This window comes from Zingiber officinale, chromosome 11A, assembly GCF_018446385.1.
Source record: "Zingiber officinale cultivar Zhangliang chromosome 11A, Zo_v1.1, whole genome shotgun sequence".
Lineage (NCBI taxonomy): Eukaryota > Viridiplantae > Streptophyta > Magnoliopsida > Zingiberales > Zingiberaceae > Zingiber > Zingiber officinale.
The window spans coordinates 22422175-22494263 of record NC_056006.1 but is presented as its reverse complement, the minus strand read 5'-3'; the positions used below and the strand labels follow the sequence as shown (position 1 = coordinate 22494263).

Genomic DNA, 72089 nt, shown 5'->3' with positions numbered 1-72089 from the left:
TCTGCCGGGTCCTACGTCACATCTGAAGACCGTGCTTGTTTTCTTTTGTATATTTTTATTATTTTTGGCATTGTATTTATGTGTAGCCATGTGGCTATCTTATGGTTTTGGTGTTGTATTTGTGTTTAAGTCGTGCCGGCATGCATTGTATTTATTTGGTTTGTGTGGGCTTTCCTTCGTTTTTCCGCTGTGTTTCTAGTGCAGCCGTGTGGGCTGCTTTATATATAACTGCGTGGTTGTGATTGTTTTATTCCAGCCGAGTGGGCTGTGATTATAACTGCGTGGTTGTATACATATATATTCCAGCCGCATGTGGCTGATGTATTTTGTTTGTAGTGATGCTTCAGATTATCACCAGTACAGAGGAGATGCTGCCGGATTTTTGTCTGGCAGAGACTCCTTTGGGGGCGTGACAGATAGAGTTTCTGCAGTCCGGAGAGACGCCTCCCGACTAGGAAGAGGCCTATCGGCTGAGAAGAAGGGTGAGTCGGTTCATGCTGATCGGAGATCAGCTATACAAGAAAACTTTCTCTCGACCGCTGCTCAAGTGCGTCGGACCGGAGGACAACGACTACATACTGTAAGTAGTGCACCAAGGGTCATGTGGAGGGCACCCGTGCGGTCGCTCACTGGTACGAAAGATTCTGTTGGCGAGATACTTTTGGCCGACTCTCCAGGAAGATGCCGCTTGGACAGTGGCAACCTGTTTATCCTGCCAAAGGTACCATAACTCTTCTCACTGGCCTACGGAAGAGATGAAGTCGTCTGTGGTGTCTTGCTCGTTCGATCAGTGGGGAATGGATATCGTAGGACCGTTCCCAATGGCGACCGGACAGCTGAAATTCCTGCTTGTGGCAGTCGATTACTTCTCCAAGTGGGCCGAGGCCGAGCCGCTGTCAAGGATAACCGAGCAGATGGTCAGAAAGTTCATTTGGTTGCACATCATCTGTTAGTTCAGCATTCCGCGTCGGCTCGTCTCGGACAACGGAAGACATTTCGTTGGCCAGCAACTCAGAGAATGGTGCAGAGGGTACGACATCCATCAGGCATTCACCTCCGTAGCATATCCCCAGAGCAACGGACAAGCAGAAGTCGCCAATCGGGAGATCTTACGGATCCTTTGAGTTCGGCTTGACCATATAGGAGGCAGCTGGGTAGACGAGCTCCCGGGAGTCATATGGGAGATTCACACGGCTCCAAAGGAGGGAACAGGAGTAACCCCGTTTCACTTGGTGTATGTAGGAGAAGCAGGCGTCCCGGTCGAGGTGGGGGTGAGTCTGATCGGGTGTAGCGATACGATGCGAACAACGCCGAACGAAGACAGCTGGAGTTGGACTTGGTCGACAAAGCACGCGCCAGGGCTGCCGTTCGGTTGACTTCCTACTGACAAAGGATGCATCAGAACTACAATCGACGAGTGATACCTAGATCCTTTCTGGTGGGCGATCTCGTATGGAAGAAGGTGAAGTCGGTCGACGACGTCACCAAGCTGGAGACTCCCTGGGCTGGACCTTTCAAAGTCATGGAGAAGCTTCACTCGAGCGCTTATTACCTGGAGGATGAGGACGGGTGGCGGCTCGAACGCCCTTAGAGCGCGAACCATCTCCAGCCGTACCGAGCTGGCTAAAAGGTGCAGTGATGTAATCAATGCCATGCCCCCTATGTTCTTGTCGCTTTCAAAATTGCAGGATTGAATAAAAGGCAAAGGTTGTCAAAATTACTGTCGAACGGCAAGCTTAAAATCGAAGACCGTCGAGCAGCGACGTTAAACCCCAAGGTCGGAGCGACGACTTTAAATACCCTGCACTGAAGATCGTCGAGTGACGACGTTAAACCCCAGGGTCAGAGCGGCGACCTTAAATACCCAGCACTGAAGATCGTCAAGCGGCGATGTTAAACCCTAGAGTCGACACGACGACTATAAATATCCCGCTCGGAAGACCGTCGAGCGGCGACGTTAAACCCCAGAGTCGACACGACGACTATAAATATCTCGCTCGGAAGACCATCGAGCGGGGACATTAAACCCCAGGGTCGGAGCGGCGACCATAAATACCCCTCACTGAAGACCGTCGAGCGGTGACGTTAAACCCCAGGGTCGGAGCGGCAACCTTAAATACCCCGCACTGAAGACCGTCGAGCGGCGACGTTAAACCCCAGGGTCGGAGCGGCGACCATAAATACCCGCACTGAAGACCGTTGAGCGGAGACGTTAAACCCCAGAGTCGAAGCGGCGACTATAAATATCCCGCTCGGAAGACCATCGAGCGGTGACGTTAAACCCTAGAGTCGAAGCGGCGACTATAAAAGCCCCGCCTTGAAGACCGTCGAGCGGCGACGTTAAACCCCAGAGTCGACGTGACGACTTTAAATATCCCGCTCGGAAGACCGTCGAGCGGCGACGTTAAACCCTAGGGTCGGAGCAGCGACCATAAATACCCCGCACTGAAGACCGTCGAGCGGTGACGTTAAACCGTAGAGTCGAAGCGACGACTATAAATATCCCGCTCGGAAGACTGTCGAGCGACGACGTTAAACCCTAGAATCGAAGCGGCGACTAAAAAAACCCCGCCTTGAAGACCATCGAACGGCGACGTTAAACCTTAGAGTCGACGCGGCGACTATAAATATCCCGCTCGGAAGACCGTCGAGTGGTGACGTTAAACTCCAGGGTTGGAGCGACGACCGTAAATACCCCGTGCTAAAGACCGTTGAGTGGTGACGTTAGACCCCAACCTTAGAAAATCATCTAACGTGTATGCTAAAATTGAAGTCGAGCGGCGACTATAAACCCCGGAGGTATGATCCTAAGTGAATACTTCAATAACAGCATGGGTGCCACAGCCGAGCGGGACTATGCATCCAAATACTTGGTAAGAAAATAGCATATATGAAGAGGGTGCAAAAGGGTTCCATTAATAAGCGCTACCGAGCGGCAGGATTACAGTTAAGACTTGCACAGGACTCTACTGACCCCTAGCTCACTCGATGTATTCAAAGACCTCGTCGGGGATGGATTCGAGGAGTTGGACGTGATTCACGCCTTTATCAGATAGGGCCTCAGAGACATGCCCATTCAACTTCAGTTGGCTGAACATCACCTCGATCGCTAGCTCAAACGATCGGATGATCCGATCGGTCGCCTTCCCCTTGAACTGGTCCGAGCGGACATACTGTTGTTTCAGGACCGTGAAGCGACTTGGCTCGGCCTCCTGATAGGTCTTCAAAGCAATGTATGAAGCCTCTAATTCTTCCTCGAGGCATTTCATTTGGCCTTGAAGTTCAGCCTCCTTGGACGACCGGCTCTCCCGCTCGGCAGACAAAGAGTCCTTGGCCTTCTTCAGATATTCGACCAACTGTCAGGCTACTTTATTCTTTTCTTCCAGATCGACGACGGCACGCTGTTTCCTTGTGGTGGCCAGATCGAGTCTTCAATCGTACGTCTTCAACTGAGCCTCGATCTGACTCAGCCTACTGGCCTGCTCGGTCAATTTCTGTTGCTCCTCCGTCAAAAGTTGCTGGGCCCTCTCTAGCTCGGCCTTCAGCTGAGCGGGCGGCGGCCCCATGGAGGAAAAGCCTTCTCCAAAAATTTTGATCTTCTTCAGCTCATCCTCCACCTATGCTAACCGCTGGCACATGGCGATGCTCTCCACCGAGTACTGCAAACAAACATTAGCACCGATCGGAGATAATTTATGAAGTGATTGTTGGAGTGTATACTGAAAGCCTAAGCTTTGTAAACATTCATTATGAATAAAGAATCACATTTGGTTAAATTGTCTACATTTAGTTGTAGTTGTTCAATTAATTTATATTGTAGATAACATAGTATGTGGTGTCACATGCAGAAGATAATGTTATCAGTACCTTATAAATTATAAACAGTAGCTCGCGATCAAAATGGAAAGGAACAAACCATTAGAAGGTCGTAGTGTAATTAGGTATCAGTTTATCTTGACTGTATAATTACACTAGTACACTCAGAGTGTATTGAGTAGGACCATTTGAGGTCGTTTCTTTTATACTGACTTTATAAAGAAACAAAGACCTCGGTTATTATGGAAGTGTGTGCTCTTAATCCTAATATAATAACAAGCACATATATTTGATATTTATTTCTTTAATTTATCAATGGGTGAGATTTAGTTCGATGAATCAATAAACCCGATAAATTGGGAAATGATATCACTTATAGTGTGTGTTGTTGATTATAGAAGGAAACTGTGTCCTAGAGATACTAGGTTGATAATGTCCTCAAGAGGAGCTCATAAGGATTGTCATGTTAAACCCTGCAGGTGGACTTAGTCCGACATGACGATAAGGTTGAGTGGTACTACTCTTGGACTAAGATATTAATTAAATGAGTTGTCAGTAACTCACTTAATTAGTGGACATTCGATATCTTAAACACAGGGAGACTAACACACTCATAATAAGAATGAGCCCAAAAATGTAATTTGGGATTGGTGCGGTAGTTCAATAATAGTTCTCTAGTGGAATGAATTATTATTGATAAAATTAAGTTGTGTGTTCGGGGCGAACACGGGATGCTTAATTTTATTGGGAGACCAAAACCAATTCCTCCTCTCGGTCCCTATCGTAGCCTCTTATTTATAGAGTTCTATACCCACCTATACCCACCTTCTATACCCACCCAATAGGGGTCGGCCAAGCTAGCTTGGGAACAAGCTAGGGCTGGCCTAGGTATAAGATTGGGTGGCCGGCCCTAGCTTGAACCCAAGCTAGTGGGGGCCGGCCAAATTAAATTAAAAAATAAATTTAATTTTAATTTTTATTATGTGGAAGATATAATTTATTAAAGAGAATTAAAATTAAAATATCTCTCTTGTAAAATATCTACAAAAGATTAAAGAAAGAGATTAGATCTCTTTCCTTATTTGTAGATTGGTAAGATATTTTATTTTCTCTTTAAAAAAATTATTCACATGTTGTAAAATTAAAATTATAGAAATTTCCTTTTTATCAACCATGAAGAGATTTGAAGAGAAATTTTATTTTTTAAAATTTCCGGAAACAAATTAGGAAGTTTTAATTGTTGATTGAAACTTGTCCAATTTTGTTTTCATTGATGTGGCCGGCCACTTGATTTTAATTGGGGAAATTTTATTTTATTTTTCTCAATTAAATCATGTCAAGGAAATTGAGGAAATTTTATTGTAATTAAATTTTCTAATTTGCCTAGGCCAAGGAATATAAAAGAAGGGGTGAGGGTGCCTTCATGAGACACAACATCTATTATTTCTCTCCCTCTTTTGTTCCTTGGTGTGGTCGGCCATCCTCTCCCTCTCTTCCTCTTGTGGTGGCCGAACCTCTCTCCCTTCCTTGGAGCTCTTGTGGTGGCCGGATACTACTTGAAGAAGAAGAAGAAGGAGGAGAGAAAGCTAGCATCTCTTGGAGCTTGGTTAGTATTTTGGTTTTTCTCCTTGGTGAAGTTTTTCCTTTGTGGCCGAACCTTGCTTGGAGGAGAAGAAGGTGGTTGGTGGTTTCTCATCTCGGTAGATCGTTGCCCACACAACGTCCGAGGTTAGAAGAGGAATACGGTAGAAGATCAAGAGGTTTTTCTACAAGGTATAACTAGTAATTTTTATTTCCGCATCATGCTAGTTATTTATGGAAATAATACCAAATACAAGAGGCTTACATTCTAGAATTTCGAATATATTTTTTCGATGCTGTGTTCTTTTGGTTTTTCTTTTCCTTGTGATTTGATTGTTCTCTTTGGTTAACCTAAAGTTATTTTAGGAAATTAAATATTATCTTTCTATAAAAGGTTTCGTCTAGTCGGTGGTGGTTGCTCCCATATCCAAGAAGGCCATGTGCCTCGCCACGTCAGTACTGGGAACCAATTATGGAAATTAATATTTAATGGAATTAATAACTTAAGGAGACTTGGGTCGAACGTGTAAAGTTCCGCAGGAGATCCAAGTCAAAACCTAAAAGAACAAATAGATTAAGTTTTGGATCAAACGTGTTAAGTTCCGCAGGCGATCCAAAATTTAATTTAAAAGAACACATGGTAGCTAGGAAAAGGTTCAGACCTTTGTACAAAATTTTTGTACAGTGGAACCTATAGGTTTTCCGAGTAGCAACCAACAGTGATAGCTAAGAAAACTTACCCCAGTGGACATCTCCAGATGATTGTCGGCCAGCGTGCCTGGGGACTTCATGGCCGCTCATGCCCTCTCCTCCTCCCAGATTCGGCCGAGCCGACCCCGGATGTAGACGTGATGTTGGGGAGATTCGGCTTAGTCGCCATGAGTGCGAAGATCCTCGATCGGAAAACGAAGGGTGGCGGTGACAAATCGTCTTTCGCCCGGCGCCGATTGGGCAGAGGCAGACGGACCGGAGGATTGGGCCAGACGAACGGGATGAATGGCTGAGCGGGTTATCTTCCGCCCGGCCGGAGGAAGGGAGGAGAGTGGCTGAACAATGAGCGGCTCCGACAGCTCAACCACGGAGGGAGTCCGATCGGAGGAAGTAGCCTCCACTGTTACGAGGGCTGGGGACGGGATGCCTCCCTCCGCAGAGGCTTGAATGGCTGAAGTAGCAGATCGGGATGGCACCTCTGTTCGGCGCCTCTTGCGGGAGAGCGAAACTTCGTTGCCCGAGGATCCCGATCCCTCAGCAAGAATGATGGGCAGCACGCCATGAACCGAGCCGGGTTCGGTTACTGCTCCCACGTTGGGAGTCTGTTCAGTGGTCCCATCGCCCGCAGTTGTATTTTCTCCAGCAGTTACAGTTTTCCTCTAGTCGTGCCCTCTTGCGAGCCAACCGAGGTCAAGCCTAGCCGCTCCATCTCCTTGGCAGCAGCCGCCTCGATCTCGGCCTGCTTGGTCTTCATTATCCCGATAACTCGGGCGCGCATCATAGTGTCAGCTGCGAAAAAAAAAACAGAATCAGTTAGACTCAAAGGAAGAAGGTCTAAGAAATTTTATACCTAGGCTGCTCAGGAGGTGCACTCGGCTTGGACTTAGCCCGAAGATATACATTACGCCCTCTGGAAGCAATTTGTGAATATCGAACTTCAGCCCGACCAGCATGTTGGTTGTATAGAGGTAATCTAGCTGAGTCTTGTATCTCTTCAGCTTGGGCGGAGGTGGCAGAGTGGTCTGCCATTGAGTATGGAAACTTGGCCGATCGAGGAGTCTAATGTAGAAGAAATACTCCTTCCAGTACTTGTTGGAGGAGGGCATTCTATCGAAGAAGACCAAGCCAATGCGAGATTGGAATAGGTAGGTGCCCAGTGTTGATACAGTCTGACCTGGCTGTTGTTTTGATGTTGACATTGATTTAAGTTTGTATCAGATATTAATTAAACTCAGATTGATTACTGATCAAGGTTGATCAGGTGGAAGGGAAAAGTCCAAGTATAAAAACTTGGCACGCGGAGTCAGAGAGGGCTTGGTAGCTCATTCTCTGGACTAGGTCAGAGAGGGCTCGATAGCTCATTCTCTGGACCGGACGGAGTCGGAGAGGGCTCGCCAGCTCATTCTCCGGACTAGGTCAGAGAGGGCTCGGTATCTCGTTCTCTGGACCGGACGGAGTCGGAGAGGGCTCGGCAGCTCGTTCTCCGGACTAGGTCAAAGAGGGCTCGGTAGCTTGTTCTCTGGACCGGACGGAGTCGAAGAGGGATTGGGAGCTCGTTCTCTGGACTAGGTCAGAGAGGGCTCGGTAGCTCGTTCTCTGGACCGGACGGAGTTGGAAAGGGCTCGGCAGCTCGTTCTCCGGACTAGGTCAGAGAGGGCTCGGTAGCTCGTTCTCTGGACCGGACGTGGAAGTCGGAGAGGGCTCGGTAGCTCATTCTCCGGACTAGGTCAGAGAGGGCTCAGTAGCTCGTTCTCTAGACCAGGAAGGCTTTAGGGTTTAGGGCTGGGAAGCTCTAAACCTACATAGGCATTGGATCGGTCTGTTGACCGATCCAGTGATACTATGGTTATCGGATCGATCACCAGACCGATCAGTAACACTCTGTGAGAATTACTGATCGGTCTGTAGACCGATCAGGAGGCAACGGAGTTCGGGAGAAAGGATAGGGGGATCGGTCTGTGGACCGATCCACCTATAGCCTGATCGGTCCACAGATCGATCAGGGCTCTCCTAGACCGATCAGGCTATGGCCTGATCGGTCCAAAAAGGCTGTGGATCGGTCTGCTGACCGATCCACAATAATATTTCTCTGCAACTTCTGACTCGTCTGATTTAACCATCTGCTGTGAGCTTTTTAATTTGTAGGTTGCAGGTATCATGCCAATGCTTAAATTTAAATTAAACTCCATCAGGAGAATAAGACAAAGTGTTCTTTCTACTGTGTTTCACTGCAAATGGTGCAATTGGAGCATCAACGTTTACTGGCTGCGATCTGGCTGCGATCAGTTGGCAGTCAGCTTGACTACTGCTTGTTGGTTCGAGCTCAGAGACACCTGCGAAGAACATGAGTTCTATTGGTGTGAGTTCAGAGAACCAGATGAGAAGGAAGAGTGATTGGTGACGCCTTAGCTTGCAGCAGCGATTCGGTGCAGGTTGACAGCGATTCGGTACAGGCTGAACATAATGGAAAAGCAGAGGCGTAAGAAGAAGGATGAAGAGATAAAACGGTCGGTCGATCAAGCAAGTGCTAAGGTTTTTTTTGAGCTCTTGCTGAGAAGCTGTTTTCCTTCTTGCGCTCTGCTTTTACTGTCGTCTTCGTGTGGCTGTGAGCGTATTCTTCATTCTTTCTAGCCACTGATCATTATAAGTCTTGTGCTTCATTTACATATCTCCGGAGACTTTGTGGAGAGGTTACTCCACCGAGAAGGAGGAAATCTTTAGCCGGAATCTATCCGGGGTGTGATCTACCGAAAGATCAAGGAGTCGTCCACCTTACGGACACGCCGAGGAGTAGGGGCAAGTTATCCCCGAACCTCGTACATACTGGTGTTAGTGGTGCTTGTCTTTTTTTTTCTTGTTTTATGTTTTCGTTTGCATATTTCCGCTGCGCTAACGATTTGTAGGAAGAAATTCCTTAAGCTTTTAGAGGAGGCTATTCACTCCCCCCCTCTCTAGTCATCCGAAGATCCTAACAAGTGGTATCAGAGCGAGGTTCTCTTCATCCGGATTAACACCCTAAAGAGCAAGAAGATGGCTATGAAGGAAGGGTTTAGCACCAATCGTCCACCCTACTTCGACGGAGCGGACTTTCAATATTGGAAGAGCCGCATGGAATATTATCTCAAGACCGACATCTCAATGTGGTTCTCCGTCAAGGAAGGGTTTACACCTCCGAAGGACGAAGAAGGTAAGGAACTAGACTCATCAAGATGGTCCGCCGAGCAAACTCGTAAAGGACAAGCCGATGCCAAGGCAGTGGTCACTCTACAATGTGGGATAGCCAAGGACCAACTCGTCAAGGTAGGTCCATTCATGAGCGCAAAAGACTTGTGGAACAAGCTCATCGAGCTCCAAGAAGGAACTCGAGACTCTCGGATCGCCAAGAGAGATTTATTCTTAAATCAATTACAAAACCTCACCATGAAGGAGAACGAGACGGTAAGTGAACTACACGGAAGGTTCAAAGAAATTATCAATGGTCTTCATTCCGTAGATGAACGCGTAGAGAATCGCGATCTTGTAAGGTATGTTCTCAAAGCCTTTCCGAGGAATGCCTTGTGGTCATCTATGGTAGATGCCTACAAGGTCTCCAAGGACCTTTCAATTGTTAAATTAGATGAATTTTTTTGTGAAATGGAACTCCATGAATTTGCTAACAAGGGTCAAAAAGAGAAAGGTATTGCCTTAGTTGCAGGAGAAAAGAGCAAAGATGGAAGATGGAAGAAGGAAGAAAGAAAAGAAGAAGGAAAAAGAGATTCCTTCATCCTCATCCTCCTCCGAGTCCGATGATAAAGGTGGATCATCATCAAGCGAGATGGCCAACTTTGTAAGGAGAATCATGAGAAGGAGCCGGAGATACAAAGGGAAAGGTAAATCTATCGATCAAAATGTTGATAAAACTAATGTCACTTGTTTTGAGTGTAGCAAGAAAGGACACTATCTGAGCGAGTGTCCAAAACTCAAGAAGAAAGAGGAAAGGGCCCAAAAGAAGAAAGCTCTCAAAGCTACTTGGGATGAATCCTCCTCAAGCTCATCGGAGGAAGAGAAGAAGGAGAAAAGCACACGTCAATTAGCGTTCATGGCAAGGGAGGAATCGGATTCCGGGAGTGATGGTGACACGAGTGATACCTCAGCCGCGGGTTCATCATCTTCGGATGATGAAGAGGTAACTTCTCCTCATTTAGAAAAATGTTATAAAACCATTGCACATTTATCTACTTAAGAAATCAAAAACTCAAATTAAATCATTAAAAGATGAAGTAGAGCACTTGAGGGCCCTTAGGGAAGATGAGGTTGATGACCTACATCAAGAGGCCCTTGAGGATGAAAACAAAGCCTTAAAGGGTGAAGTTGAGAAACTCAAGAAAATGCTTGAAAAATTCTCAACTAGCTCTAAGACCTTAGATATGATTCTAAATGCCCAAAGGGCGGTCTACAACAAGGCAGGGTTGGGATATCAACCTAAGGAGTCTAGTTTCATTTCGCTAGTGTCTAGAACCCAATTTCATAGATCACATGCTTCTAGAGTTCATGAGACTAGGAAGGTTGTGACCAAGGCATGGGTTCCTAGGTCGTTTATTGTAGATGCATTAGGTCCCAAGATTTGGGTACCTAAAACGTCTATCTTTCGTGTCTTGTAGGCATTGGTCAAGGGGGAGCATCTATCAACTTGGCTTGTTGATAGCGGATGCTCCAAGCACATGACCGGGGACAAGTCACTCTTTACTACCCTTCAAAACAAAAATAGAGGTAATGTGTCGTTTGGTAATAATGGTAGCCTTAAGGTTATAGGAGTTGGAGACATTCATATATCCGAATGTCTCCAAATTAAGAATGCCCCTCTAGTCAAGGGAATGACCTTTAATCTCCTAAGTGTCAGCCAATTGTGTGATACGGGTTACACGATTGAGTTTCATTCAAGTCAATGTCTGGTCAAACACATTGACACACTTGACACGGTACTAGTAGGCACAAGAGTAGATAACATTTATCAAGTATCTTTTAAAAGTGCTACTAATGCCTCTGCTAAGTGTTTCATGTCAAAAGAAGAAGAATCATGGCTTTGGCATAGGAGGTTGGCCCATGTGAACATGAAGAATATTCTAAATCTAGCCAACAAAGGATTAGCGCGAGGCCTACCAAGCATCAAGTACCAAAAGACAAAATTATGTGATGCATGTCAAAAGAGTAAGCAAACAAAAGCGTCTCATAAAGGTAAAAGCGCTGTGAGTACATCTACTGCTTTAGATTTATTGCATATGGATTTATTTGATTGCAGTAATGTCATTTCATTGAATGGAAGTAGATACTGCTTAGTGATCATTGATGATTTTACTAGATATACATGGACTTTCTTTTTGAAAAATAAGGATCAAACCATAGATATTTTTGTTTCTTTTTGTAGAAGAACTGAAAATGAAAAATCAACAACAATTAAAACAATTAGAAGTGATCATGGTGGAGAATTTCAAAACCATAGATTCTTAGAATTTTGTCAAGAAAAAGGATATAGGCATGAGTTCTCTACTCCAAGAACCACACAGCAAAATGGGGTTGTGGAGAGAAAGAACCGAGTCTTGCAAGAGGCTGCACGAAGCATGCTCAATGAGTACTCACTACCGAGCTACTTATGGGCTGAAGCTGTAAATACAGCTTGCTATGTGCAAAACCGAGTCTTGATACATAGGTTTTTAGGAAAGACTCCCCATGAACTTTGGTTTGGGAAATCCCCTACAATTAAACATTTTAGGGTGTTTGGTTGTAAGGTGTTTATCTTGAACACCAAGGATCATCTTGGAAAGTTCACGGCTAAGGCTGATAAAGGGTTACTTGTCGGGTACTCCCTCATCAGCAAAGTCTATTGAGTCTACAACAATAGGACTAAATTGATTGAAGAGTCCTCAGATGTAGCATTTGAAGAAATCCCTAAATCAAATGATCAATCGAGGGATGTAGGAGAAATTCAATTTGAACTTAGAAGTCTAAGTTTGAATGATCAAAACATAGAAAGAGTCGAAGTTGACTCCGATGATGATGAGCAAAGGCAACAAAGGGCTCAAGCTGATCCTTTGCCTGATACTGAGTTCTTGCCTGTGCCTAGTGAGACCACTCATGAGACACCGCCAACACCAAGGCAATCTAGGATAGCCTCTAGTCATCCTCAAGACCAGATTGTTGGAGACATCCAACAAGGGGTTAGGATTAGATCATTCTTTAGAAATGAGTCTAATGAGGTCGCCTTGATCTCAGAAATCGAACCAAAATTAGTTGGTGAGGCATTGCACGATCCTGACTGGATCATAGCTATGCAAGATGAGTTAGGTCAATTTGAAAGGAGCCAAGTGTGGGACTTAGTTCCTAGACCTAAGAAGACCACCATTATTGGAACCAAATGGGTCTTCAAAAATAAGTTAAACCAAAAGGGAGAAGTCATAAGAAACAAGGCAAGACTTGTAGCCAAGGGCTATAGTCAAGTCGAAGGCCTCGATTATGATGAGACTTATGCTCCCGTGGCCCGATTAGAGTCCATTCGTTTAATGCTAGCTTTTGCTGCACATAGAGGCTTCAAGCTCTATCAAATGGACGTTAAATCGGCCTTCTTAAACGGTTTCATTAAAGAAGAGGCCTTTGTTGAACAACCACCGGGGTTTGTGAATACTGAAGCTCCAAACTACGTGTACAAGCTTAAGAAAGCTCTTTATGGGCTTAAACAAGCACCTCGAGCTTGGTACGAAAGGTTGTAAACTTACTTACTAGAAAAGGGTTTTGTAAGAGGTCAAATAGATCCAACACTATTTCTGCGTAGAGATGGTGAAAACATATTTGTAGTCCAGGTGTATGTCGATGACATAATTTGTGGCTCAAATAACAAGGGCTATTTGAATGAATTTATCACTCACATGGAAAGTGAGTTTGAGATGAGTCTGGTGGGAGAATTGACATTCTTCCTTGGACTTGAAATCAAACAAACTCGAGATGACATTCAAAATACACTCAAGAGATGCTCAAGAAATTCAAAATGAATGACTCTAAGGAAGTATCCACTCCAATGGCAACAAACACTCTCTGGTTTAAGACCTAGTCATTGTAAATTTGTTTACAAAACATCCGCAACACACTTGGTTAGCCACGGCTTGGCTTGTGATTGGAGTCACGGGTTTGAATCCTGCCGAACACCCTTTTTTCTCTCTTTTAATTATTTTCTGTTACCAACTATTCTTTAAATACCATTTGTTCCATATATGATTAACAAAACGTTTTCAGACCAGTTGGTTGGCTAAGTCCAAATTCGGGTCCGGGGTCTTGGGTTCAAAACCCGGCTTCAACAAATTTTTATTTTTTATAAACTTCTTCCTCTTGGTAAAAATATCAAATGAACTCCAAAAATTACATAAAAATACTCTATAAATTCCTAAAAATCTCTAGAATTTTTCTATAGCATTTTTAAATATTTTTAAATTATTTTTGGGACTCAAAAGGAGGAAATGCTAGACTATAAGAGAGATAAGTTAATGTTGGATTTGTCTGTTTAGAAAAGGTAGCGAATTTATTTAAGATAGTTAACAGAAATATTAAGTTATAAAAAGGGAGAACTTAGTGATGATTTTCCAAAACCTAAACCTCTCCTCTCCTTTTCTCTCCCGACGGCACAACGTCTCCTGTTTGGGCGAAGGAAAAAAAAGGGGGGATCTAGGGTTCCTCTCCGGCGGCCGACCAAGGGAGATTTCCGCAAGATCTTCACATGGTTGTGATCCTCTCGTCAAGGGGAAACCGTGAGCACGAAGGAGGGGTCGAAGCTTACAATTACCGCAAACCCTAGAAGTTTTCTTTCCGGTTGTAAGCCCAAGAACGCAAAGGTAAGTGTTTCTCACCTGTAGTAGGAGTAGTTTCGGACCTTTGTTCTTCTTGAATTCGAAGCATAAGAAGCGCTTATAGTGCAGATTTTAATTAAGCTTATAATGCAGATTTTTATGTAAGCTTATAGTGCATATTTTAATTAAGCTTATAGTGCAGATTTTAATTAAGCTTATGGTGCAGATTTTAATTAAGCCTATAGTGCAGATTTTTAATTAAGCTTATAGTGAAGATTTTTAATTAAGCTTATAGTGCAGATTTTTATTTAAGCTTATAGTGCAGATTTTAATTAAGTCTATAGTGCATATTTTAATTAAGCTTATAGTGCAGTTTTTATGTAAGCTTATAATGTAGATTTTAATTAAGCTTGTAGTGCAGATTTCTTAGAGCTTAAAATGCAAATTTCTTTAGAGCAGATTTCTTTAGAGCTTGTAGTGCAGATTTCTTAAGAGCTTATGGTGCAGATTTCTTTAAAGTTTATAGTGCAGATTTTTGGTGGAATTTGTAGTGCAGATTTTTGGTGGAATTTATAGTGCAGATTTTTGGTGGAACTTGTAGTGCAGATTTGGTGGAACTTATAGTGTAGTTTTTAAAGAAAAAGATTATAGTGCAGTTTGGTTAAGTATTATAGTGCAGAATTTATGTTTGCATAGTATGCAGAAATAGTGTAGCATAGAATGCAGAATATTGATTAGTATAGTATGCAGAATTTTGATTAGCATAGTATGTAGATTTTTGTTTATGCATTTCAAAGTTAGAATTTGTTTAAACATTTCAGTTTTTAAAAAAGCACTCTTTTATTAGAGGTATTAACAAGTATAAGAAAGATAAAGAAAAGAAAGAAAAAGGCCAAGGCCTTAAGTAGATCCCAAAGTCAAGACTTTAGGGATTTTGGCACACAAGGTGCTCGTTAAAATGCCAAGGCATTTAAAGAAGAAGTAATTAAGATAATAAGATATTTTACTTTGAAGAGGCTAGTACCCAACTTCCGAGGTTGTCGTTAAACAAATCTAGGTGTCCAATTCCGAGGTCTTGGCCCTGGTAGACCGAGGTCTGCTCTTTTAGGATTGGTGGCTCGCTACCCCAACCTATTAGGGAACGCGCATAAGATGGTACTACGCCTGGCCCCAAGAAGAAAGTTGATTATTATTTTGAAGTATTAAAATATAAGTTTTTAAACAAGTGAAATAAGATTCAGAAAGTGTTTAAAATTTAGCAGGATTATGCTAGCATGATTGTATAGATTTGTTTTACACGTTTAGCATTTCAGTATGTTTCTTTTGCTTGTATATGAGCATGAGTAGTTTTCCTTTTGAGCATTCAACTTTTAGATTTCAGTATATTCACATGCATATTCGAGTTTTGTGAGTTAGATAGCGCTTACTAAGCAATTTTGCTTATAGTTGCATTTCCTCTTACTGCAGATAAAGGAAAGGAAAAGTTATAGCAAAGGAAGGCGACAAGGAGGTGTGGATGGATATGTGATGCCTGGACTATAGAAGCCTTGGGACCTAGCATAAGAATTTATTAAGATTGTCATTTAGTCTTCCGCTGCTAGTTAATTGTATGTTTTGAGTTTTTTAGAGTTTATGTATTGATATTTACATGTGAACAACTCTAATTAAGTAAAGTTAGTAGTCCAGTAGCGCTCCGCCCTCACAGACCAGTAGTGAGGAGGGTGGGGTGTTACAAGTTGGTATCAGAGCAGTTCATATTCTCCAGCATCACACATCAGCACCATCTTTGTCGTCTTCAAGTAAGAAAGTATTTAAGTTTTTCCTTTTATGCTTTCTTTATTATTTGCAGTATGGAGTAATTGCTTATATGCGCTTTAGTAAGATAGAAGTTTTGTTTCTCTTATATTCATATACATAAGTATGTTTAGAAAGGATAGAGAAGATATCAAGCCTTCCAAGGACCCCTAATGGGTACGATGCGATATGAATAATAGAGGACCAAGAAGTTAAGAGACTAAGGAACAAAGAGTACCATTAGTGAAAGTCATTTAGAACCAGAAGCACGAGGAAGTTACTTAGGAGCGTAAGGACAAAATGAGACAGAGATATCCAGAATTATTCTAAGTTCGAGGATGAACATTTTATAAGGTAGGGAGAATTGTAACGCCCCAAATTTCCTCAATTAGAGCCCTAAAAGTAATTTAAAAATATTTAAAAATGCTATAAAAATATTCTAGGGATTTTTAGAAATTTTTAGAGTATTTTTATTTAATTTTTGGAGGTCGTTTGATATTTTTACTAAACGAAGGAAGTTTCGACAAAAAAATGTCCAAGCCGAGAATTGAACCCACGACCTTTGACTCAGTTAAAACCCGACTGACCAGGTGTGCAAACGGATTTATCTATTTAGAAAAGGTAGCGAATTTATTTAAGATAGTTAACAGAATATTGGATTATAAAAGGGATAAGTTGATGTCGGATTTGTCTATTTAGAAAAGTTAGAAAAATTTATTTAAGGAGTTAACAGAATATTGGATTATAAAAGGGATAAGTTGATGTTGGATTTGTTTGTTTAGAAAAGGTAGCAAATTTATTTAAGATAGTTAACAGAATATTGGATTATAAAAGGGATAAGTTGATGTTGGATTTGTCTGTTTAGAAAAGGTAGCGAATTTATTTAAGATAGTTAACAGAAATATTAAGTTATAAAAAGGGAGAACTTAGGGATGATTTTCCAAAACCTAAACCTCTCCTCTCCTTTTCTCTCCCGACGACACAGCGTCTCCTGTTTGGGCGAAGGAAAAAAAAGGGGGGATCTAGGGTTCCTCTCCGACGGCCGACCAAGGGAGATTTCCGCGAGATCTTCACATGGTTGTGATCCTCTCGTCAAGGGGAAACTGTGAGCACGAAGGAGGGGTCGAATCTTGCAATTACCGCAAACCCTAGAAGTTTTCTTTCCGATTGTAAGCCCAAGAATGCAAAGGTAAGTGTTTCTCACCTGTAATAGGAGTAGTTTCAGACCTTTGTTCTTCTTGAATTCGAAGTATAAGAAGCGCTTATAGTGCAGATTTTAATTAAGCTTATAATGCAGATTTTTATGTAAGCTTATAGTGCAGATTTTAATTAAGCTTATAGTGCAGATTTTAATTAAGCTTATGGTGCAGATTTTAATTAAGCCTATAGTGCAGATTTTTAATTAAGCTTATAGTGAAGATTTTTAATTAAGCTTATAGTGCAGATTTTTATTTAAGCTTATAGTGCAGATTTTAATTAAGTCTATAGTGCAGATTTTAATTAAGCTTATAGTGCAGATTTTTATGTAAGCTTATAGTGTAGATTTTAATTAAGCTTGTAGTGCAGATTTCTTAGAGCTTAAAATGTAAATTTTTTTAGAGCAGATTTCTTTAGAGCTTGTAGTGCAGATTTCTTAAGAGCTTATGGTGCAGATTTCTTTAAAGTTTATAGTGCAGATTTTTGGTGGAACTTGTAGTGCAGATTTTTTGTGGAATTTATAGTGCAGATTTTTGGTGGAACTTATAGTGCAGATTTTTGGTGGAACTTATAGTGCAGTTTTTAAAGAAAAAGATTATAGTGCAGTTTGGTTAAGTATTATAGTGCAGAATTTATGTTTGCATAGTATGCAGAAATAGTGTAGCATAGAATGCAGAATATTGATTAGTATAGTATGCAGAATTTTGATTAGCATAGTATGCAGATTTTTGTTTATGCATTTCAAAGTTAGAATTTGTTTAAACATTTCAGTTTTTAAAGAAGCACTCTTTTATTAGAGGTATTAACAAGTATAAGAAAGATAAAGAAAAGAAAGAAAAAGGCCAAGACCTTAAGTAGATCCCAAAGTCAAGACTTTAGGGATTTTGGCACACAAGGTGCTTGTTAAAATGCCAAGGCATTTAAAGAAGAAGTAATTAAGATAATAAGATATTTTACTTTGAAAAGGCTAGTACCCGACTTCCGAGGTTGTCGTTAAACAAATCCAGGTGTCCAATTCCGAGGTCTTGGCCCTGGTAGACCGAGGTCTGCTCTTTTAGGATTGGTGGCTCGCTACCCCAACCTATTAGGGAACGCGCATAAGATGGTACTACGCCTGTGCCCAAGAAGTACGTTGATTATTATTTTGAAGTATTAAAGTATAAGTTTTTAAACAAGTGAAATAAGATTCAGAAAGTGTTTAAAATTCAGCAAGATTATGCTAGCATGATTGTATAGATTTGTTTTACACGTTTAGCATTTCAGTATGTTTCTTTTGCTTGTAGATGAGCATGAGTAGTTTTCCTTTTGAGCATTCAGCTTTTTGATTTCAGTATATTCACATGCATATTCGAGTTTTGTGAGTTAGATAGCGCTTACTAAGCAATTTTGCTTATAGTTGCATTTCCTTTTACTGCAGATAAAGGAAAGGAAAAGTTATAGCAAAGGAAGGCGACAAGGAGGTGCGGATGGATATGTGATGCCTGGACTATAGAAGCCTTGGGACCTAGCATAAGAATTTATTAAGATTGTCATTTAGTCTTCCGCTGCTAGTTAATTGTATGTTTTGAGTTTTTTAGAGTTCATGTATTGATATTTACATGTGAACAACTCTAATTAAGTAAAGTTAGTAGTCCAGTAGCGCTCCGCCCTCACAGACCAGTAGTGAGGAGGGTGGGATGTTACACTCGCCTTGACAATGATGAGAATGGAAAACCAGTTGATCTAACGCAATATAGAAGCATGATCGGTAGTCTTCTATATCTCACAGCTAGTCGACCGGACATACTTTTTGCTGTGGGCATGTGCTCTAGATATCAAGTATGTGCCAAGGAATCTCATTTAATTGCAGTTAAGAGAATCCTGAGATACCTTAAGGGAACAATTAGAGTAGGTCTCTGGTACCCTCGTACTGAGTCCTTTGATTTGATAGGCTATACCGACTCCGATTATGCTGGGTGCAAATTGGATCAGAAAAGCACTAGTGGGGGTTGCCAATTTTTAGGTTCATCATTGGTTAGTTGGTCAAGTCGGAAGCAACATTGTGTTGCTCTCTCCACGACCGAGGCTGAATACATTGCCATGGAAGAGAGTGTATCACAATTGTTGTGGATGATCCACACCCTAGAAGATTATGGGCTTTCGTATAAGGGAGTGCAAGTGTTGTGTGACAACATCAGCACAATAAACCTAACGAAAAATCCAGTCCATCATTCAAGGACCAAACACATTGAAGTGCGTCATCACTTTATTAGAGATCACGTAGCTAGGGGAGACATTGCGCTCACATATGTTGAGTCAAAATCAAACCTAGCCGATATTTTCACCAAACCCCTTCCGGAAAATGAATTTAGTTATTTAAGAAGAGAATTAGGAATGTGTCTGGCTCAATAGGCCATTAGGACTTCATCATGATCAATAAGGACAATTAAAATGACAAGAGAAATTGGGAAATTAATTTGGACAACTTGGGGACATCTCACACAAACTATAAGGTTTAACAAATTATTTTTGTTTGCTAGAAATGGGGTGAGATGCTAGGATCAGCCAAATTATTCAAAATATATCATGCATCCCTTGAATAATTAGGTTGAAGAGACATAAATCGAGTATGGGGAGACCATTACATAATTCATGTGTATTTGGTTCCTAGATCTTACTCATATATTCCAACCAAGAAAACTTGGTTGGACCTTTACCTAGAAATTAACTAACTGATCATAGCAAGGATGTGTTTTGAACCAGGTAATAAATAGCTTGAGTCTTGATTAATACCTTAGTTCACTATAGATCATAGTTTCAGAAGTTTTTCTGGTTTTGAAACCTTAAGGTTCAAAACGTCTGAACTCTATGCGTTTGGAGTTGGTCTGTTTTTTTTTGTTTGGAACCTTCTGGTTCTGAACAATTTCATACCATAAGAGCTCATCTTTCGGAAATATTTATGTTTATAGATTCTTCAGGTTCTAGGTTCTTAATTTGGAAGTTTCTGAACTTCTTGATTTCTGAATCTTCAGAATTCTCGATAGAAAACTTCTACAAATTTCAGTTACTGAAATTCTTGGAGCATCGTCAATTTGTCAGACACTGATCGGTCTATAGTCCGATTAGGAGAGACTGGATCGGTCTGTCGACCGATCCAGAACTCTCTGTTTGCTTACTGATCGGCCCAGGGACCGATCAGGTCTTTCTGGTATGCAAGAAGGCGTTCTGATCGGTCCACCAACCGATCAGGGTATTACCTGACCGATCAGGAGGTTCCCTGATCGGTCAGGATCTCTCCTGATCATATCAACACCTGGATCATATCCCTCTTAACTCTTCTCGATCCTTTCTCTTCCCATTGCACGCCGAAGCCCTAGCCGACACCCTCCTTCGCCTCAACTCTTCTCTCCGTTATCCGAAAGATACATAAATGGCACCAAGGTAACTCCATTCTCCCCGAGCTCTACTCATTTTGGCACTTCATTTTCATTTCTCACCGTATCTTTGTAATTTGGCTTGGTTCTCGGTTGTTGGTGGCTTCCGTGCTCACCTATTTGCCCCGTTCGTGTCACATTTTTAACCTTTAGGAAGAAACAAGTTAGTGAGGGAACCTCTAAGTCATCAACTGAGAAATATAAATCTAAGGCTCCCTCCCGACCTCAACCATCCGTTTCTGGAAGATTTCCAAACCATCACTTTGAACAAGCCTTTCAACAAAGAACCTTCAAACTGCTTCCTTGTAGGTCTGTGGATCAAAAATTCATGGATGAATTTTGTTCATCTGTGTCGGAAATACTTGCCTATTACAAACTTGATTCTCTAGTTTATTTAGAATGGGACATCAATTACGACTTAGTATCTGAGTTTTATAATAATCTTCATCAAACTAATGATGTTAATTATAAAACTAGAGTTGCTAAGCAGACTATTGATTTCAATTTCTCGACCTTCTTTGATTATCTAGCTTGCCGGAGGTGTTCGGAAATGTCTTTTCCATATATCCTGATTTACCAGACCCCTTACCTTCTCCCTTTGATGTCTCATCTGACTCCATTTATGAGTATTTCTTCGGACATCCTAGACTGGGTGGACAAGATGAGTTAGATGTTGATTTTCCTACCTTTGCAGCCCTGAGACTATCTGCCCTAGATTACATTCTCTTTAAGATTGTCACAAATTGCCTTCTGCCAATCACATCTAAACCCTTGTCAGAGATCCGACCATATCACTGCTTGATGCTTTATGGATTGCGTCGGCGTCTTGATTTTGACATCATGTCGAGCATTTATTCGTCTATCATCTCCTATAGTGAGCCTAACAACTTCACCGTTTATATGCCTTATGGATATATAATTACGGATTGGCTTGAGACCCTACAGATTGATGTCTCCAAGGGAAGGATAGTCAAGATGGTGAGGCAGGACTGTATGTTGGAGGATCGGTGGCCGGCTTGAAGGGGGGTTGGATAGCTAGGTCACCCCCAAATAGATTTCTTCTCTACAATACGTTAGTTTGCGCAAGCAGAAATATAGAAACTAAAACAATGAAACACAAACGAGAATACAAACGCTAACACGCTCGATGTAACGTGGTTCGGAGATTGCTTGCTCCTACTCCACGACGTGTCCTTGAGGTGGACGAGTCCTTGATCCTTTGGTGGATCAGTCCCCAGCAATCTCCGGCTAAAGCTTCTCCTTCTCGGTGGAGCAAACCTCTCACAAAGTTCTCTTCCTCTTTACAAGATGAAACTTTGGGCTAGAAGGAAGAGAGTTGGCTTAGAAGCTTTGGGCAAGATTCAGAAGGTTTACAATGAGTATCAGTAACCTACTCAATGCCCCAAAGCTCCCCTTAAATAAGAGGAGAGAGTTGATCACAAATCAACTCAAACCCCGACACCAGTCGACTGATCCAAGCACCAGTCGATTGGTGTGCCGTTGGACTCAGCCAACGGCTCTTTGCAGAACCCCAAATTCTGCCAACGGCTATGTACTAGTCGACTGGTCTCAGGACCAGTCGACTGATGCTCGTAGCCGACAAGCACAGAACCATTCTGTGCATTCTGTGAATTGGGATCAGTCGACTGGTCCCAGTACATTCACTCCTCTCATCCTTTCCGGAGTCGCCTTTGAAGTCCTCTTCCTCGGCCTTCGTCCCTCAGATGCACCTGAGCCCGCGGCTCCTCTCCGTGACATCCTTCACGCTGCCTTGAAGTCCACTTCCTTCGGCTCCACTCCATTGCTCCTCGTCCGGCGGTCCCTCGGATGTCTTCCACACCATCCTTCACCGACTCAAGGATCCGAGCCCTTGGATGAGTTTCCCATACTTGGCCGCACAAAGTTCTCATGTGTTCCACCAAGTCCTGCAAGACTCAAACACATATCAAATACATATGAAAGCCTAACTTAAACTCTTTGACACACACATCAAAACCTAGGTCGATTGCACCAACAATCTCCCCCTTTTTGATGTGTGGCAATATGTTTAAGTTAGACACCAATAACAACTTTGAAAAGTACAAGCAATATGTAAATATGAAGCATAAAACCCAAGCTCCCCCTTAACACATGCTCTTAATCTTAATTTTCAAAGATTTGCACCCAAGTAGATTTCTAACTTAAACCTACCCATTTCTCCCCCTTTGACACCATCAAAAATATTGTACCAGATACGTGCACATACTATGGTATCAGTTCCAACCAAATTTGAACCAAAAATTTTATTTTAAAAACCACCAGAATGCTGAAAGGCTGGTACCAGTCGACTGGTATCTGCACCAGTCGACTGGCACAAACTGAACATCAATTTCAGCCTACGACAGCCAACTTCAGAAATCCATAAAAAATTCTAGAAAATTCGAAAAATCATGAAATTTTGAACAAATATCTCTTATAATGTTCTTTAAATAATAAAAATATGTTTTCATGAAAAGTCAACCTATTTTCAAAAATTTTGACCAAGTTTCAAAAATATCGAAAATATGCAAGTTTGTATCAATTTCAAGCTCAGTTTTGCACTCATATGTTTTAAAATAGCTAGACCACAGTAAATAAAACATAGAATTGTTTTCAAAACATTTGAAATGTCCAACTATGATCTATGGGCAAGATGTCCATTAATTAAACATTTGCTTTCCCCATAGTTGGCCTATGATCACTAAACATTTATACACTTCATAACTCATCAAAATGCCATAAGCATAAGTGAATTACTTGTATCATCCTAATATCTCACATTCATGGTTAGAAAATAATACAAATCATTGTGAGATAACGGTAACCTCTACTTAGCCCTCTTGATCATAAATATCTATCAAGGCTAAGTCCTCCCCCTTAAGGTCTCAAGTCAACCATATAGGAAAAATTTGAATTATTGACTTCCATGGTTGACTTGCCATAAAATCCTCTTAACCCTTGAGGATTGATTTTGGCACCCAATAGAAATTCTTTCTAATTGGGTTGACCAAGTACTCTTTGGGGATCCATTTCCTATCTATGGTCTTTGTCTTGGATTACCCCCTAGAAAGTAGACAATGATAGGTCTTTTCATTATTTTGTTCATTGTATCCTATCCCATTTTTCTTAAAACTTGCCCTTTGGCTCCCAAAGATCATATTTAGAGTTTTTGAGCCAATTTCAAATTTTCTAAGGGCTATGGTGAGGTATTCTACTTTTTCCCTTAATTTCTTATTTTCCTCTTCTAAACATGAATCATTTGAACTTGTAGAGGAAGCATGCAAATCATCATCCCTAATAGGCAAGGATTCTAATTTTTCTTTAAGCATGCAAATGTCATTTTTCAAAGATTTGTTCTTTCTTTTTGCCTTAAACAAATCATCATTTGTGCTTGAAATAATTTTAATTAAAATATGGGGAGGAAGATTATGTACCTCACTTACCGAGAAGTCCGAATCCGAAGTTTGACCTCCCCCTTCACTTGAGCTCCCCTCTTCATCTTCACTTGAGCTCCTTCCTTCTTCTTGCTCGGATGAGGTGGAGGCTACATCATCAATCCCCATGAGAGCAAAATTGACTATGTGATGCTCTTCTTCCTCTGATGAAGATGAAGGATCATCCCATGTTGCTTTTAGGTTTTGAGCCTTCTTCCCCTTTTCTTTTGTCTTCTCCTTCTTCTTCTTCTTCCCTTCCTTCTTTTTCAAGAGAGGACAATCATCTCTTATGTGTCCTTCTCCTTGGCAATTGTAGCAAATTATCTTCCTTGTCCTACTTTTGCTTCTTGAGCTTTTCCTAGCATGAGATTTGTTAGATGAAAAATTTCTAAAAGCTCTTCTCATTTTCCTTACCATATACGCCTCTTGGTCACTATCCATTGAGGCACTTGACTCCTTGGAATCGGAAGATGATGGAGATGGAGCTTTCTTCTTCCCCTTTCCCTTGTTTGCCACAAGGGCTACTCCTCTTGATCTATTTGCTTCTCCCTCTAATCCTTCAACCCTTGTTTCGTGAAGCTCCATGGTTGAGAAGAATTCATCTAGAGAGCTCTTCTCTAGATCCTTTGAAATGTAGAATGAATCTACAATGGAGCTCCATGTCGAGGATCTTGGGAAAGCATTGATAGCTTTCATTATGATGTCCCGGTTGGAGAGTTTCTCACCTACACTTGTTAGTCCACTTAAGATTTCTTTAAATTTAGCATGAAGTGTTGATACCTTATCTCCCTTCTCAAGCTTTACATTGTTGAGTTGAGTTCGGAGGAGATCTCTTCTTGCCAATTTAGCCTCCGATGTGCCTTCATGAAGCTCCACTAGCTTCTCCCACAACTCCTTGGCACTTGAGTAGGTTCCAACTCTTGTTACTTCTTGTTGGGGAAGAACATGTAGTAGATGATGGATGGCTCTCGAATTTGCTAGATGTTCTTCCCTTTGTTTCTTGCTCCACCTTGTTTTCTCAAGTATCTTGTTGTCTTGATCCCTAGGTACTTCGAAACCAATTTCCATGATTAGCATAATATCAAAATCGGTTTCGAAGAATACCTCCATTTTCTTCTTCCACAAAGAGAAGTCTCCTTCGAATTTGGGTGGATGAATGTTTGAGCCGGCCATTTGATGATTTCATTCTTCTTAGCGATTAGTCCGTTGAAGAGCAACCTCGCTCTGATACCAATTGTTGGAGGATCGGTGGCCGGCTTGAAGGGGGGTTGGATAGCTAGGCCACCCCCAAATCGATTTCTTCTCTACAATACGTTAGTTTGCGCAAGCGGAAATATAGAAACTAAAACAATGAAACACAAACGAGAATACAAACGCTAACATGCTCGATGTAACGTGGTTCGGAGATTGCTTGTTCCTACTCCACGACGTGTCCTTGAGGTGGACGAGCCCTTGATCCTTTGGTGGATCAGTCCCCGGCAATCTCCGGCTAAAGCTTCTCCTTCTCGGTGGAGCAAACCTCTCACAAAGTTCTCTTCCTCTTTACAAGATGAAACTTTGGGCTAGAAGGAAGAGAGTTGGCTTAGAAGCTTTGGGCAAGATTCAGAAGGTTTACAATGAGTATCAGTAACCTACTCAATGCCCCAAAGCTCCCCTTAAATAAGAGGAGAGAGTTGATCACAAATCAACTCAAACCCCGACACCAGTCGACTGATCCAAGCACCAGTCGACTGGTGTGCCGTTGGACTCAGCCAACGGCTCTTTGCAGAACCCCAAATTCTGCCAACGGCTATGTACCAGTCGACTGGTCTCAAGACCAGTCGACTGATGCTCGTAGCGACAAGCACAGAACCATTCTGTGCATTCTGTGAATTGGGATCAGTCGACTGGTCCCATTACCAGTCGACTGGTCCCAGTACATTCACTCCTCTCATCCTTTCCGGAGTCGCCTTTGAAGTCCTCTTCCTCGGCCTTCGTCCCTCAGATGCACCTGAGCCCGCGGCTCCTCTCCGTGCCATCCTTCACGCTGCCTTGAAGTCCACTTCCTTCGGCTCCACTCCATTGCTCCTCGTCCGGCGGTCCCTCGGATGTCTTCCACACCATCCTTCACCGACTCAAGGATCCGAGCCCTTGGATGAGTTTCCCATACTTGGCCGCACAAAGTTCTCATGTGTTCCACCAAGTCCTGCAAGACTCAAACACATATCAAATACATATGAAAGCCTAACTTAAACTCTTTGACACACACATCAAAACCTACGTCGATTGCACCAACACTGTAGACTTGGAAAACGTGCATTTTCCAAGTCTGGCATTATAGGACAGTACAGGGAGGTTCGTTGGAAGGACGGGAGAGCACTTGGTGAGTTACCACGGGCATCTCCATGACAGGTTGATGCTGCTCCTGTTGCTGCTCCTACTCCTGCTGCTGCTGAGTATGGAGAGGCAGATCCTGATCTGCGCTGGCAGATCGCTGAGCTGGAGAGCTGCATCGATCAGCACGATGAGCTGCTGGCTGCTGAGCTCCATGGGCTACGCGTTCGGATTGACCAGCGTTACGATGATCTACGCAGTCAGCATTTGGCGACGCAGCAAGTGCTTCTGGGATAGATGGCCAGCTACCCACCTCCGCAGTATTTCTCGTGCTATCCACCCTCGAGCAGTGGCGTGCCGCCTCAGGGACTCATTCCTCCAGCTGATGATGATGATGCTCCTCATATTGAGGATGTTGATTGATACACCTTGTTTTATGTTGGTCATTTTGATTGCCTATGTTTCGAATACTGTTTGATAGATACATGTGTCTGACCTGGATATTAGCTGTTTTCATATATTTATGCTACTAGTTTTTCTATTACTTGCTTCTCTTTATGTTTCAGTTCTTATTGCCTATTTATATGCTTTTCATATGTCATATCTTGATTGTCTCTTATTTATTGTCTGATAGTACACTTAGAGGGAATTCTATGTGAATTAAGAAAGAGACAGTCTGAGTTAAGGGGGAGTCCTTTAAGTCTTATTGTCTAACTCGCACCTTTTCGGTGTTTGACAAAGGGGGAAAAGATAACTAAGTTTAGAGATGAATGAAGTTTTGATTTTAGGGGAGAGGATAACCTTGAGGATTATTGACTTCCTTACATAGTGTTGTATCCGTTTAGGGGGAGGATCCTGATTCCCCTAAAATTATGGAAAATGAGCATTTCTGATCTAAACTTAAATCGTGTTGTCAAACAACAAAAAGGGGGAGATTGTTGATACAGTCTGACCTGGCTGTTATTTTAATGTTGACACTGATTTAAGTTTGTATCAGATATTAATTAAACTCAGATTGATTACTGATCAAGGTTGATCAGGTGGAAGGGAAAAGTCCAAGTATGGAAACTTGGCACGCGGAGTCAGAGAGGGCTTGGTAGCTCGTTCTCTGGACTAGGTCAGAGAGGGCTCGGTAGCTCGTTCTCTGGACCGGACGGAGTCGGAGAGGGCTCGGCAGCTCGTTCTCTGGACTAGGTCAGAGAGGGCTCGGTAGCTCGTTCTCTGGACCGGACGAAGTCGGAGAGGGCTCGGCAGCTCGTTCTCCGGACTAGGTCAGAGAGGGCTCGGTAGCTCGTTCTCTGGACCGGACGGAGTCGGAGAGGGCTTGGTAGCTCGTTCTCTGGACTAGGTCAGAGAGGGCTCGGTAGCTCGTTCTCTGGACCGGACGGAGTCGGAGAGGGCTCGGCAGCTCGTTCTTCGAACTAGGTCAGAGAGGGCTCGGTAGCTCATTCTCTGGACCGGATGTGGAAGTCGGAGAGTGCTCGGTAGCTCGTTCTCCGGACTAGGTCAGAGAGGGCTAGGTAGCTCGTTCTCTAGACCATGAAGGCTTTAGGGTTTAGGGCTGGGAAGCTCTAAACCTACATAGGCATTGGATTGGTCTGTTGACCGATCCAGTGATACTATGGTTATCGGATGGATCACCAGATCAATCAGTAACCAATCAGTAACTCTCTGTAAGAATTACTAATCGGTCTGTAGACCGATCAGGAGGCAACGGAGTTCGGGAGAAAGGATAGGGGGATCGGTCTGTGGACCGATCCACCTATAGCCTGATCAGCCCACAGACCGATCAGGGCTCTCCTGGACCGATCAGGCTATGGCCTGATCGGTCCAAAAAGGCTGTGGATTGGTCTGCTGACCGATCCACAATCATATTTCTCTACAACTTCTGACTCGTCTGATTTAACCATCTGCTGTGAGCTTTTTAATTTGCAGGTTGCAGGTATCATGCCAATGCTTAAATTCAAATTAAACTCCATCAGGAGAATAAGACAAAGTGTTCTTTCTACAGTGTTTCACTGCAAATGGTGCAATTTGAGCATCAACGTTTACTGGTTGCGATCTGGCTGCGATCAGTTGGCAGTCAGCTTGACTACTGCTTGTTGGTTCGAGCTCAGAGACACCTGCGAAGAACATGAGTTCTATTGGTGTGAGTTCAGAGAATCAGATGAGAAGGAAGAGTGATTGGCGATGCCTTAGCTTGCAGCAGCGATTCGGTGCAGGTTGACAGCGATTCAGTATAGGCTGAACACAGTGGAAAAGCAGAGGCATAAGAAGAAGGATGAAGAGATAAAACGGTCGGTCGATCAAGCAAGTCCTAAGGTTTTTTTTTTGAGCTCTTGGCTGAGAAGCTGTTTTCCTTCTTGCGCTCTACTTTTACTGTCGTATTTGTGTGGCTGTGAGCGTATTCTTCATTCTTTCTAGCCACTGATCATTGTAAGTCTTGTGCTTCATTTACATATCTCTGGAGACTTTGTGGAGAGGTTACTCCACCGAGAAGGAGGAAATCTTTAGCCGGAATCTATCCGGGGTGTGATCTACCGAAAGATCAAGGAGTCGTCCACCTTACGGACACGCCGAGGAGTAGGGGCAAGTTATCCCCAAACCTCGTACATACTGGTGTTAGTGGTGCTTGTCTTTCTTTTTCTTGTTTTATGTTTTCGTTTGCATATTTTCGCTACGCTAACGATTTGTAGGAAGAAATTCCTTAAGCTTTTAGAGGAGGCTATTCACTCCCCCCCCCCCCTCTCTAGCCATCCGAAGATCCTAACACCCAGCTCAAATTGTTTGGGGTAGTAGAAGTAATGGAAGACCCGAGGGGTCAGCGGGATTTTGTGTACTTTGAATAACACGACTGCCCCACATAACAAGCGGAAGGAATTGGGGACAAGCTGGGCGAGCGGGATGCGAAAAAAGTTACAAGCTTCAGTTATGAATGGATGAAGGGGAAACCGGAAGCCGACCATGAACTGGTCCCGAAAGAAGCAAATGGTGCCGATCGGCGGGTCATGTGGCCGATCGGGCGGGCCGACCAGGACAAGCTCGTGGTCGGACGGGAGGTCAAAGGCGTTTATGAGATGTGCTACGTCGCTCGCATCAAACCTGGTCTCCATGGTGGTATACCAGGGAATAGGGGTGAGGTCGATCGGCTGGGAAGAACTGGCCATGGGTGGAAAACGAAGAAACAGAGGAGTTCGTTCAGAGGATCGTCGGAAAAATGGTGAAAATTCACCAGGAAAGATAGCGGGACGCCGGAAAACGCTAGAGGACGAGAAAGGCAGATGATGGACCAGGAATTAGAGCTTACAGGGAAAGGAAAAGCCGCTGGAAGAAGCCGGAAGTCACCGAAGCGCTGGGAGCAGGCAACGTCGCCGGAGCAAACGGTCGAAAGGCAGAAGGAGAGTGCAGAGGAAGAAGTGATGACGTTGAGGCTTTATAAAGATGGGCGTGACCGATCGGGGCCGTTCGATCTAGGGCGTAGGAATCGGGGCGTACATCCGGCCTTTGAATTCGAACCGTGAAACATCACATCAGCAGCTGTCACCTAGGACGTGCGGCGACTGCGCCAACGACACGTGGCGTCGTCCCACAGGTTAGCATTTAATGGGCGCGTGCTCAGCCTTAATGGAACAGATTAGCATGTATCACGAGGAGATTTGGACAGTGTCAGCATTAGCTGACCGGGCTGCGCCCCTCCGACGGAGGTAAGGAAAAGTATCCAAAATAGCCAAATGCAGAGGCATGAATCGCCAACCGGAGGAGAAAGATCAGTCCTATGGAGACCGAGCAGGGGTCCCACTCATTCAATAGGCTGACTTGCTAACCACTTGCTAGACTATTTATCCAGTCAGTCGGACTTTCAACCTCCTTCGACTAGACTTGAAGGGAAGGCATGTGATCCGGTGGTAAGAGGAGGGGGCCTGCCTGGCAGAAGGTCAAAGTGGTCAACACCTGACAGACGTTCGACCAGGACCGGGGGGGGGGGGGGGGTACCTTCCTGATCAGCAGAAGGATTAGCCGACCCGACATCTCGACAGCTCGGCCTGGCACCGAGTTTCTGACACTCATAAGGTAAAGTAAGAAGAAACAGAGGCCGAGTGGCCATCCCGCTCAGCCAACAGTAGCCACGACATTTGGCCGAGCGGGCATCGACCTGAAGGCCGTCAGCCGACGGGCCTCCGCTCGACCCGAGAAAGGCGCTAGCCGAGTGGTCCCTCCGCTTGGCCCGAGAAAAGCGCTAGTCGAGCGGTTCCTCCGCTCAACTTGGTAAAAGACAGAGGGAGCAGGTGTCGAGATCTTCCTAGGAACCAGTGTCACCGACAAGAGGCATGGCCAACGGCCTGGTCGAACAGAGAATCGTACGGTGGAAACTTCCACTGTCGTATCAGGGATATGCTCGTACTATTGAGGTATGGTGTCAGGCACGCTTTCCTGACACACCCATTTCAGGTATGCTTCGAGGGGCGTGCACATCTCGGGGAGTGTGCACGCGTCTTTGGGGAGCCCTATATAAGGACCCTCGAGCTTCGACGGAGGTATGTTTACATCTCTATTGTAGCTACAATTCTCGCTTCTGCTATACTTCTTTCTTTCTTGTTGCCCGAAGTTTGACTTGTGTTGGTTTGCCCTAGGAAGATCGTACCGGTTCCACTGTACAAAAATTTTGTACAAGTGTCAAACCTTTCCTAACAACCTATTGTGTTCTTTAGAAATTAAATTCGGAATTGCAAATGGAACTTAACATTATTGATTCCAAATTTAACTTATCTGTTCTTAGTGGTTTAGACTTGGATCACAAACGATACTTAACATTATAGATCCAAATCCACCTAGGTTACAAATTTAATTAAATATTTATTTCGGAAATCAGCTCCCAGGTCAAACATGGCGAGGCACTTGGCCTTCTTGGGTATGGGAACATCCACCACTACCTTGACAAAACCTCTTAACGAAATTCAATATTTAATTTCCTTATATAACGTTAGGTTTAACCAAAAGGAACAATCGAATCACAAGAATAACAAATAAAATAAAAGAAACACAACTTCGAATTACAAATCCAAAAATCTAGAATCTCTAGCCTCTTGTGTTTGGAATTCATACAAAGAAAAACTAGTATGATGCAGAAAATAATTATTAGTTATACCTTTCTTTGTAAGCAATAACCTCTTGATCTTCTACCGTATTCCTCTTCTTATCTCGGACATTGTGTGAGCAACGATCTACTGAAATGAGAACCACCAACACCTTCCTTCTTGCAAGAGTCGGCCACCAACCTTCAAGCTCCAAGGGATGCAAGAGCAAAGCCTCCTTTCTCTCCTTCTTCTCCTAGCTAGAACCGGCCACCAAGGACTCCTCTAGTGTTGATGCCGCCGGCCACCAAGGAGGAAGAGAAAAGGAGAAGAGCAAGGAACTAGAGCCAGCCACCACAAGGAAGAGAGGAGAGGAAAATATAATAGTGTTGTGTAAGGTGAGGCACTTCTACCCCCTCTTTTATATTCCTTGGTCTTATCAAATAAGGAAATTTAATTATAATTAAAATTCCCTTAATATCCTAGCCATTGGTTAATAAAGAAAATTTAATTAAACTTTCCTTTTAACCCTCATCATGGTCGGCCACATCACAAGCTCCAAATAAGGCAAGTTTTAAAAACAAAATTAAAACTTCCTTATTTGTTTACGGAAATTTTTAAAATAAAAATTTCTCTAATAATTTTTTTCTTCATGGTTAGTTATAAAAGGTAATTTTATAAATTAAAATCTCTCTATTAAAACATGTGGATGATTTCCAAAAAGAAAAGTTTTCTCTAAAATTAAAATATTCCTTTCAATCTACAAATAAGGAAAGATATCAAATCTTTTCTTAATCTTTTGTAGAAACTTATAAAAGAAAATATTTAATTTTAAAACTCTCTTTTTAAATCATGAACATGATTACAAAAAAGGAAATTTTTATCAAAAATTAAAATCTTCCTTTTAACTACAAATAAGGAAAGATACTAAATCTTTCACTTAATCTTTTATAGAAAGTTATAAAAGGAAAGATTTAAATTTTAAACTCTCTCTTTTAAAATCATGATATCCACATAAGAAAAGATTTTAAAATAATTTTTTTTAAAATTTTATTAGGGTCGGCCACAACAAGCTTGGGCTTCAAGCTATAGCCGACCCCCCCTTCACTTGGCTCATTCCTTGGCTTGGCCGACCCAAGCTTGGACTCCAAGCTTGCTTGGTCGGCCACCTAAGGGTGAGTAGGAAGTGGGTATGTGGTGAGTATAATTCTCTATATACAAGAGGCTACGATAGGGACCGAGAGGAGGAATTGGTTTTGGTCTCCCGATAAAATTAAGCTTCCCGTGTTCGCCCCAAACACCCAACTTAATTTCATCAATAATAGTTCATACCACTAAAGAATTATTATTGAACTACTATACCAATCTCAAATTACATTTTGGACTCCTTCTTATTATGAGTGTGTTAGTCTCCCTGTATTTAAGATGTCGAATGTCCACTAATTAAATGAGTTACTGACAACTCTCTTTAATTAATATCTTAGTCTAAGAATAGTACCACTCAACCTTATTGTCATGTCGGACTAAGTCCACCTGCAGGATTTAACATGACAATCCTTATGAGCTCCTCTTGGGGACATTATCAACCTAGATTAGTAGGACACAGTTTCCTTCTATAATCAACAACACACACTATAAGTAATATCATTTCCCAACTTATCGACCCTATTGATTTATCGAACTAAATTACACCCTTTAATAAGTCAAAGAAATAAATACTAGATATATGTGCTTGCTATTATATCAGGATTAAGAGCACACACTTCCATAATACCAAAATCTTGTTCTTTTATGTAGTCAGTACAAAAAGAACTTACCTTAAATGCTCCTGCTCAATACACTCAGAGTGTACTAGTGTAATTTTATAGTTAAGATAAATTAATATCAAACTACACTACGACTATTCTAATGGTTTGTTCTTTTCCATCTTAGTCGTGAGCTACTGTTTATAATTTATAAGGAATTGATAACATGATCTTCTGTGTGTGACATCACACACCATGTTATCTACAATATAAATTAATTGAACAACTACACTTAGTTTATAAATGTAGACATTTGACCAATGTGATTCATATTTCTAAATAAATGTTTATACAAAAGCTAGACTTTTAGTATACACTCTAACAACTTGAGCGTCGGAGGGCCATTACCGGGAACCCCTCCTCGGCTCGGCACTATGTTTGTAGGTCCGCGGCGGTGAGGGATCTAAGTCTCTGGAGTCTTTGACCAGTCAACAGAAGCGTCATGTCCCCAGCGTCCATCGACTCAACACTCGGACAAGATCAGCTAGTAACTTCCAAAGGAGAGTTTTGTGTTGGATCAATCCCAATGGTCCATGCGACCATGTGTTTCGGTATTTAGGCAAAGGGTTTAAGCTAGGATTACCCTCGTTATTTGATATGTGTATGTGAGTGTGCAGGTTTGCAGGATACACATATGACTTAGCTTGATGGCTTCGGTTTCGGTGAAGGATAGAGCATCCGAGAGAATGTGGACAAGGCACCAAGGACAAGGGCCGAGGGAAGCAATTTTGAGGCATACGCGCATCCGAGAGACGAGAGGCAAAGGAAGTAGGCTTGAAGGCAAGAGGTCAAGGCTGCAAAGAAGTGTCAAGTGAGTCATGAGGGTATGAGTGCATGAGAGATTGTACTCAGGAGAAAATCTGGGGGGGGTACTGTAGCAGTTAACGTGGTACTGTAGCAGTTAACGACACTATAACAGTTATTGTAGTAGTCGGTTGGTGAATTGTAGCAGTCACTGGTGTACTATAGCATTCAGCTAGTGCACTATAGCAGTCGACTGGTAGAGAGCCGTTGGGCTGACACTAGTCGACTGGTGCAAGGACCAGTCGACTGATAACAGTAAAACAGCAGGGTTATTTTCTTCCCAGCTCTATAAGAAGAAGCTTGGGATGGTCAGCCAAGGTGACGAAATGAGATTTGGTTAAAGCCTAATTAGTAGTCACTAAGTGCTCAAGGTCCTCTTATGTTCAAGTTTTCTTGGTGAGTGTTGTGGTGAGGTTTCTCCACCCATAAGGAGGTTTGAGCTAGTTGGAGTTTCCGGGGACTAATCCACTGACGGATTGAGGGATCGTCCACCTTATGGATAGTCGTGTAGTAGGAGTAAGTTATCTCTGAATCATGTTACATTGACGTGTTAGCGGTTTGCATTTGCTTTCTTAGTCTTAGTCTTAGTATTTATATTGTTTGTATTATTCCGCTGTGCAATTAACAAATACCTAGGAAGCAAACGATTTGGGGGCACACCTATTCAACCCCCTTCTAGTTGGCCACAGGAACCCCCAACAACTTGTATTCAAGGAGTTTTCTTGAGGAGCTCGACGTGGATACGAATATAGGCAAGGTTCAACAACGTAAGGTACACCTAGCATAAATTTACTTTCCATAAAAAATTTAATTATGTGATCATGTTTGACATGTTGTATCCTTGTATGTGTATGGTGCATGTGATGTAATAATTTAAGAATTATTATTATTTTATTTTTCACTGCGTATGTTTACGAAACGTGTTTTAGCACACACCACATCGGGCATATCCAAACACATCATGCCTCAAGCTTCTGCGACAAACTTTGTTTTCATCGTAGAGTTTGTAAATATTGTAATGAATTTCAAATTTCGACGCTAATTGACAACAAAATCTACGACGAAATATTATTTGTTGTTATTTAACGATGATTTTATTTCGTTGTCAATTAACGACGAATTTTAATTTTGTCGCTAAATATATTACAGATTTAGGACGAATATTTTTTATTCCAAAATTTCATCCCTAAATTAAAGTTTTTTTTTATAGTGCGCTATACTGTAGTTCCAAGGGAAAAAATAAAAAATCCTTGCATTGCTCATGTCTCTAGTCAAATAAACACTCTTCAAGTTAATTATTACTTAAATAGAAAACATTCTATTTGTTTAAACAATGCATCTACTCCTGTAGCACGCTTGGGTTCCCCCCCCCCCCCCCCCCTTTATTTGTTTATCACTCGTCAAAAGCTCATTGTTCCACGGTGGACAACAACCTCTCTAATTCTAGTTGTTGAAGAAAAGGAGCAGATAAAAAAAAAAGATCGTATGGCAATAAGACAATGAAGGAATCCTAGCAAGAGAATATAAGACAACACCAAACACATGAAAAAAATAAGAAGAGACAATGATGAATTAACGTGATTCAACGGTTTAATACTCCATGAAAATAGTTGGAACTTTATTAAAAAAAATTTACACTTACATCAGTTTACAATAATCCTATATATATAGTACTTAAACCCTTACATAATATTTCAGATCAAAAATACCAACCCCCCTCGTTTTCTAGGATTTTCATAGCGTCCCGAACGAGACACGACCGGACCATGCTTGGTCGTGTCACTCATCTAGATCCGAACATGGCCAGGTCATGTCTAGTGGGCATACCTGTGCCTAGCTATGCCGCACCTCCAAAACCGAGCACAACTATGCTGTGTCTGGCGGGCACGCTTGTGCCTAAGCGTGTCGAGCCGTGCCCGATGGGCACGCTTGTGCCTGGGCATGCTGCGCCTCTAGAACTAGGCACGACTCCGACCGTGCCAAACCATGCCCCTTTTTTCCTCTTTTCACGATGTCCTTCATATCAACCTCCGCTCATATATGATCCACTGTCAACACTCATGTAAAGATTTAAAATTATTATTATAATTCTATAGATTTAAATCTATCTAACAAATTTATCTAAAAGTGTTCATAATCTTCTGTCTCTGACAACGCGGGCTTTAAAAACATAGACCTTAAAACTAAACAAAACATGCTAAACTCTAAACCATAAATGCCCTTATAAACAAGTAAAACCCTAAACCAAAAAACCCTCGTACTAACCTTTGATAGATTATTCATGTAGTCAAGTGTTTTAATTTCCTTGTGATTGTATAAATTAAAATCATTTAGAGACTAAGAGAACTTAATGGCGGAAACAATGAAGTGAAGTGCATGTGTGATTTTTGAGAGACAAGATTCGAATAACGAGTTAGGTCAAAAGACGTTGATCAAGTTTTTTTAGGCGAGTTAGGTCAACGAGTTACGTGTATTTTGGTTCACAAGAATCTACAAATTTCTTCCCTTGGTTAAGTGGAAGGGTCTTGTCTCATTAATTAAATAATATTTCAAGTAATTTGCAAATTTACATGGTTAAATTATAAAAATGATTTACTCAAAATTATCTGGATTACTTTCCCTAAAGAATTCGATAAACTTCCGGACCAAACTTTTTTTCATCAGAAAAATATCTAATATTTCCAGTCCAAGCCCAGTTGAATCTAGATAATTAGCACTAATAGAAGGTTAATTACATATTTATACCTACTTCGAAATTGATTAGCTGATTAATTATGTCGCGCCGAACCGAGTCGACTTGCGAGCCCGCTTGCTGAAGTTTTCGACCGGACCGGTCTGGTTCCTGAGCAGCACAGCCCAGAGCGCCGCCTGCAGCGCCGAACGGCCGTCTCCTGCTTCCATCGTCACCGCCGTGGCCGCCGCGTCGCCGACGTCCAGCTCCAGCAGGCTCCGTGTCCGCCCCCCGACAGTAACCATCTCCGCCCGCATCGCCCTCGCTCGGACCGACTGGACCGCCCGGCTCAGCTCGCTCATCAGACCGGGCCGGTCTGCGCAGCACACCCACGCCCGCACCACCCTCCCCTGCCCTCCTCCCGCCTCCGCCTCCTCCACCCCGACTTCGTCTCCTTCCCCGGGCACCGCCACCTCCACCTCCACCTCCTCCACCCTCTTCCGCAGTTCCCGCACTCGCTTCACCACCTCCCCGAGCAACGCCGCCTTATCCAACTGCAAAATCAACACAAACTAATCAAACACCGATCATCGATCGATTCTCTTCCACCAAGCCCAGCTAGCGTACTCTGGCGGCGCAAGGGAGCAGGCCGCGGAGGGTGGCGAGGTGGCCGTTGATCCTCTGCCTCCTCCTCCTCTCTGCCTCACTGTGACTCCGCACCGCTCTTGCCTCCGCGGCAGCCGTTTTCGAGCTCATCAGCAGCGCCGCCGTGCTCGAGCAATCCCCGCCGAACTCAACTCCCATCGGCTCGCCGCCGATCCCCGCCGGCAGCATCATGCAGCACGTACGTAAATACTTCAATCGACAATATCGGAAAACGGATACAAAAGGAAGGAGGAGAGCATTGAAGAAGGCATTAAAGGAGAAATTAAAGATCAAAGATTTGTCTGGATCTTCAGAGGGGTTTGAGGGTTTAAATACGCGAACCAACTGCACGACGCCGGCGGAGGTGATCGGAGCGGTCGGGGCCGTGTCGGGTGAGGGGAGGACACGTACGGCAAGAGAGTGCCAGCAGCCACGACTTTGGAGGTCACGGCCCGGTTCAAAAAGGGCCGAACAAACGTGCTCGGCGGTCGGCTCGGAGTTTTATAATCGTGCCGCGCTTTGTTCGGAATCGCATGGTCTTTTTGACCGATCCCGCCGTTGGCGGGGTCCACGAGTCAAAATTGTACGGCGCGGGTTGTCGTTAGATTGATACGTTGTCTTGTGCTGTGTGGACGTCGAGTACTTCAAGGTGAGGAATGGACGTTGGGTGTCAGTGTTGTCGTCGACTGCGTCCGACGTCACAGAGGGCGGTTTGGTTTGAACGACGTAGCTTTATTTTTGTTCCTGAAAGGGAATGCATCGCTGAATGCGTGCATGGGGAGTGGCAGTGGGAGAAGGGTTGCCAAAATTACTTAGTTACTGGTAGTCTTATCACTCACGTAGGGAGGGATCATGGTTAAATCTAGGATTCTAAACTAATCCAACGATCTAAATTTTATAATATTCAATTTTATTTAATTCAGTATTTTATTCGACTATAATAAATTTTAGTATTATCTGTTCCACATATCTATTTTTCATAATTCTTAAACTACATATATATAGCGCACTCCCATTACATCATTCCTCCTTTTCCAAATTTCTGCTTTACTCGTTTGAAAATTTACGATTTTTAATTTATACTATCGAATTAAGATCTTTTGAGGGCATGAATAATACATTAATTTGATCTTTTGAGAGCATGAATAATACATTAAAGATATTGTAGCATATATTAATTTTGATCATTGGTTTGACCTAGAATTTATGGGAAATCTGAAAGTCAAAACCGGATAGTTTAGAGATTGTCAAAGTTATATTTTATACTATTTATCTATTTCTCTAACTCTATTTTTCATGAAACCAATATTTAAGTTAAAGTTTATAGAGCCTTTATCGGTCAACCGAACCTCCAGATTGGTAGATCGAACCCCAGAGATCATATCAGCTTCTAGATAAGTTTCAACCAAGGGATCGGTCGACCGAATCTCGGGTTCAGTCAATCAAACAATGGATAGACACAGACTCAATCAGACTAGGTTGATTGGGCCAGATAAGCCAGTAAGGAAAGCGAGATCAGTTGACCGAATGACAGGATTGGTCGATCGAACGAAGACTCATGCGAAGCGGCAACATCTAGATGGAAAGCCGGGCAGGTTCAGCATGATCGATCGACCGAACAGCTGGATCAGTCGATCGATCAGCTTCAAGTCAAATCTGATCCCAAGATTAGTGGATTTGAATCAGATTCGACTCTACTATAAAAATGAGCCTCGACCAGCACTTCGAATCACCAAAATTGAACAACTTCTACTCTCTTGTGCACTGCTCCGAGATGATTCGACGATGTCCAAACGTTGCTCCTACAATTGATAAACAACTGCCAATCCTTTGTTGTCGATAAACTTTGTTGTTAATTTCAATACTTATAATTGTTATCTCTGTAAAGATTTCTCGAGCTTATAGTGACTTCCCAATAAAAGCGATCAAGGATCATGGACCTTAGAGTAGGGGTCGTCACAGGCTCGGAACCAAATAAATCCTACTTATGTTTTCGATTGTGTTTTGTATTTTCTACTGTGTTTTACTCTGTGATTTGCAAAAAATAAATGTGACAACTATGAGTGTTATTCACCACCCCCTTCTAGCACACATCGATCCTACAAGTTTGTTACCTTTTCTTCGAGATTCGAGAGTTCGATAATGAGTTCTTTGATTATTGAGTGGAGGTGTGTGACGGTTCTGCCTTCTTTTAACTGGAGGTTCCTGATCTGGTTCTAGAGCAGATCTCGTCTCGCTAGTTTTGCCTCCGATGTCTCTTCATATAGTTCCAGGAATTTATCCCAGAGCTCTTTAGTTGACTCGTAGGCTCTGATCCGGTTGACCTCTTGTAGCGGTAACACGCTTAGCAGATGAAATTCTAGCTTACTATTTGCCACAAAGTCAACTTGCTCCTTGTTCATCCAATAATGTTCTTCTTTGTCCTTTAGTGCTACAAAATCATACTTCATTATAATTAATAATTCAAAATCTATTTTGAAAAATACCTCCATCTTATTTTTCCAATTTATGAATTCTCCCTCGAACATAAGTCGATAGATGCTCGATCCGACCATCATCTTGTTTGCTTCAATCGGCGGTAGTCCTTCTGAGGCGTCGTTACTCTGATACCACTTGTTGGCCCCTTACAGCCTGTAAGAGGGGAATGAATTGCCTAAACATAAAATTGTAAACCTTTCTCGACTTTTCAAGCTAATTTAATAAACACCTGCATAAATAGAATTAAGAAGCTAATTAAAAAGGAAAAAGTAAATGTTTTACTTGGTTTACAATCAGAAGATTACTAATCCAAGACGTTGAAAACTCACTAAAGTCTCCTTCAAGAGGAGAAGCCTCTTACAGAAGTTAAAGTACTGAATTACAAAACTAAACTGAAAGTAGATCATTTACAAATGTTGTCTTTAGCTACTGGGATCAGGGTTGTATTAATAACCCTAATCGGAGCGCTTGGAAGGGTTCCAAGCTCCTGGACTTGGATAGAACTTTATTCACGTCGCACCAGATCACAACAGGTGGCGTCTCGATAAACTTTCTTGTTTGGGGGCTTGGATCCACTCCGGACGTCCAGACCCTATTAAACCTGATCTGCAGTCGAGGGTGCCCTTGGGGGCACCCTTGGCACCCAAAGTGGTCTGAGCACCTAGACTAGCTTCGAGCGCCCAGACTTCGGGCGCCTAGAATTGTTCCAAGTGCTCAAACCATAGTCAACAACAAGTTGACGTTTTGTCCGACTTCCGCTCTGACTCCGCTCACTTGGGTGATTTTGGCCATCCAGAATAGAGCTCACCCGAACTCATTTTCTAATCTTCTCGAGCAACCTTCCGCTCAGGTTTCTTGTCCCTCGGAACCACCACACTCTTTCTTCTCGTTTGCCAACGTACTCTTCCACAACACCTTATCCCTCAAATACACCGAGCCCGTCGACTCTCACCCGTGTCATCCTTCTCGCTAGCTGTGTCTTTCGCTTAATGTCCTATGCTCCTAAGTTCCTACACACTCAAACACAATATATCAAAGCATAACAGGACCTAACTTGACTTAGTTGATCACATCAAAACTATTATGGGGTACTTACAATTTTATATCACTTTAGAGTTTGAATTGGTTTTAATTGGTTTAGTATCAGGTATTTCTTATATTGTCACTAGGGGATACCACCCAATTTGATGAACAAGTATACCCCTGGAACATGATAATTTTATTGGTATCATAAACAAGTTTGAGATCGAATATTTGGTTTTGTATTTTTGAGATTTCTATCTAGTTTTAATTTATGGTTTTTCTTATTTGGGATGCAAGGCAAGCCGAAAGACATCTCTGAGCTATAGGAAAGTATGGTATACCTTTAATGATTATCTTACCTTTTGTATTCACTACTTGGTGTAGTTTATTATTAGACAAGTTAAATATTGTAGGAAGTAAGGTAAGGTTGTTTAGACTCTCTCCAATTTAGTTGATTGTGTAGTTGTTTCTATACCTGCCTATTAGATATGCATTGACTCAATTCTAGCATGATGACACTTAGTGAGTAAGCCTTATTTATAGGTGAGTTCGACCATCGACACGACCAGTTGATAGTTAGAACCCAAACCTGATGCAAGGAATGTGGAGTTTTCTATGGCACCAATTGATACCGAGTTGGAAAGTAGGGATTGGGCTCATCAATAACCTATTGGAGAGTAAGTAGCATAGTCTCAAGAAACACCCACAACAATACCCGCCCTTGCCACTACCAATTGAATAATGGACAAGGAACGTATTCTAATACTATCATAATTAATAAAGGATCGATGCATCATATTCAATGGGGATTTGATCATGGACTACTCATACCTAGTTAGATAACCACAAGGTATATTCGGATAGACGACCTACAATGATGTGAAGTGGGGCCAACTACTTAACACTTACAAAATCTAGCTATTATATGGTGGAAATTATAGAAGACTATTTTCGAGGAACAACACACAAGGCTAACACGACAAGGCTAAGGAAACAAAGGCGGATGCTATTGAAGCACGAGTTGCCATGTTGGAGCAAGCCATCTCTAAAGTACAGTCTACCATAGTGATGAGCTAGAGACGGGGTGTGTTGAATTAGATGTTGCCACTGAGAAGGTCATCTATGATTACAAGATTACCATGTGAGCTACAAGTTGTTACTCAGGAATTCATCAAACTTAGGGTGTTTGAGAAGTGGGAGTTATGATGATTATAGGTAGAAATGGAAGCACGGACACATGAAAAGAGTTATAAACACATGTGAAACTAGTTCGGGGTGCTCAAGTGTGGGCAACAACTTTAGCCCCAATGCTAATAATAGGTTCTTGTACAACTTTGAGAGGATTTTTGACTTTAAAGTCATAAAAGATTATGCTTTAAGGATCAATGGAGCATCCATCTATTTATAATGTGTTACACAACAATGGTGGCATCATAAATTTGGCGACGAGAGTAAGGGTCTTCACTTAATAGACACTTAGGAGTACTTCAAGAAGGATCTTAACAAATAGTTTTGTCCAACCAACACTTAGGAGGAGGCACATGGTTGTTTATGAAGATCGAAGTAATCTGGCAATAGTAGTGACTATGTCAATGAGTTCTCTTTGTTGTTATTAGAGATTGATGACATTTCCTATAAAGGTTCTCTCTTGACGTCTACTTTATGGGCGAATTGAATGATTTGATGTATGTTAAGTTAGAGAGACGAGGTGTGGAAGATCTAGAAGCTTCTATCACTAAGTCTAATTCATTTATCTATTATTGTTTACAATCAAAAGAAAAGAAGACCAATTATGACAAAGATAGGGAAGACCTTGCCAACTCCAAGGAGCTAGTGCAAAGTGTTGGACCGCGATGGTCGGCTAGAAGGGGAGTTGAATAGCCCTGCAAAAATAAAAGAACAATCCTTCTCGACTTTCAAATAGGCACTTGCATAATAATTAAATAGAAAGAAACTAAAGAAAGAGACACAAGATGTTTACTTGGTTACAACCGCGGAGGTTGTTAATCTAAGGAGAATAAAGTGTAGTAGATATCTCCTTTCAGGCGGAGAAACTTCTTACAGCATTTAAGCACAAAGAATAAAGAAGCTAAACTATAAAGAAAGCATACAAGTGTTGTAATCAAGATTGCTTGTCTTATTTCTAGCTTCTAGACCAAGGCTATATTTATAGCTTTGGTCGGGAGGCCCCGAAGAGGTTCCGGGCGCCCTGGGGGGATAAAATTTTATCCCCAACGTAACGAATCGCGCTTGACATGATCTAGTCAAAAAATCGACTCCGAGCGCCCGGACGGTCCGAGTGCTCGGACGGTCCGGGCGCCTGGACGGTCCGGGCACCCAGAATGGATCCGGGCGCCCGGACCACTAAGTCAACCCAGTTGACTTTCTGGTCCGGGCCTTATGCTCCGGTGCTGCTTGCCTCAGTCTGGGTCTTCCGCTCCGGCTCCGCTTGCTTGGATGATCTCTGCCATCCGGAATAGGGCTCACCCGAACCCAACTTCCGGTCTTCTTGAGCAAGCTTCCGCTCTGGCTTCTCGTCCCTCGGAATCATCTCTTGTTTCCTTCTCGTCCACCAATGTACTCATACGCAGCTCTTCATCCCTCAGACACACCGACCCCGTCGGCTCTCTCCCGTGCCGACCTTCCCGCTAGCTGCGTCTCTTGCTCCCCAAGCAATCTTCTGCTCCGGCTTCTCGTCCCTCGGAACCAGCGCACGGTTCCTTCTCGTCCGCCGGGGTACTCTTCCACGGCACCTCGTCCCTTGGATGTACCAAGCCTGTCGACTCTCTCCTCGTGTCGTCATTCTCGCTAGCTATGTCTTCCGCTCGACTTCCTGTGCTCCTAAGTTCCTGCACACTTAGACATAGTGTCAAAACACACAGGACCTAACTTAACTTGTTGATCACATCAAAACAACATTGGGGTTCCAAAAATCTTCTCCTTTTTGATGTGAGCAACCCAAGTTAAGGTAGGGTACATAGACATAAAAAATAAACTAACTAATTTTGCAATAAAGTACAAAAAGATAGAAAATTTTGGTCAACCTCCCCCTAGACTTATACTTTTCCTTCTCCCCCTTTGATCACATAAAAATTGGGGTTCAAAGAAAAACTCTAAGGGTTTAAACTTAGAAAACTTTTGAAAAGAATTTCAAACATTTGCAATAATTTTCAACAAGGTTTCTAAGTTTCTTAAAAAAAATTCTAAGTTAAGCAAATTCTAAAATAAATTGAGTAACTCTTTAAAGCATTATTCAATTTCAAATTAATATTTTTTTAGTTTAGTCCATTAAACTTTTTATTTCCGTACTTGGCTTCCAGGTAGTGGCGAGGCACTAGACCTTCTTGGTTATTGGAGCAGCAACCACTTTCTTAGATAAAGCCGCATAAAGAAATTAAAGGTTCAATTTTCTCACTAAAAGTGCTCAATCTAAGTTTTTAATTCAGATTAAATTCTCTAGTATTGTGATATTTAAATTTTCATTTTAGTTTATTATAATTTCTCAAATCTAAAGCAGAAAATTTTGAACATGCAACAAATTTTATAATCTGCATTTGTTTCTTTAACATGTCATTTTCTATTTTTGGTTTGTCTAAGCCCTTTAATTGACAAGCTATTGCTAGAGATTCTTTTAATTCACTATTTGGTGTTTTATTTTTAATTTCTAACACATAAAGATGTTTTGATAATATAATTTCTGATTTGCAAAAATCTTTTGACAATTTATTTTCTAGTTCGAAAATTTTTTTGATAATGCCTTGATTGAATTAATCAACTGGTCAGGAGGTGGAGGTCATACCTAACTTACCTTTTCGGCAGTTGATTCTCCTCCTGTTGATTTGCTTTCTTCCGAAAACTCTCCCCCTTCATCGATGCTCATCTGGGATGAGCTTTCTGTATCTTCGGGATGGAATTCGACTGTTAGGGTTGTCCCGGTAGTTTCCTTGTTCTCGGACTGTTCTGACAATGACTTGGCGTCCATCGAGGAGTTGGATTCGACTTCAGCTGGTTCTTCATAGATCTTCAAGAACTTTTCCCAAATTTCTTTTGCGCTTTTGTATTTTCCGATTTTGTAGAGATCCTTGGTAGGTAGTACGCTCAAAAGACTGGACTCGGCCTTACCATTTGCCATTATCTCGTTACGTTGCTCGTCAGTTCACTGATGCTCCTCAAGTTCTTCTCCTTCTTTGCTTTTGGGTACTTCAAAACCATATTTCATTATTAATAACCTATTAAAGTTAGTTTTAAAATAAACCTACATTCGTCGCTTCCAAAAAGTGAACTCCCCCTCGAAAGTTGGTGGGTAGATGTTAACTCCAGCCATCTCGTTGCTTCAGTCGGCGGTTAGTCCTTCTGAGTCGTCCTCCGCTTTGATACTACCTGTTGGACCGCGGCGACCGACTAGAAGGGGGGTTGAATAGCCCTACAAAAATAAAAGAACAACCCTTCTCAACTTTCAAATAGGCACTTGCATAATAATTAAACAAAAAGAAACTAAAGAAAGAGGCACAAGATGTTTACTTGGTTACAACCGCGGAGGTTGTTAATTCAAGGAGAATAAAACACAGTAGATATCTCCTTTCAGGCGAAGAAGCCTCTTACAGCATTTAAGCACAAAGAATAAAAAAGCTAAACTACAAAGAAAGCATACAAGTGTTGTAATCAAGATTGCTTGTCTTATTTTTAGCTTCTGGACCAAGGTTGTATTTATAGCCTTGGTCGGGGCACCCCGAAGGGGTTCTAGGCGCCCTGGGGGGGGGGATAAAACTTTATCCCCAACGCAATGGATCGCGCTTGACACGATCTGGTCAAAAAGCTAACTCAGGGCGCCAGGACGGTCCGGGCGCCTGGAATGGATCCGGGCCTTCTGCTCCGGTGTTGCTTGCCTCGGTCCAGGTCTTCCGCTCCAGCTCCACTTGCTTGGGTGATCTCTGCCATCTGGAATAGGGCTCACCCGAATCCAACTTCCGGTCTTCTCGAGCAGGATTCCGCTCCGGCTTCTCGTCCCTCGAAATTGTCGCTTGTTTCCTTCTCGTCCACCAGCGTACTCATCCGCAACTCTTCATCCCTCGGACGCACCGAGCCCGTCGGCTCTCTCCCGTGCCGACCTTCTCGCTAGCTGCGTCTGTTGCTCCCCGAGCAATCTTCCGCTCCGGCTTCTCGTCCCTCGGAACCAGCACACACTTGCTTCTCGTCCACCGAGGTACTCTTCCGCGGCACCTCGTCCCTCGGACGCATCAAGCCCGTCGGCTCTCGAGCAATCTTCCGCTCCGGCTTCTCGTCCCTCGGAACCAGCGCACACTTGCTTCTCGTCCACCGAGGTACTCTTCCGCGGCACCTCGTCCCTCGGACGCATCAAGCCCGTCGGCTCTCTCCCCGTGCCGTCCTTCTCACTAGCCATGTCTTCCGCTCAACTTCCTGTTCTCCTAAGTTCCTACACACTTAGACACAGGGTCAAAACACATAGGACCTAACTTAACTTGTTGATCACACCAAAACAACCTTGGGGTTCCAACACAAAGGTCATGCAAATGGTGCTTGAAGCATCCAATTTTGTAATGCTTCAATAGCTTTTGAAGAAGCTTCCACCAAGGTGTGAGGTAGATCACTAGATTGAGCTGGAGCCTCTTAAGTTAGCTGAGTAACTAATAAACTCCATGATTAGCTAGACTCAGTTTATATCTAATTAATTTTGAGAGAAGAAGGATGACTTTCTCTGCAGGTGCATCGATTATTGAACACTTAAGATCACTATCAAGAGATAGTACCCACCCCATCCATATGATGATTGAACTTTTTGGTGGTGCATGGAGCACCAAACGATTGAACCTGAGTTTTGATTATGCCAAAGGTTTTAAAAGTTAAGATATCTTGTAATCTAACAAGTGTGACTAAGTTTGTAGGAAAGTCCTAAGTGTACTTAGACAAAAATCTTAGTGGATTCTATGCAAGTGGAAAACCTTAGGGGGGAGATAACCCTAGGTCCTAGGGGGAGGTAACCCTAGGTTATGGAAAGTCCTAGCTGCGGTTAGGCAACAAAGTTCTGGTCTGAGGGACTAGACAGAGTCTTGGCAGATCGAGAATGTCAGGCAAAATCTTAGAGTCGAGGACTCTAGGTGAAAATCCTGGGGGTCGCGGACACCAAGTGAAAGATTGGATGGGTTAGGGATCGGACGTCCAGTGGAAAAGTCCTGAAGTCTCGAATGTAGAGCAAAAGTCCAGACGATTTAGAGAACCAATTTGGCAAAAGGTAAACTCTCCTAAGAGGAGTAAGTGAGGACGTATTCCCCGAAAAGGGAACAGTAGCCATCGGTCTGACTTAGGGTTTCAGTGAAACTCAAAGTTATGACCAGACAGTCCGAAAGTTGTCAAAACTTATATTTACATGTTATTATTCTAATTTTGTTTTGCAAATAACTAACATTTTACAGGTTGAAGTTTGCAACCTTGATCGATTGATCGAACCTCCGGATCTGTCAACTGAACCCCAGAGATCATATTAGTTTGCAACTAAGTTTCGACCAAGGATCGATCGACCGAACATTGGGTTCAGTTGATCAATCAGTGGATAAGAAGCGAGTTGATCAGGCCAGGTTGATCGGACCAGATAAGTTGAGGAGCAAGACAGATCGATCGACCAAACTATGAGATCAGTCAACCGAACAAAGACTCTCCGAAGAGGTAGAATCTGGATGGGAAGACTGACCAATTCAGGCAAGATCGGTCATCCGATCTGGGGGATCAGTCAATCGATTAAAGTTGAGTCAAATCTGATCATAAGATTAGTGAATCTCGATATGGCTCAACTTAGCTATAAAAGAGATATTGGCCCAGCACTTCAGAACAACGAATTCCAAGCATCTTTAGCTTCTATGCACTACTCCAAAAAGATCTCTACGACACTATTACTCTACTCCGACGACAACTACACAAAAGATTCATCTTTCTAAGTCGTTGATATTATTTTTGTTAAGTTACTTAAATTCAAAGTGTAATCATTCTTGTAACATTCCAAATCTATAGTGGTTGCCCAACAAAAACGATCAACAATCGTGGGCCTTAGAGTAAGAGTCATCACAAACTCCGAACCAAGTAAATCCTACTTGTGTTTGCGATTGTATTTTCTATTTTCCGCTACATTTCATTCTGTGCTTTGCGAAAAACAGGAAATAGCCACGAGTGTTATTCCCCCCCCCCCCCCCCCCCCCCTTCTAGCATGTCTCGATCCTACAATTGGTATTAGAGAGAGACCACTCTGAATTGGTGAAACCACCAATCGAGCAGGGAGTTCCTTTTTGAAAAAAAAAAAATTGTATATCGTTTTTGTTTATAAACAATATACCATTTTTGAAAAAACGTCTTTCATTTTTTTCCCTCCAAATTTGTTTAAAAAAATCACTTTCATTTTTTTACCATTAATTAGAGTTAATAAAATATCACATTTAACAAAATTTGTCAAAATATTTTTTATTATTTTATTATTTTTTTTCAAAATTAGTGAAATACCCTTATTTTATTTTTTCCCAACACTATTAATCCAAGACCAAGTCTTCGGATATTTTATCATTTATTTTTGTGTTTGCTAGATTCTTTAATGGATCATCAAAAAGATTACAATACCACACACCTGCCCCTCTTCTGCAGCGAGGATTTCGGGTATTGGAAAGATCAGATGGAGTGTCAACTAAAGACCTAAGTGGAGACATAGATCATAATCTAGACTGAATTTGTACTCCCCACCGAAGACAATGTCCCCATTGCATACGACAAGTGGGATACACAAACAAGGATAAATATCGAAGTTGATGCAAAAGTGACATGTACTCTTCTATGCGGACTAACAAATAAAGAGCTTGATCGAGTTGGAAAGTTCTACAATGCTAAGGAGCTTTGGAAAAAATTGATCGAGCTTCATGAGATCCCATCAAACCAGAAGACCAAGTTGAACCTGAGTTTGACTCCGAGTATGAATCCCTAGAGTCAAACTCTGAACCAGACTTAGAAGAATCGGATCAGACCAATTTCATACCACTAGTGGCCAAGGAAGAGATAGCTGAATATGAGTTTGAATTCGAGATAGCAACAGTCAAGGGGGAGAATCCTATCATGGATCTAAAAGGTAAAATTGTAAATTTAAATTTTAAATTTCACATAACTTGTTTTAAGTGTAGGGAGAGAGGGCACCACAAAAACCAGTGCCCTACTCATAAGATTCAGACGACACAACCGGAGGAGAAGGAGAAATCGATGTCAGGAGCCCGGAAAGGGAAGGGGCATATTGAATGCTTCAAGTGCAAATGGATGGATCACTACTAAAGTCAATGCCCAGAAAGAAGACCCAAGAATCAAGGGGGAGAAATCAAGGTTAGTAAATTTACATTACATAAAAATCTAATTTTTACAACACATATCGATACTCTAACTAATCCTAGTTGCTCTAGTTTAGATTTCTATCAAAAATTAGATACACATGCTAATAATGCAATGAATTAAGTTGATTCAAATCTAAATAAGAATAACTCAAAATTATTTAATAAAAATAAGAAATTAACTTTTAGAAAATTAGTAAAATAAAATAATATTTTAAAAGATAAAATTGATAAATTAGAAAAGATTTTTAATAACTTAACCAATTCACAAAATCTAGACTTAGGTTATAAGTCTAAGGTAAAACTTAAACTCTATAAACCAAGGTATAATCAAGTGATTTTTAATTATAAAACTAATCAACAAACCATAAATTAATAACTTAAACTTAAAACTCAACTTAAAAAGTTAACTTAAACTTGTAACCTAAAATTAACCAATAATTGCTTGACTTGGTTGATCCATACATAATTACCATGACCATGCATATGCTAATAAATGTCATTCATGATTACTAATTGCTTAGAATGGATAGATAAGGACTTAGACTTGATCGACACTTGTTTAATTAGACCAAGGATTCTCAAAATGAAAATTAAATATTTAATTTCTTTAAAAGGTTTTGTCTAGAAGTGGTTATTGCAACTAATATCAAAGAATGTCTAGTACCTCGCCACAGCCTGGAAGCCACTTATTGAAATGAATATTTAATTGACTAACTGTCAAATCTTAGTCTAACTCAAATATAAATTAATCTTTAAATTTGAATTTAAATTAAAGATTAAATTAACCATCTCACAAAACTCATAAGATTCTCTGATTGAAAATCTAGAAAGGGTGAGATGGATTTAGGTTTAAATTGAGAATTAGTCTAACCCAATTCAAACCATTCAAATTCAAAATTAATTTTAAAATCTTAATTAATTTTAAAATGTTAATTAATTTCAAAACTTTAATGAATTTTGAAACTTTAATTAATTTCAAAATGTTAATTAATTTAAAATTTTTAATTAATTTTAAAACTTTAATTAATTTTAAAATCGTAATTAATATTCAAATTTTAAATTAATTCAGACTAAAATATCTTTCAAATTTTTTTTTAAGACTAAAATTTAAGTTTAATCTTAACTATTTTCAAAATTTAAATATTTTCAAAATTCAATCTTAAATATTCTAAAATTTAAAATTCAGAGATAATGTTCTGAAACTCAAAATCAACTTTAAAATTAAATTAACTTCATCTCACATAAATTCATAAGCTTAACATGTTTGACAACTTAGAAAGGGTGAGATAGAAAATCAGGAAAATAAATGATTATGTTAAATATGTCCTTAATTTTTTTTCTTGGACATGTCCTTGATTTTTTTTTTTTGTTTGGACTCTAGGATTTTTAAACTTAAATAAGTTACCTAAATTTTTTGAGGGGGGGCATTAATCAAGGGGGAGAAAAAGGGAGTTAACTTATTTTCAAATGTCAAAGTATTTTTCAAAAGGAAGTTAAGTTTTTCTTTGATTTAACTATTTTTGAAAGTTTAACTATTTTTAAAAAATAACCTTAAATTTTTTTAAACAAGTTTAAATAGTTTTTGGAAAAATAAATTTTTGAAAAGGTTTATTTTAAGTTTTTATGAAATCTTTTCAAAAAGATTAAATAAGTTTTCTGTGGAATCTTTCACTTAACTAAGTTTGTTTGAATTTTTTTTAGAAAGCTAAGTACTTGACAAAGTGTCTTTCAAATCTAAGAATTTAGCTAAGCTTTTAAGGAAAAAGCTAATTTTTTTTCAAAGCCTTTAATTATAATTTCAAAGATACTAAATCTTTAAAATGATATCTTTCAAAAATGAAATATTTTCAAAAGTTAAGTTCTTCTTCAAGACTTTTACAAAAATGTTATGTACTTTCAAAACATAATTTTTTTGAAATTATTTTTAACTCTCCTCTTTTAAAAAGTTTGTCGATACAAAATTATACTATCTCAAAGTCAAAGTCTGTCTCAAAGTATTTAAAAAACTATAAATTTGAAATTAAGTGTTTTCCTCTTTAAATTGTTTTTGATATATGTCAAAGAGAGAGAGAATATTCAAAAATTAAGGAAGAGAGAAAGTTAAAGGATTAAGGGACAGCTAAGTTAATTCTTTTCTTTATGAAGGAATTTCTTAAAGAATATTCAAAAGTTAAGGAGGAGAGAAAGTTAAGGGATTAAGGGGGAGCTAAGTTAATTCTTTTTTTTATGAATGAATCTCTTAACTTTTGCTATATGTACCATTTTGGCTATGTGATGCTATATGTTTTACTTAACTTTTGAATCAAGTTGTCATAATCAAAAAGGAGGAACATTATTAGTGCAGGGAGCATCAGACAATCGAACTTGAGTTTTGATTATGACAAAAGATTCAAAAGTTAAGATTTCTTGTGATATAACAAGTGTGATTAAGCTTGCGGGAAAGTCCTAAGTGTACTTAGGAAAAAGTCCTAGTGGATTCTAGGTAGGTGAAAATCCTAAGGGAAGGTAACCCTAGGTCCTAGGGGGAGGTAACCCTAAGTTATGGAAAGTCCTAGCTGTGGTTAGACAACGAAGTCTTGGTCTGAAGGACTAGATAGAGTCTTGGTAGGTCAAGGACATTAGGCAAAATCCTAGAGTCGAGGACTCTAGGTGAAAATCCTAGGGGTCGCGGACACCAAGTGAAAGACTGAATAAGTAGGGGATCAAATGTCCAGCGAAAAAGTCTTGAAGTTTCGGATGCTAAGAAAAAGTCATGAAGTCTCAGATGTTAAGCAAAAGTCCAAATCGTATAGAGGACCGGTTTGAAAAAAAGTAAACTCTCCTTAGAGGAGCAGGTGACGATTGTTGACCTCCGTAAGTGTACAGATATGTCGTAAGTAATAATAAAAGATATCGAATCCATAGGGACTGGAATAAGCACTAAAGATGTCTCAACGCGAGTTAGTTAAACAACAAATCAATTGATTTACAGAATCTAAGTGTAACTATGAAAAGTAAACAAAGAAATGAAAGAATAAGAAATAAGAATAAGGGCAATGGTAAAGGTATGTTCTAGGAGTTTTGGTTTCTTTGTAATGTTATTCAATGTAATGATCTACCAAATCTTATTCCTTAATTTCCCATCATTTGTAGAAGGTTGTCAGTTTCCTCTTGCAATAGACAATCGACCTAGGACTGAAATATATCTGAACGTGATCAATTAGAAATGAATCTATGTTGTCCTTACACGAGCTTGCCTGTCACGTGCGTCCCTCGGAAAATCAACATAGAATTCATCACTTCTCAACCGCATCAAGACATAATACATAAACACATACAATCTATCCTACCCTCTTGAAATACCTAATTTCGCCTTCAAGATTACCCCTCAAACGTCCTTACACGGGCATGTTCCTGTCACGAACGTCCCTCGAAAAATCGAATGAGGGATTACTTCTACAAGATCCACAAGATATCCAAACATTCAATCAAGCATAATAATTAAGCCCTAATCACAACAATCCACACAAGAAAGAATAGATACAAACAGGGCAAAATCATATAAATAGGAATTAGGCAAATGCACAAGAGTTTTACATCAAATCATCCATTACAAATAGTCCCTCCATCCTAGAACAAGATATCTAATCCATGGAAAAAGGAAAGAATTCCAAAGATAAGGAAAAGACAAGCATCTTGATCCCCAAATCCAAGAAAGAAAGGGAAGAAAAGCCTATCTACGATGAAGAGTCATCTTCGGATCCAATCCACCTTCCTCGGAGTCGAAACATTGAAGATCCGCCCTAGATTCGCTGGAAATCCCTCCAAGAAGGTGGAGGAACACCCAAATCTTGAATTCCCCCCAAAAGGGATAAGACCCCTTTTCAAATCTTGAAGGAGGCTTTATGTAGAGGTGAGGTTCGGGCACCACACGGCCCCGAGACACGGCCGTGTGAGGTTCACACGGCCTGCTCCATTTCCCTCTCTGCCTACTTCACACGACCGTGTGTGATACACGGCCGTGACATGCACCTTCCATGACCCCACCCTTGCCACACCCGTGTAGATCTATACGACCTGGACTGCTTCTGCCTCTGGAAACCTAGCACGGTCGTGTGGTGTACATGGCCAGAGCCCTCTTGCTCACTGGAAACCCTGCACGGTCGTGTGGTGTACACGGCCAGGGCCTTCCTGGTCTCTAGAAATCTCACATGGTCGTGTGGTGTACACGACCTGGCTCCATTTAGCTTCAAATCTTGGCACGGCGGTGTGAGGTTCACACGGCCATGGCCACTTCCTTTTCTGCTACAGCTACATGGCATGGGCAACCCCCCATGGCAGGGCCGTGTGAGGTACAAGAATGATGCCTTCCTCCTTTGCTTCGCTTGCAGATTTGGCATTGAACATGAAACCTTCACCAAATTTGACTCCTGTGTACAAAAAATACACAAAAGCAGATCTCCAAACAAAAAGAGTAAATATGTTAAAAGGAAAACTGGAAGTATGAAAATACGTAGATAAAGCATGTACAAAGTATGTGAATGTGCGTCAAAACATGCTAAACAAGTGTATACAATCTATGCACATCAAGGATGCATTCCCCGAAGAGGGAATAGTAGGCGTCGGTCCGACCTAAAGTTTTAGCAAAACTCAAAGTTAGGATCAGACAGTCTGAAGGTTGTCAAAACTTATCTTTACATGTTATTATTCTAACTTTATTTTGTAGATAACTAACATTTTGCAGGTTAAATTTTGCAACCTTAATCGATCGACCAAATCTCTAAATCGGTCGATCAAATCCTAGAGATTAGATAAGCTTATGGCTTAGTTTTGACCAAGGATCGATCAACTTAACGTCGAGTTCAGTCGACCAATTAGTGGATAAGAAGAGGGTTGATCGCGCCAGGTTGATCGGACCAGATAAGCTAAGGAGCAATGGAGGATCGGTTGATCGAACGATAGGATCGATTGACTGAATGAAGACTCATCTGAAGTGGCAGAATCTGGATGGAAAGAAAAACCGATTCAGGCATGATCGGTTGACTGCAGATCTGGGGGATCGATCGACCGATCAAACTTGAGTCAAACCTGATCCCATGATGGATCTGGATCAAGCTCTGTAAAATACTAAACAAATAATAATTAAATAATAAGGTTATTTGAGGAAATAATTTTATTGGAATTTTTAGAAATTTTTGAGAAATTTTTCGAAGCTCGTATGACGTATGTTATGAGGATGAATTTGTAGGTTTGGGAAGAACCTGTTTGAAATACCTAAAAGTAAGAGTTGATTGAGGAATTAACCTTAGGTTTAATTAAAGATATCTAAGGTAATTTTTCTTTTATTTTATTTTCCTTATTTCCTTTTTTTTCTCCCGTGCCCTAACCTCACTCGCGCCTTCCTCCCTCACCTGACGCTGTCTCCGCCTCCCCTCTCTCGCGTGCGACGCCAAGCCACCCGACCTCTCCTCCTCCCCTATTCATCGCCGACCTTTCCTGAGCCCCTCACGACTTCTTCTCTCTCGCGAGGCCGAGCCACCGCCGACCCTCTCCCTTCTCCATCGCGACTTTGTTTCCTCTCCACCCGATCCCTCTTCGTCGCCGGCACAACTCCATCCCGCCCTTCACTGGAGCCACCACCAGTCAGTCACCGTTTTCCCTTTCCAACCCATGCCATAGCTTCTTATCGTAGCCACGACCATTCACTCTCATGAGCCTCGATCGCCCGATGACTGCCCGACTGCTAACACCACCACTTGAACGCACTGGCGACACTTGATCCGGCCATTGACGGTGTAGAGCCACTGTCACCCCCTTCTTCCTCTTGCGATTTTCGTAGTTGCATCCTCGTTGTCGATTATCCTTTTGGGCCATGAGCTAGAGGCCGCAAGCTCCACATTGCCGTCGACCTCTCCTCCGCTACGTCTCATTGATGGTGTGGATCTGTTGCCTCTCTTCTTTGCCTCGGCGCGACACCACATCAACCACCATTTGAGTGAGAGTCACCGATCGCCATGAGTTGCTGCTGGAGCAATGAAAAACCACTAGAGAAGAAGAGGAAACAATGGGTAACGAATCCCTTAACCTAATCTTTGTTGGTCTATGATCTATGTTGATTTAGGGTTGTTTGATTTGGAGGGCAGCACCTACACCTAGCTCCGGTCATCGTTGTGACACCATTGTCTTATCGGATCTGGGGGGGGGGGGAGTTTTACTCCTATTGCTGCGGTGATTGGATTTCTTTGTCAAGCGGTGAATCGGATTTGGGTAAGTTGAGAAGGTAATTTTGTATATGAACTAGATTTGATTTTTAGTTGTGAAATGGTTAGAGTGTCCTAATTCTATTTATTTATGGTCTGTTGCTTGAGTGGATTTCAGTTTGAGTGTGATTATCATGTGGATAGATTGTCATTGAGGAGTACATAATTGTTAATAGAATCATTAGGTTGATATCATGACTAGTGGTGAGTAGTTGGCATTGCTCTATGTTTAGTTTAAACATTTGGATTGTGGAATGATTAGTGATATGAGTTGGTTAATTGGGTGATGATGGTGATTGGTTAATTGATTATGTTGCATTGGATGGATTAATGGATGGATTTGCGTGAGTTTTGGATATATGCATGTATAAACCCAATCTAATTAGGTTGTGGAATGATTATAGTTAATTAAGGAGACTAAACCTAATTTAAGAGGTTAAACTAGCTTAACTCTGATTTTGGTGGTTAATCGAGGATCATATTCGATTTGTAGTTACCCTAGATAGGTTTAAATATTTGATTTAGCTATTTAATTTATATATAATTAGCTAAATCTATATGTCATGGATTTGCAGGACTTTAATTTGAGACGAGCGTCTCAATGTGGAGATAGTTAGGATGAACTATATAAAGGCGGGTACCTTTGACTTATCTCTTTAGATATTGTCATTCTGATATGCTAGTAGGTTATAACTAGTAGTAATGGTTATGTTTATATCTGCTTAGTATGTCACTACTTGATACCAGTAGTTTGCCCTTATTATTATCTATTGTGTATTCATGCTTATGTTCTCTTATTTCTTGCCATGTGTACCTAGGTTTATTTCTTTGCCTGTGTACCTATGTTTATTTTCTGGCATGTGTACCTAGATTTATTACTTGACATATGTACCTAGCTTTATTACCTGCCATGTGTACCTAGGTTTATTTCTTTGTATGTGTACCTAGGTTTATTTTCTGGCATATGTACCTAGATCATTGTTATGAACTTGGTTTCCTTTTGGTACACATTAAGGGAAGGTTGGTATTTTCAAGATTTACATGCTTAGTGTCATGCACCATTTTGCATGATTGCATGTTGAGCGATTGTCGACTCCATTATTGTTGAGCACATCGCTAGTTACATGAATCTGTACACACAACCACTCATGGGTTAGTGGTATATCAAGTAGGGTGTGTGGTAGTTTGCTCTGTCAGTGCTTCGCTGGTCCACTCATGGGTAGCGTGACACAGCGTGGTAGCACGATAGGGATCCCTCCTCTAGACTGTCTCAGGAAGATGAGAGCATTGAGCTCTCCCACTTATGATTTGGGATAGGAGGTTAGGTGTACTCCGACAGCATCTTGTCCACTCGGTCACTCAGAAGTAGTGATAGCAGACTGCACAGTTGTCATAGCTCTACCCATTCGGTCTCACTATCGTGTGTGAGATGGCTGATTGGCGTCAAGGGTGACCATGTCATTTTTGCATCATATGTATGAATTGCATTTATTGTTTGTGCTTGTTGCATTATGTATGTTGTATTTTGGTAGTTACATATGATTGACATGCATACATGACATATGATGCATTTGGTTTAACGACCTTGCATCTATTGGTGTGATTCCCACCCTTATGTCATGATAGGAGACTCCGATGAGTACAGTTCTTCTCCCCTTATCCAGTTTTGCATTTCATGTTATTAGGCAGGAGACTATACTCCATGATTATTATTGGTAGCTATTTCTTACTATGCATGTTAGATTGATACCCGTTGAGTTGTTGAACTCACCTCGTTGCATTATTCCTATTACAGGTAGATGATTAAGCAATTGCTTGGAGGTATCCTGTCTGCCGGTCCCTCGTCACATCAGAAGACGATTTTACTTCGCTTTTGATTTCTTTTATATATATTCTTTGATGTTTTAGCATTGTATTGGTGTTTAGCCATGCGGCTATTTTCCCATTGATTTTGGTGTTGTATTTGTGTTTAAGTCGTGTCGGGACACATTGAGTTGTTTTGGTTGTATGAGCTTCTCGTTTAGTTTTCGTTGTATTTTTAGTACAACCGAGTGGGTTGTTTTATATATAACTGCGTGGTTGTGTTTGTAGTACAATCATGTGGGATGTTTAATATATATATAACTGCGTGGTTATGTATATTCCAGCCGTGTGTGTTGATGTATTTGTTTGTGATGTATTCATGCTTCAGATTGTCACCGATATAGGGGAGATGTTGTCAGATTTTATTCTGGCAGGGACTCCTTTAGGGTGTGACAGGCTCAACTTGGCTATAAAAGGAGGTCTCGACTCAACACTTTAGAACAACGATTTCTAAGCATCTTCAGCTTCTGCACATTGCTCTGAAAAGATCTCTAGGACACTGTAACTTTACTCCAACGACAACTACGCAAAAGATCCATCTTTCCAGGTCATTGGTATTATTTTTGTTAAGTTACTTGTATTCAAAGTGTAATCATTCTTGTAACTTTTTGAATCTATAGTGGTTTCCCAATGAAAGCGATCAACGATCGTGGGTCTTGGAGTATGAGTCGTCACAGACTCCAAATCAAATAAATCTTACTTATGTTTGCAATTGTGTTTTCTATTTTCCACTACGTTTCATTCTGTGCTTTAAAGGCCAAGACAACATCTAGAACAAGGTAATATGCCTTTTAATCTTAGTTATTCCTTTAGTTCTTTCCCACCTTTCTTGACCGCTTTGTGGTAGTCTACTTGGATGATGTTTTAGTGTATACCACAACTCTTTAATATTATGTGCAATATATCAAGCAAATCTTCCAAGTGCTATGTAGGAATGAGTTGTATGTGAAGTGGGAGAAATGCTCATTTGTCCAACAAGAGGTGGAGTTTGTTGTCCATAGATTCTACAGTGGGAACTTCAACCACCAAGGTTACAAAGCTAAAATTAATTCCTAATTTAGTAAACTATTATCTATGTTTTATCAAGTGTTATTTCTACTAAAGTTGTAGTCAACACCCTTGACTCGACTGAACTCCTCAAGAAGGATCACTCATGGCAATGGGCATAGAATTTGAAGTATTGCTTGAGCATAGCAAGCCATTTGAGGTACACACTTATGACTCAGAGTTTGCTATGGGTGTACTTATGCAATAGGGACATCCTATTACCTATGCAAGGAAAAAGTTAAACCACACTAAGATGCGCTCAACGATGTAGAAGGAAATGATATCAGTCATATATATTGCTTGCAAGCAATGCAACATTACTTGTAATGGGATTCATACTGTCGGTGCAGGGTATACTAATAATTTGATTTTGATATATGACAAATAGGTTAAAGTTAGATGTGTTATTTGTCTAACTACTTTGCCAAGTGTGCAGGAATTGATGAGTCTGGAGGACCAGACATCAGGATGAAATCTAGCTAGGTCTGTGGGATTGAATAGCTGGTGTGAAGTTCAGATAGGTCAACGGGCCAACCTGATATATGGCAGAAAGTCTAGTAGACAACTGGCAGAAGTCTAATTGGGTTTGCAGATCTGACAACTAGCATGAAGACCTAGTGGGTCAAGAGGTTAGTCACACCTACTCTAAGTTGGTAGGTAAAGGTAAGTCACTGGAGAAGAGTGACTCAGTGAGGACACGTCCTGGTTGAGGGATAGTAGATGTTGGTCCAATTTAGGACCATTTCGAATCCCTAAACTAAGACCTTGACTTGATCCTGATCTCGGGGAGGCAAAGTATAATTAATACTCAGTATTATTGTGCTAACACTTGTCTTGCAGGTTATTATTTGGTTTATTAGACTACCTCAGGTGAACAGTACCGGAGGTGCCTTCTAAGGGATGGAAGACACCTTCAATTACTGAAGGTGCCTTAGCACTGTTCATAGAAAGCGCCTTTAGTTCTTTGAAGGTGCCTTCCACGAGATAAATTTTGGACCTCGTCTTAGATAAGGCGCAGCGAAGTCAAGATAGAGTTTGTCATATTGAAGGCGCCTTTAATGGCTATAGAAGGTGTCTTCCACACCCTTTATAATGGGGGCTCGACCAAGCTTCAATATACAAGACTCATACAATCATCTGCGCTTCCGATTGGACTTCCGAACGCTCCAGCTTCCTGCTACAACTCCGCTACGACACTGCCACTCTCATCTACTGCTAAGAAGCCACCTAAACATCGAGCTTGAACCAACCAACTTCAGAAAAAGTGTTTGGTAACTTTAAATTCTGTACTTAATTTTTATAAAATGACAAGTGTAATGTTTTACACTTGTTTTGAATTTCTCTGTACTCGATTCTCTCTTCCAGTGATTCTAAAAGAGATATTTTAGTGAATTACCCATCTATAGGTCTGCGAGACCTGAGTCTTAGAGTAGGAGTAGTCGAATGCTCCGAACCAAGTAAACCGACCGTGTTTGATTCAGAATTCTTACTTGTATTCTTTTTATTTCTATGTCTTCCACTGCAGTATACTTTTCAAAATCGAAAAGAATAATTTCTCAAAACCACGTAATTCACCCCCCCTCTCACGTGCGACTCGATCCAACAAGTGGTATCAGAGCAGGTTCTACTCTGAATTGGTGCAACCACCAATCAAGCCAAGGGAAATTGTTTTACTTTTGGATTTTAGTGTTTTTCGCATTCTATTTGAATTGATAAAAGTTTATTTATTCAAATAACTCATTTTCATTCAGTTTTTTTTTTTTTATCAAAATTGGTGCAACACCACTCGAATTTCTCGATATATTTTTTTTCTCAAACTCTGCTAATCCAAGACCGAGTCTTGGTACCTTCTTCAAGTTTTCTATTTTAAATCTAAATGGCCCAAAACGAAGGATACAACACTGCTCATTGGCCCACATAAAAACGCAAAAGAGTTATGGGACAAACTCATAGAAGTACACAAAGGAACCAACGATGCAAAGGTAACAAAAAGAGACCTATTCTTAAATAAATTATTTAACATCAAAATGCAGGAAGGTGAGACTGCCAGTCAGCTGCACTCAAGGATAAAGGATATTCTCAATGGACTTCATACAATTGGCCACTAGATGGAGAATCGAGATCTTATAAGGTACGCTCTAAACGCATTTCCTCGAAATGCACTATGAGCATCCATCGTGGATGCCTATAAGATCTCAAGGAATTTATCCAAATTGAAATTAGATGAACTTTTCTGTGAATTAGAGATACACGAACATACTAACGTCAAACCCAAGAAAGGTATTACAAACATCAAATGAAAAACTAGAACCAAACCAGAACCTGAAGTTGAGTCTGACCAAGACTTAGACAATGAAGAACACCTGGTGAACCTGGTAAGAAAGATGTTCACCGGGAGAAAGAAAAACTTCACAAAAAAGACCGGCAGAAGATCAATTCCAGCAACAACAAGGCAAATGTCACATGTTTTGGATGCAACAAGAAGGGGCATTACAAGAATGACTGCCCAAATCTCAAGAAATAGAAAGCCCTCAAAGCAATGTGGGATTAATCATCTGCAGATGAATCAAACAGCGATAAACCAGAACACACCAACTACCTCGCACTAATGGCAGATGGACCAGGATCGGAAAGTGAATTGGAAGACAGGTCCGAACCCATATTGAGTCATAAGTCCACACTCATTTCTTAAGGTTTTGATGAGGTACAATCTACTTTAAGAATTTTTTTAAAAAATAATTGCATCTTTACATAAGAAATTGACCTTGTTTGAAGATCAAATAAATGAACTAAATTTAGAAAATAAAATACTTAACGAACAATTAAAATCAATCTCAATGACCGAACTGATTCAAGCTAAAACTCCAACTCAAGTTGCAAAACTTGAAGAGGAGAATTTTAGTTTGAAAGGAGAAGTAGTTGAACTAAAACAACTACTAGAAAAATTCACAACTTGATCAAACTACTTAAATATGATACTTGGATCACAAAGAGCTGTATATAACAAGTCTGGACTTGGATATGAGTCTAGCTCAACTAATAAAATATTTATATCTCTAATCACTCAAAATAAAAATCAAACTAAGGCCTGGGTTCCAAAAGCGTGTCCAACCACACAAGTAGACAACCAATACTATGTACCAAAAATTAATATTCACTACATGAATCAAAATAAATCAAACAACTCACTCTCAATCCCAAAATTAAAATTTTAAGCCAAAAGAATAAAATCAAATCAAATAAACCTAAATAAAATAAAAATAAAAATAAAATTAACCTAAACTCAAACTATAACTAAGTCTATTATAACTTAAAACAAATCAACACAAATCTAAAACTTAAAAGGTCAATAATTCAGGGGGAGGCTCCAAATTAGCTGGCGCCTCCAAAATAACAGTTTAGCCGACTGGGTAATTAGGATTAGGTCAAAAGGGACAAAAGTTTAATTTGAAAAACAGCACTGGAGAAATTTTGGATGATAGTAGATTAGGGAAACTCTATCTATACATGTCTAGGAAGATATGACTTTGACCTAATGTATTTAGCTTAGTAGAAGTAACTGAAGCTACCCCTTACCAATTCTAGCTGGTTAGACCAAAGTTTTGTTATTAAGTTCAGTGGATAAGACTATTTGGAAAATCTCGAAGGCGTGGTTACTCTAATGAGGTCCATGTGACTCACCACAGCTTAGAATTTTATCCAAAGAATGTCTATTTGTTGAACTCAAAGCTAAACTTGAATCTAGCACAAAGTTAAACCAAATCTTGAAATTCAACTAAACTTATCTCATAAAATAATAGGATTCCCTAATTGAAAAAGTAGATCGGGTGAGATGATTAAGAATTCAAAATTAAATCAAAATTTAAAATTAAATTAAGATTCAAAAGTAAATCAAAATTTAAAATTAAATTAAAATAAACTAAAATTAAAAACTTAAATTAAACTAAAATTAAATTTAAATTTAAATTTAAGACTTAAATTAAACTAAAATTAAATTTTAATTTAAAACTTAAATTAAAACTAAAATTAAAATTAAAACTTAAATTAAAACACAAAAAAATGGCCCATCGAGTCACCTCCGAGTCAATCGGAGGTGCCACCCAACCCATTGAAGGCGCCTTTAGTAGATTGAAGGTGCCTTCCATAACACCTTGAAGGTGTCTTCGATGAGGCTGGAGGCGCCTTCAATACTAATTTTTCCAATGAACAGAGCAGCGCTCTATTCACAACTTTGGCCGTGAGAAGGCACCTTCTACTGCCAATCTTCACTACTTCTTCATCTTTTCCCCTCCAAAACTTTGATTATGCCTCCTCAGTACACCCTAACTCAACTACATAGCTACTTTTTGTTATTTATTTGTTGTTATATGAATGATATACATATAAAAATTATTTTAGGAAACGACAATATGTTAACCCTAGCTCTAACAATACCCCATCTACTGATGCTAGGTTTCCCTCTGAGTGACTTAGGTTATATTTCCTTAAGCATACATATGTTGCATTAAAATCTAGATTCCTGAGTAAGATTTTTTTTACCCAGTATTGCGTACCTATCATAGATATTATTGGTTACTACTAGTTAAATAGGCTAGTTTACTACAGCCATGTAGTAAATCTAGACCTGTGTGCATAGTTTTATAACAATCTAGTTAAGGTTGATGACCTGACCTATTCCACTAGAGTTGGTGGGAAGGGCTTTTAGTTCTCCCCTACTCTATTGTATAGCTTAGGACTTAGGAGATTTGCTTGTCCATTTTTATGCTACCCTAGTAGGAATTTGCCATTTGGCGAATCCTATTCTCATATTACATTAGATACTATCTACATGTACTTTTTAGGGAGGAAAGACTGCCTACAATGATTGACTTTAGGTCACTCTCTCTTAGGGTCCGGGAGTATATTCTATATCGAGTTCTAACTACTTGCATTCTATCGATCACAACTCGCGATGTTGCGATGATGCGGCCATATAATTCATTTTTCCTATATGCATTATGCCAGTGCCTTGACATCGACATTGCATTACACATATTCCACAATGTCATTCATGTATCCGGTCTTATCATTAGGTTGTAGGTTCACATGTCATACTATCATATTTTGACATATATATTCTCAACCATAAGGGTAGATATGACGCAGGGTACAACCACTTCTCTTAGCACATATGACGAGATTGGCCAGCGTCAATTTGCATTAGTGCATATAGATATCACTACTCAGGGGGACTAGCCTGGAAAGAAGGACCACAACTAGATATACCAGGCGAGGCCAAGGACAAATTTCCACCCATCATTCCCGACGAGGGAGAGGAGATGCCAGTATTCATGGCCGAGGAGCTCTTCGGATATCACCTAACTCTGACCCAACCCTAGACCTCGACACAACCCTCCACCTAACTATCCATCGAGGACTGATTAGTACGACTTGATGAGTCCTCCGCACAGCTCCGGAAGTCAGTCTCGGATAGATTCAACACTCTTCGGGGAGAGATGACCACTGGTTTCTCCTTGCCCCAGGAGGAGATGACCATCGGACTACAGCAGATCATTTGAGCCTTGTGAGTATCTGAGCGGTCTCCACCCCCTCTAACTGATGATGACCATACTTGATCATATTAGGACACTAATATTAAGAAAAATTTCTTTACTTTTATTTTTCTAAAAATTTATAATTTCTTAGATTTTTAAAAATTAATTTTAGCCATAGACTAGATCAAAACCATAGAAAGCATATTCCTATAGAACTAGGATTGAGAATCTCACAAACACATTAGGACTCCGTTGATTGTGTATTAAAAAACCTATAATGGCCTGAGATTAATAAGCAAATTGTCTGGGCTTATGATGCTTATATCAGTGCATCGACACAAATCTGAGTGAGAAATATCAAATTATAGTAATACATCTTAGTCATAACTAGATATATATACTTAACTTGACTAATCAAATGAACACTGCTATCTTTTGATAGTTAGTTAGTAACTAGCGGTTAGATATTTAAGGATAATTTCTAGAAGAATATTTTCCTTAGATAATATCAGGTTCAGGGGGAGAATATTGTGAAAAATACTTTCAAATTTTTTCCTCTTCTTGATATTTTTTAAAAAATATATTCTATTTTCAAAATGAATTTACTTAAATGGTTTGAAGGTTTTTTTCTTTCATAAGTTGTTTTGAAAAATTCACTTTCAAAGGTTGCACTAAAAATGAAGCTTTGAAAAAAAATTTTACCTTTGAAAAGTAAGTTCAAAATTTTCCTTGAAAAATGGATTTCAAAATCTTCTACAAGTTTATCTTTGCTAAATGTTTTTGAACAATTTAATCTTCAAATATTTTGAAAAATACTTTGAAAATTATTTTATCATTTTGAAAATTAGTTTGGGAATTCTCTTCTTATCCTTTGAAATTTTTTACTTAGTAATCTATTTAAAGACTTATTTTGGAATGTTTACCTAAAATCTTGTTTGAAAGCATTTGTCTTAGAAACTTCATTTCCTCTTTAACACTACTTCAAAAATACTTGTTAAATTGTTTTATTTTAAAGTACTTTGAAAATTCTTGTCTTAGAAAATTTTTCTTTCAAATTACTTTGAAAATTTCAGAAAAAATTTCTTTAAAATTACTTTGTAAATATTTACTTTTCTCAAAATATTTAATCCTTCCTCAAATGAACCTGAATTTTTACCTTTGTAAAGTTTTATTTTAAAACATTACATGCAAAAACTTCTTCCAGAAGATAAGTACTTTCTATTTGAAATAGTTGGTTTTCAAACACCTATTTTCAAAATTAAGTTTGTAAAGCCCCTTTTTTATACTAAACCCTTAATTATTTATGTTGCATTCATTTATTTTTTTGATGTATGCTAAAAGGGGAGGATAGTAGGTTAGGTTAGAAAAGCTAACTCATCACTATTAAACATTTCATGCTTAATGCTTATTTGCATTTATTTTTCTAACTTTAACCCAGGTTATCATTACATCAAAAAGGGGGAGATTGTTGGTGCAAGTTTCACTAATAATCTAGTTTTGATGTATGACAAATAGGTTAAAGTTAAATGTGTTATTTGTCTAACTACTTTGCCAAGTGTGCAGGAACTGATAAGTCTGGGACCAGACACCATACTAAAATCCAGCTAGATCTGTGGGACTGGATAGCTATTGCAAAGTCCAGATAGGTTAACGGGCCGACCTGATATCTGACAGGAAGTCTAGTGAACAACCAGCAGAAATCTAGTTGGGTTTGCAGACCTGACAACTGGCATGAAGACTTAGTAGGTCAAGAGGCTAGTCACACATACTGTAAGTTGGTAAGTAAAGGTAAGTCACTAGAGAAGAGTGACTCGATGAGGATGCGTCCCAATTAAGGGATAATAGGCGTCGGTCCAGTTTATGATCATTTTGGATCCCTAAAGTGAGACTTTGACTAGATCCTGGTCTCGGAGGGACACGGTCTAATTACTACTCAGTATTATTATGCTAACACTTGTCTTGCAGGTTATTATTTGGTTTATTGGACTAACACGCTTTCCAGGGCAATAAGAGCACAAAAAGCCTGGGTGAACAGTACTTGATGCACCTTCCAAGGGATGGAAGAGCCTTCAATCACTGAAGGCGTCTTAGCACTGTTCATAGAAGGCACCTTCAGTTCTTTGAAGGCGCCTTCCACGACATAAATTTTGGACCTCATCATAGATAAGGCACAGTGAAGTTGGGATAGAGTTTGTCACATTGAAGGTACCTTCAATGGTTATGGAAGGCGCCTTCCACATCCTTTATAAGGGGGACTCTACCAAGCATCAATATACAACACTCATATGATCATCTATGCTTTCGATTGGACTTCCAAATGCTTTGGCTTCCTGCTATAACTCCACTGCGACACTCTAAGCTCGAGCCAACCAACTTCAGAAAAAGTGTGGTAACTTTAAATTCTGTAGTTAATTTTTGCAAAATGACAAGTGTAGTGTGTTACACTTGTTCTAACTTTCTCTGTACTCGATTCCCTCTTCCAGCGGTTCCGAAAGAGGTATTTTAGTGAATTATCCATGGATAGGTCTGCGGGATCTAGGTCTTGGAATATGAGTCGTTGAAGACTCCGAATCAAATAAATCAACCGTGTCTGATTCTGAATTCTTACTTGTCTTTTTTTTTTTTTAATTTCTGTGTCTTCCGCTGTGTATACTATACTTTTCAAAATTGAAAAAATGAATTTTTTAAAACCACGTGGTTCACCCCCTTTCTCACGTGCGACTTGATCCAATACATGCTTCATCCTTAGAGACAATATTGAGTATCGGTTATCCACCATGGGATTTTTCAGATAGGAAGTTTCTTGCAAAGGTATTTTCATGGATCCTCAAAAAAGAGAAGCTATTACAAGTTAGGAAGTTAGAGCACTCACGTGTGTCTAGGGTTGCTTAGCTATCTTTTTGGTCTCACGCATCAAGGAAGCACTAGTGGTGATCAACACCTCAAATTCTAAAATAGTGAATGAGATTCAGGACTAAAAGATCAATTTTCAAAGACATAAATAAGACTCCCTGATTTTGAGGAAGATTGTTTGTTCTCAAGACACACTCAATGAAGATGACCTACAAAGAGAAACACATTGATCATGATTCATGGGTCATTTGGGAGATACTTGTATGTATCAATACCTAAACTGATCCTACTAGTAGAATAGTAGGAAGAAGGATATTGCGGACTTTGCAGTTAGAACTTGGTGTGTCAACAAGTGAAGGCAGAATATCAAAGTGATGCAGTGGAAGTGTAGTGGGCCCATAATCCAAAAAAAAGTGTTAGAGACCAACAAACTTACTTCGGAAGATTTTGTACCTAAATGGAAAAAAGGGAACATAGTATAGTGGACTTCGGAAGGTGCATAATTTGATTTGTGTGATCGTTGAGAGATTAACCAAATTCATCCATTTCCTACTGACCTGCTAGACTAACTCCTTAGATCACTTGGTGGAGTTTCCAATAGTCATGTGCACAGAAATTTATTTTTGGTGCAGTATTTCGGACAGACGGATAAAGAACACCATTCACTAACTAGAGGACTTACTTCGAGCATTCAAGATGGACATCAAAGGCTGCTAGAAGATCATTTACACCTAGTGGATTTCACCCACAACGATTAGCTAGATAGTAATGTGGGAGTAGCAGAAGCATGGTGAGGTCATAACCCACAGAACGATGATTATCTACTTTAGTAGTAGATCAGGTAGTGTATAAGAGATCCTAAACCATTACAGACAATTTTGAAATACTAGAATGGACTAGTATAGGGATGTACTACTTAGTTGTTACCTTAGATGAGGATACCTTAGTATTACAATTGGGTAGTAAAGTTGGAGACCAAATTTTTATTAATATGAGAGAATATAATATACCAAAAATATATATAAGGATTAAAATTTAACATAAATAAATTTATTCAGGAAAGATATAAGAATATAATTAATAATTAATAAGGAAATAAATTTATAGAATTTATTAGAATTTTATGGATTTTTTTTAGAATTTATTATGAATTTTTGGATATTTTATGAGGATAAATAGATAGGATTTAGAAAAATCTATTTGGAATATCCATTTAAGCGAGGACTTGATTAAATATAAAAGCTAGATTATCCAATCAAAATAGTTTGATTTCTCCTCCTTCGTTTCTCGCTTGCGCACCCCGCTATTCACCGTGTGACTGCCACAGCGCCACTCCCTCTTTCGTCAACCGTGAGAAGTGTTAGTTGCTAACCTTCTTTGTTCTCCTCACTATCACCGCCAACTTCTACCACAGAGAAGCCTCTACAAGTAAATTCCAATGGTAGCGATTGTTGCCATTGGCCAGTATCCGCAACTCGCGAGCTTCCATCCGCATGAGCAACAGATGCCAACACCGCCTTCTTCTCTTCGTTCTTCACGATGTGAAATAACCTTCTCTCTTGTCATTGCATATGCGTCCGCGCCATCTCGTGCAAACAACAACCAACGCCCCACTAGACCCTGCTATCGCTACCGCCTCCTATCCACCGGTGCCGCCTTGATGTGATTGAACCATGACCACCGTCGCCAGACTCTACCACCATCTGATGCCCATCTGAGAGGAAGAGTGATGCCAACCGTGAAGGTAAAAGGAGATTATGATTATTAGTACATTTAATAGTGTTTAGTTTAATTAACTAGTTACGTTAATTAATCAATTAATAATTGGATGAAGTTATTAGTTGATTAGTAGTTTGATTAATAGATAATTATTTAAGGTTAATTGGCTAATTAATTTTAAACATTTAATCAATTAATTAAAATGATAATTGGTTAATTGAATAACTAATTAAGATGATTAATTAAGTAATTAGTCAGTTTAAGAATTAATAGATTAATTGATTTCTTAATCAGTTAGATAATTGATTAGATATCAAGTTGACCAACTTATTAATGGAAAGTTAATGAAATTACTAATCAGATAGATTGATAAACTAAATTGACTTTATTATTAGAATTACACTAGTTCTTAGTTTTATTTCCTATCCTATACGTGTAGATTCAAGCTCGAGGCAAACATTAGATTGAAGGCAGTTAGAATGATCTACAATGAGGTGGGTAGTTCCTCCTTTGACCTCTTTAGATCTTGAACTTAGTGCATGATTTTGTTATTTGCATTGATTGTGTAGTTATTTTTACCTTGATATCTACTCTATATTACTTCTTGAGCTTGACCTTTTATTGCTTAATCTTATATTTTGATATATGTGCAGTCTCCTTTGTTTTCGTGCATGTATTATTTGAGTATGTATGATATTACTAGACCATAGTATAGTTACAGATTGATACTCATGTGTTTACAGCATATCTAGTTATATACTTAGGCTTGTGTATACTTATGCGAGTGTATATATGTCAACAAGACTATACCTATCTATACATGATATACATCATATTTAGCAGAGTGGTAGAGTATTCTAAGAATTATCTTCTTTGGGCTGACATTCATAACTACTTGATTTTGAACTCATAGGTTAAGGGTATTCATGATAATACCAGGGAGTTAGATAAGATATTATAACTAGATGACTAAGATTCCCTTGATTGTAATTATTACTATTGTACTTGTTATTGTTGTACTTAGATACATGTTGTTAGACTTGTTACATATTGCATTCCTATACATTTGAACTGCCCATTAGACTGGATAGTAGTATTAAGCTATCACACATAGTCCGTAGCTAGATAGCTGAATACCCTACTAAAACCCTTGTTGGTTGTTTGGCCTTTTGACTATATGCTGGTGAGACCATACCATAGTGTAACTAGCAGAGTTTACTCTGGGATATGATTGTTACTACTTACCTATTATTATTGGTTTGTTAACTTATATGTCTTGACTATCTACATAACCATCTATGGTAACATGTTTACCCATAGTCCATAGTTAGATAGCTACATATATAACCTGTATACCCACGGGACCATCCGTGGTAGAGCATTCTCCCGCGGATAATGACTATTTACATACCCTAACTGTCCACGGGACCATCCTTGTTAGAGATTCTCTTGTGGTCAATGGGTGAGGAGCTAGATAGCTACCTCATCCTGTCCACTCACGAGACTATCTGTGGTAGAACGTTCTCTCGTGGATAGTGATTATTTATATACCCTGACTGTCCATGAGATACATTCGTGGTAGTATGTTGTTGGACGTAGCTAGGACTTGTTAGATGATTGTTATATGCTACCTGTATATTTGTTTGTGAAGGATTTGGATGTACTTTACTCTCGTTTTACTGGGTATACCTGATTAAGCAGGTTAGCGGATGGTTGTGTAGTTGTGTATGCTTGTGTTAGTAGTTGATTATATTGACACTCTTATTTTTGTAGTAAGTATTTTATCTGAAACTGTATTTCTTTTGATCTCCTTATAGTAGTTTCATGCACTATCTGTCTTATACCCATTGAATCTTTTGTACTCACTAGCCCTTGTATTTGTTTGACTTCCAAGTTAGCAGGTAGAAGATGTGTTGTGTAACGTAGAGGTTATAGCTGCTAGTCTCACTCGAATTCATATTTCTATTCAAGTTATTTGAGTTATTTTTCGCTGCTTGTTTTTACAATTTTCTTTCTATATCAATTTTGAATTTTGTTAAAATAATATGACTTTTCGCTTGTTTAGTTAGTATGTTCACATGTTCATACATACATATACGCATCAGCTTTTATATCTTTACTGATTTTATATCGCTTTGGTGTTTGAATTGATTTTAATTTGTTTGGTATCAATTATTTCTTATATTGTCACTAAGAGATACCATCCGATTTGACGGATAAGTATACCCTCAGAATATGACAAGATCTATTGGATTACTGTAGGATTCAGCTTGACCTTTGCTCCATTAAATTTTGTTTTCTGAATGACAATTGCAATTCCACATTAGGAGACCTATGGCTGATGTTGATGACATGGTCAAAATCTTAAAATTGATATCAAGGTGCTCCAGTATCAGAAGAAAAAAAAACATGACACACCAATTCAATGGAATCAATTGCAACATGCTTGTGCCAACCTTTCTTGGGCAGTGATAAGTAAATACTGAGCTAGGTATTGTGATGTCATTTAGAGTTCACTTCTCCATGAGTTCATGTTTCATGAATAGAAATCTGTTCCAGTTGGTAAGTTGATGGTATGTTTGCAGCATGGAGCGACGGTTCGATTGTCGCCAGTTGCAATGTGGGATAATATCCCCGTCTGCTGGCTTAAAGCCTCGAACAACCATCAACTTGCCAACCCAGCATTTACCCTGATTTACCTTCCTCCTACAATACCATGGGGCAGGCGTAGGGGGCCGCTGGGCGGCGGAACCCGCCTTTTGCAGCATGAATAGAAATCTGTTCTGTGAAATCTGTCAAGGCAGAAAACTGTTGAAAGATTGATTATAGGGCTGCTGTTGATCTTTGTGCCAATGCTTTTGTTAAACCTGATCTCTGTGGCTGCTGAGAAAGAAGGGAGAAGTTGACCATCTTCTCCATTAGTTTGAATGTTGAACAAGGGAGAAGTTGACCATGCGCCTAACGTCTGTGTACTTGCATGTACCTCCCTCCATATCCGTGGGGTCGGCACTAGGAGGCCGTTAATGTAGCGGATCTACATTTGAATGTTGAATAAGAGGATTTTTTGAATGAAATGTCAGAATTTAATCAATGATATATGCAACTTTCAGAATTTGACAGGATCTGAAAGTTCTGAAATTTTGGTCAAATGCTCAGTTGGTCTTTGAATTCCTGATACAAGAAGTGGAATGAATTCTCTGATTCTAAAATGGGATGAAATACTAACTTGACACTTGTTGCATAAGGCTCAGAATTCTGAAATTCTTCCTTTGCAAACCTGTTCCTGTCCCTGTCCAATTCAGTGTTGATCAGTACTCTCTCCTTTGCAAAACTCTTCACGCAACAAACTTTTAGTTTCCTAGATGATGAACCTTCTAAATTCCTTGAATCTGGTATGAAGGCAGAAGTTAGGAACCTGATTCTGGAAGAAAAAAAACCAACTGTGAATTCAGGATAGCAGAACCTGTGGAGTATGCTGTTCCTTACCAGTAAACAACTTGAGTTGAGCTCCTGCATTTGATTTGGTTCTCTACTGATGTATTGTTAGTGCAATTCAAGTTGGCAAAAGGGAAGTGTTACCTGAAAGAAAATGAATGGAAAAAAAAAAACAGAACGGGAATCTGCACTTAATGTATTAGCTCTCTTAGGTTGTGTGCCCAAGTGACTGTTACAAGATATTGATCATTGAGAATCTGAATGAAAACATTTGCTGGCTCATTGATGTATGTTGAAAACTTTCCTCAACCCCTTTGAAAGTTCAATTCTTGAAAACCCCAGGAAATAGGGCTGTGATCAGTTTGGAAATCAGGAGGCTGAAATCTGAATCAGTGAGTTAGGTTGAGTTGTAAATCTGGAAGTTAAGTGTTAGAATTTGTT

The 72089-nt window shown here is 40.3% G+C and overlaps 2 protein-coding genes and 1 long non-coding RNA gene across 3 annotated transcripts in view; 1 reads left to right on the top strand and 2 right to left on the bottom strand.

Annotated features, from left to right (window-relative positions):
- Positions 1-36302: 36302 nt before the first annotated feature.
- On the bottom strand, positions 36303-37542 carry LOC122032443 (transcription factor bHLH30-like). Its single transcript, XM_042591732.1, has 2 exons — positions 37068-37542; positions 36303-36994 (listed from the first exon to the last, which is right to left on the bottom strand). The coding sequence occupies exons 1-2, from the start codon at positions 37275-37277 to the stop codon at positions 36542-36544; spliced, it is 663 nt and encodes a 220-aa protein (XP_042447666.1). The 5' UTR covers positions 37278-37542; the 3' UTR covers positions 36303-36541.
- A 16777-nt stretch (positions 37543-54319) lies between these two features.
- LOC122031952 lies at positions 54320-57551 on the top strand. Its single transcript, XR_006125906.1, has 3 exons — positions 54320-55005; positions 55081-55204; positions 56993-57551. It is a non-coding gene; the product is annotated as an uncharacterized LOC122031952 (long non-coding RNA).
- A 13038-nt stretch (positions 57552-70589) lies between these two features.
- LOC122032932 (pentatricopeptide repeat-containing protein At1g05750, chloroplastic-like) overlaps positions 70590-72089 on the bottom strand; it is a 4889-nt gene continuing 3389 nt past the window's right edge. The window contains exon 1 of the mRNA XM_042592247.1: positions 70590-72089. This exon is cut by the window's right edge and continues 3389 nt beyond it. The gene's annotated coding sequence lies outside the window, so the exon portion shown is untranslated.

Excerpts from the sequence above, each read along its gene's own strand:
- LOC122032443 (XM_042591732.1), bottom strand. The coding sequence starts at position 37,277 with ATGATGCTGCCGGCGGGGATCGGCGGCGAGCCGATGGGAGTTGAGTTC. Across the intron at positions 36,995-37,067 it reads TGCTCCCTTGCGCCGCCAGA|TTGGATAAGGCGGCGTTGCT; the intron begins GTACGCTAGCTG and ends TTGATTTTGCAG.